Source organism: Erinaceus europaeus, chromosome 17 (genome assembly GCF_950295315.1).
Source record: "Erinaceus europaeus chromosome 17, mEriEur2.1, whole genome shotgun sequence".
Lineage (NCBI taxonomy): Eukaryota > Metazoa > Chordata > Mammalia > Eulipotyphla > Erinaceidae > Erinaceus > Erinaceus europaeus.
Genome location: NC_080178.1, coordinates 13,204,631 through 13,268,868, shown reverse-complemented (window position 1 = coordinate 13,268,868; position 64,238 = coordinate 13,204,631). Strand labels below are relative to the sequence as shown.

At 37.6% G+C, this 64,238-nt stretch overlaps 4 protein-coding genes and 1 pseudogene across 4 annotated transcripts; all 5 read left to right on the top strand.

The window, feature by feature from the left end:
• The first annotated feature begins 4,794 nt into the window (after positions 1-4,794).
• LOC103109979 (olfactory receptor 4A15-like) lies at positions 4,795-5,724 on the top strand. The gene has a single exon (XM_007519121.2). It carries the CDS (start codon positions 4,801-4,803, stop codon positions 5,722-5,724), a length of 924 nt encoding a protein of 307 aa, XP_007519183.1. The 5' UTR covers positions 4,795-4,800.
• A 10,583-nt stretch (positions 5,725-16,307) lies between these two features.
• Positions 16,308-17,240, top strand: LOC103109978 (olfactory receptor 4C46-like). Its single transcript, XM_007519120.2, has one exon. It carries the CDS (start codon positions 16,323-16,325, stop codon positions 17,238-17,240), a length of 918 nt encoding a protein of 305 aa, XP_007519182.1. The 5' UTR covers positions 16,308-16,322.
• A 7,289-nt stretch (positions 17,241-24,529) lies between these two features.
• LOC103109977 (olfactory receptor 4A15) lies at positions 24,530-28,094 on the top strand. Its single transcript, XM_007519119.2, has 2 exons — positions 24,530-25,441; positions 28,089-28,094. The coding sequence occupies exons 1-2, from the start codon at positions 24,530-24,532 to the stop codon at positions 28,092-28,094; spliced, it is 918 nt and encodes a 305-aa protein (XP_007519181.2).
• Positions 28,095-36,955: 8,861 nt separating this feature from the next.
• On the top strand, positions 36,956-37,876 carry LOC103109976 (olfactory receptor 4C6-like; annotated as a pseudogene).
• Positions 37,877-58,795: 20,919 nt separating this feature from the next.
• Positions 58,796-59,728, top strand: LOC103109975 (olfactory receptor 4C46-like). Its single transcript, XM_007519117.2, has one exon. It carries the CDS (start codon positions 58,796-58,798, stop codon positions 59,726-59,728), a length of 933 nt encoding a protein of 310 aa, XP_007519179.2.
• The last annotated feature ends 4,510 nt before the right edge of the window (positions 59,729-64,238 follow it).

The following is a 64,238-nucleotide window of genomic DNA, read 5'->3' as shown; positions in this document are numbered from 1 at the left end:
ATCCCCCCTGCTAACACTATTCTATTTACATAAGCACCAGCAAGCTTGCATGGCATTGGTTTGATCCCACTCAAAGCTGCGGTCTATTTACATAAATCACTAACTAAGCACCACCTTCCCTCCAGGGCATTGGTGGTTCAGTGGTAGAATTCTCACCTGCTATGCCCCCTCTCCTTGTCACACCCTGATTTTCACCAGTCACTTTTCTCTCCACCCTCTTTATGTCACATCCTGTTTATACCCTACTTGGCAGTATATATAAGACCAGGTTTGTGAGTTTTCAGTTTTTTGTTTAGTTTAGTTTAGTTTAGCTTGGCTTAGATTGTGCTGCGTTCTGCATGAATAAAGAGATACTGTGTACAGCTCAGCCATAAGTCCCTGGTTGTCTGTCTCCCGTCAGAGAAGCTCAGCCCGACAACTTCTGTTGATGAGTGGGATCATCCCATACTCATCTTTATCTTTCTGACTTAGCTGACTTAACATAATGCCTTCTAGCTCCGTCCAAGATGGGTCAAACAAGGTGGGTTCATTGTTCTTAATCGCTGCATAGTATTCCATGGTGTATATATTTTTATTTATAAAAAGGAAACACTGACAAAAACCATAGGTTAAGAGGGGTACAACTCCACAAGATTCCCACCACCAGGGTTCCATATCCCATCCCCTCCATTGGAAGCTTCCCTATTCTCTGTCCCTCTAGAAATATGGACCCAGGATCATTATGGAGTGCAGAAGGTGGGAGGTCTGGCTTTTGTAATTGCTTCCCTGCTGAACATGAGTATTGGCAGATCGATCCATATTCTCAGCCTCTCTCTCTTTCCCTAGTGGGGTGGAGGCCCTGCCTTTATCCTTTGAACAGGTGTGCTGTTTTTTCTTCCAAATCTTCAACTACGATAGGCCTTCTAAATAAAATGGCAGAAGAGATGTAAGAGATTCACGTGGACTATTCATCAAACTGGTTTCTAATGAAAATTTAACCTTTACTGCACCTGCCTTGCCAAGTCTATGGGAACAGAAGTTCTATAGGGTCTATACTGAAGTGAAATAATTCTGTAATTTTTCTGAGCAGCAAGTGATCTGAAAGTTTCTTGTTTGTTTTTGTCTTGTAGTTAAATGTTTTTTCTCTTGCTCAGTTTTGTCCTTAACATTAGATGTATGATTTCTGATGAATCATTTTTTCTTCTTTTGGTTTTCCTTTCTTCTTCACTTAATGTGCTCTGTATTGATTAGTGACGGTTTCCTAAGACGCAACCTGAAAGTCTCTGGTGATGGGGTTTCAGCATTTTTCTCACTGAAGATCTTTCTGAAGGATATTTTTAAAGAATACTAATATTTTGCATTAATATTCTTGACATTCATTTACATTTATTTCTTCTTTTAAAATTATTTACTTCTTTTGGATTGAGACAGAGAAATTGAATGAGAAGTGGAAGATAGGAACTCAACCTGCAGCACTACTTCACTGCTTGTGAAGGTTTCCCTCTGTAGGTGGGGACTGAGGGCTTCAAACTACCACCCAATTGCTTTTTATTTGTTTTTCTTCCCATCTCCAAAACCATTTTGTTGAGGAAGTATTTATTACAGGGTTGTCACAGGGGTAGCTTTCCATAATTCCTGAAGATGGTTGTTAGTTAGTATACTTCATCTTTCACAAGCCATCCTCTTCCACTATCAAAGGGCACTAGATCCAAAACTACCACTTAGCATCCCTTCCCTTCCTCAGTCTCCAGGATTGGCTGTTATAGACCACAATCTATTGAAGTTTCACTCTGTCCTAGCCCTTGCTTTGTTTCTTAGTTTCTACTTTTGAGTAAGATTGTTCTCCTGGCATGTTTCAGATAATGATTCTTTCCAGTTCCATTCAAGATGTAGCAAAGGAGAAAACTTCATTGTTTCTTATATCTAAGTAGTATTTTTTTCATATATATATATATATATATATATAGTTACTATATATATATATAGTAACTTCCTTTACTGCTCATCTGTTATTGGACACAGGTTGTTTCTGTAATTTGGCTATACTAATAGCATTATGATGAACAGAGGTGTCTATAGATCACTTCGGGTGAGTATTTTTGTATTCTTCAAAAAGAAATCTAGTAGATAAAATGCTGGGTTATATGGTAGATCCACTTCTAATGTTTTGAGGAATCTCCAAACTGTTTTACAGAGTGATTCAACCAATTTACAACCCTTCCAACAGTGTATAATATAATTCTTTTCTCTGTATATCCTTGGTGGTACTTGCTTTTGTCCTCATTGTAGGATGTAGGCCACTTTCACAGAAGTAATGTAGTATCTCATTGTTGTCTTGACTTGTATGTTCATTGGCCATATGGATATCTTTGGTAAAGATTATATATTTTCCACTCTGTAGGCTGTCTTCCTATATTGGTGACAGCTCCTTTTTGTTTGTTTGGTTTTTTTTTTTTTGTAATTATTTATTTATTTATCTTCCCTTTTGTTGCCCTTGTTGTCTTTTTATTGTTGTTGTAGTTGATGTCGTCATTGTTGGATAGGACAGAGAGAAATGGAGAGAGGAGGGGAAGACAGAGAGGAGGAGAGAAAGACAGACACCTGCAGATCTGCTTCACCGCCTGTGAAGCGACTCCCCTGCAGGTGGGGAGCCGGGGGCTCGAACCGGGATCCTCATGCCAGTCCTTGTGCTTAGCGCCACCTGCGCTTAACCCGCTGCGCTACCGCCCGGCTCCCCACAGCTCCTTTTTGATGCATGTGGAAAGTTTTAATTTCTTTTATTTTTAAGTAAAGTATTATTTTTCTTATATCACATGTGAGTGAAATCATATGGTGTTTTATTTCCCTGTATGTCTTAATCTTTCATTTTAATAAGATAATGAAGATAGGATTGCAATTCAATTTAGAAACTGAGACAATTATATACCTTCTTATATGACTTTAGGCTTTTCCTAGATATGTTGCTCTTTGGAATCTCAGAACTAAAGTTCTATCTTTGAGAACTCTCTCTATATAAGGAACATTGTAGTCAAGCCTTGTCCCAGGGTCAGGGAAATGGCACAGTGATTTATACAACAGACTTCTATGCCTGAGATTCCGAGGTCCCCTATTCAATCCCCAGTACCACTAGAAGACACAGCTAGCTTGTATTTTCCCTTGACCTGTTGCTTTTTTGGTATCTTAGCACTAAAGTTATGTTTTTGAGAACTCTCTGTACCTAAGAAACATTTTAAATAACACCATGTTCCAGGCCTAGGGTGACAACACTGTGGTTTGCATTGTAGCCCTTGGTTCCTGAGGCTCTGAAGCTCCAGGTTCAGTATCCACTATCACCATAAATGAGAGCTGAGCATGCTCTGGTAAACAACAGCAATGATAACAACAACAAAACCAAGTTCCATTATCCTTTGCCTCTATTTTCTTTTTTAATTATATTTATTTTTTATTGGATAGAGACAGGCAGAAATTGAGAAGGGAAGGAGAGATAGAAAGGGATAAATACAGAAAGATGCTTGCAGCCCTACCTCACCACTCGTGAAGCTTTCCTTCTGCATGTGGGGACTGGTGGCTCAAATCTGGGTCCTTGTGCATTCTAACATGTGTGTTCAACTAGGTGTGCTACCACCCATCCTCTATTTGCTATTTTCTTTTAAAAATTTTTAATTGTCTTTGTTTATTGGATAGAGACAGCCAGAAATTGAGAGGAAAAGGGGAGATAGACAGGGAGAGAGAGAGAGACACCTACAGCCCTGCTTTCCCACTTGTGAAGCTTTCCCACTGCAGGTGGGGACCAGAGGCTTGAACCTGGGTTCTTGTGCATTGTAACATGTGTGCTCAACCAGGTGCTATTTTTGTGCCAAATGTGCTTAACCTGCTGCGTTACCACCTGACCCCCACCTTGCTGCTATTTTTAATGTCTACATTCTGTTCCTTTAATAATTAGTTCATTCCAGTAGTTGTGAAAAAATATTAGGTGTTTACATACTGACTTTTAATATTGACAAATTAGTCCAATTCACAATTACTTTTTGAAAATGTAGCTAGTGTAAGTTTGTTAAGAGTATGGGTTAGGGAAGTACTGAATAGAGAGAAAACTTTGAAAAGTTAAAGTTAAGATAGTGAGATGTAATAAAAGTTATAGGGAACACTGGATTGTTGTTTTTATTTATTTATTTATTTATTTATTTACTGTAATCCAAGGTGCACTCTCCTGGATCCTAATGAAAGATTCATAAAAACTATACATCCTTTGAGATATGAAGCACTGAGATTATAATAGCAGAATATATTATGAGTGACTTCTAAAAAAGATGCTGTTTGGCATAGATCATATTGTCAAAGCATTCACACAAATAATACCAACACAGGTGACGGGATCTATGCTAATTTACTTGTTAATTGTCACAACTAGAGAATATTCTCAAAAGTAGAAATCATTACCCTGTTTGTAGCTTTCCCTGTTGACCTCTTTCAGCAATGCCTACAATGTTTAGAAGTAGCGTAGTTTAGATAGACCCTATACATCGGTAACTTGACTACTGGCCCTTTAGTTACTCTTTCTATAGAAGATTCAATGAAACCTACAGAGAGAATCTCTTGTTGACAAGACTAAATCAGCTGAGGAGAAATAGGTTTTCTAATAAAAGACATCTTTTTGTGAACAAGCACTTAAAGGGTGTTTAATCAACGTACTGTGTCTGAACCTCTGGAGAGCTATAGTGATGAAGACATGCTCCATAAGTCATAGTCCTGTTTATAATGTCATTACAGGTTTTGTTCTCCTGAGCTCACATCCCAGAAACAGGCCTTCTAGAAGAGTAAATGGGAGAGAGGAACAATGTGACAGAATTTATCCTTCTGGGTCTCACTCAGGATCCTGAGTGGGGAAAAGCATTATTTGTCTTATTTCTACTCGTCTATGTGGTGACAATGTTGGGCAACCTGCTCATTGTGGTGACTGTATCTGCCAGCCCTGCCCTGGGCTCCCCCATGTACTTCTTCCTTGCCTACCTCTCACTCATGGATGCTGTTTACACCACAGCTGTTTCACCTAAAATGATCACTGACTTGCTCCGTGACAAGAAGACAATCTCCTTCTCAGCTTGCATGGGCCAGCTCTTTATAGAACATTTTTTTGGGGGTGCTGAGGTCTTCCTCCTAGTGATGATGGCCTATGACCGCTATGTGGCCATCTGTAAGCCACTCCACTATCTGACCATCATGAATCGAAAGGTTTGCATCCAGCTTTTGGTGGTGTCTTGGATCGGAGGATTTTTGCACTCTGTGGTTCAACTTCTCTTTGTGTACAGCCTCCCCTTTTGTGGCCCCAATGTCATTGACCACTTCATCTGTGACATGTATCCCTTACTGGAACTTGCCTGTACGGATACCTACTTTGTTGGCCTCGTTGTGGTTGCTGACGGTGGAGCCATCTGCATCGTCATCTTCACTCTTCTTCTCATCTCCTATGGGGTCATCCTAAATTCTCTCAAAACTCACAGTCAGGAAGGAAGACGCAAAGCCCTGTCTACCTGCATTTCTCACATCACAGTAGTGGTTCTCTTTTTTGTTCCTTGTATTTTCATGTATGTCAGACCTGTTTCCACCTTTTCCATTGATAAATCCATAACTGTGGTCTTTACTGTTATCACACCCATGCTGAATCCTCTAATATATACTTTGAGAAATTCTGAGATGAAAAGTGCTATGGAGAAACTCTGGCATAAAAAAATTAATTACAGGTAGACCAATAGTATGTTATCCACATTTCTCATGCTGGTTGCAAATTCTAAAACAAATATTATATGAATTCCAACTAAAGAAATTTTTTCAATTCAGTGGCGTCTATAGTCATTGGCTTACTTATTCAGAGATAAAAATATAGAACAAACTCTCTTTTAAGTTGAAATCAGTGTAATAGAGACATTCTGGATTATAAGAGCATAGGCCATTTTTTAATTACAAGAACTTTTTGTCAATTCAATTATACAAAGGTAGTAAATACAAAACAAACTCTTTTAGGTTAGAATTAGTGTAGTAAAGAAATTCTGGATGATAAGGGTGTAGGCCCTTTTCTCTTCCTTTTTAAAAAATTTTCTCTCTTTTGTTTTTTAATTTTCAAAAATATGCCATGACTTCTTAAATTTTTTTAAAATATTAATTTTATTTATTCCCTTTTGTTGCCCTTGTTGTAGTTATTATTGTTGTTGTCATTGTTGGATAGGACAGAGAGAAATGGAGAGAGGAGGGGAAGACAGAGAGGAAGAGAGAAAGATAGACACCTGCAGACCTGCTTCACCGCCTGTGAAGCGACTCCCCTGCAGGTGGGGAGCCAGGGTTCGAACCGGGATCCTTATGCCGGTCCTTGTGCTTTGCGCCACCTGCGCTTAACCCGCTGCGCTACAGCCCGACTCCCGACTTCTTCAATTTTTTAATATATTTATTTTATTATATTTATTTATTATTGGATAGAGACAGAAAGAAATTGAGAGTGGAGAGGGAGAGAAACAGAGACACTTGCAGCCCTGCTTCACCACTTGTCAAGCTTTCCCTCTGCAGGTGGGGACCAGCGGCTTGAACCTGGGTTCTTGTGCACTGTAATATGTGTGCTTAACCAGGTGCATCACCACCTGGCCCCTATTTTAATTTTTTTATTTTATTAATAAAAAGGACACACTGACAAAAAAAAAAACAACATAGGATAAGAAGGGTGCAACGCCACTCAATTCCCACCACCAGAACTCCATATCCCATCCCCTCCCCTGAGAGCTTTCCTATTCTTTAACCCTCTGGGAGTATGGACCCAGGGTCATTATGGGATGCAGAAGGTGGAAGGTCTGGCTTCTATAATTGCCTCACCGCTGAGCATGGGAATTGGCAGTTTGATTCATACTCCCAGACTGTCTCTTTTCCTAGTGGGGCAGGGCTCTTGGGAAGTGGGGCTCCAGAACACATTGGTGAGGTTGTATGACCAAAGAAGTCCAGTTGGCATCATGGTAGCATCTGGAACCTGGCTAAAAAAAAAAGTTAACATATAAAGCCAAACAAATTATTAACTTTTTATTTTTTACAAGGCACTGCTCAGTTCTGGCTTATGGTGGTGTGGGGAATTGAACCTGAGACTTTGGAGCCTCAGGCATGAGAATCTATTTTCATAACCAGTATACTATCTCCCTTTTCCCTAGGACACTTTATAATTATAACAAAAGTAAAAAAAAAACATAAAATATATATACAAATAACTTATCACATAGTAGCATTTAATGTAAATTCTGGTCCTTATCACTGAAACTGCCTGTGTTCTCCTTCGTGATGATAGTTGTTTGTTTCTACCTAGAGGAAGTCCCATGGCAAACCTGTGGTTAGTCAGTCAAACACATTGTGATGCTATATGTCAGAAAGCTTACAGTACATTTCTTTCTTTTTTTTTTTAGTCTTTTAAAAAATTTATTTATTTATTCCCTTTTGTTGCCCTTGTTGTTTTATTGTTGTCATCATTGTTGGAATGGATTGAGAGAAATGGAGAGGGGAGGGGAAGATGGAGAGGGGGAGGGAAAGATAGATACCTGCAGACCTGCTTCACAGCTTTTGAAGTGACCCACCTGCAGGTGGGGAGTCCGGGGCTTGAACAGGTATACTAACGCCAGTCTTTGCACTTTGCACCACCTGCGCTTAACCCACTGTGCTACCACCTGACTGCCACAGTATATTTCTTAAAGTTCTTATATTCCTTACTTTTGTTAAAACTATGCTTATATGGGAGTTATTATCCTATCAGAAGTGTTCATAAGATATCAAATAGTCTAGATACCTGTGAACAATTGATATAGTCATAAGGTTGATCATTTTTCTAAGTCTGGGTTTTTAGTCTGACTTCCTTATGTTTTTTTTTTGTTGTTGAAGTCCTTTTCATGATTGAATTGAGCACATTTTTATGATGATCAATTATTTCTTCACAACTTACATAAATTGTACATTGAAGCATTTTGCTTATCTTTTGCTCTTTGCTTTCCCATTGTTATTAGAGTGTTTTAGGAACACTACGTACTAATTCCTTCTTTTTGTGTGTGCTTCAAAGCAAATATTCTATGCATTGTATTTATTGCAATTTTTTTTTTACTACATGTGTATCATTCTAATGATGAACAGGGAATTGTAAATTGGTCAGACTTCTAAGTCTATATGTATAAGGTTAGGACTTCTATGTCTTAATAAATAAAACATTGTACGGTTGATGGCCTGGAAAATATAAAGGAATTTAGAAGAAGATTTCAAATACTCAGCTTCCAAAGTGTTGCTTTGTCAGAGGCCCTGTGAAGCAAACATTTTGAGTAAGGCATCATATACTAGATATAAATCTAGAAATGTAATTACACTCACTACTAGTGCATTTCTTTGTATCTGGTGTCTTAATTTGAAGGCCATCAAATGAACAAATGGAGAATAGGAACAGTGTGACCTCTTGAAGCTCACACGAAACTCTCAGGGTCAAAAAGTTCTCTTTATCACTTTTTTTTTTTTTTTTTTGCATAGCTACACTATCCCCATGGTGGTCAATCTTCTTATCTAGGTGACCAGCCTGGCCAGCCAATCACTGTACTTTTTTTTTTCTGATTTATCATTTATAGAATAGATATTGTCACTTCTATCTCCATTGCTCCCAAGATAATTGTAGAGTCACTCCATGAGAGAAAATATTTCCTTCCATCTGTACAAGAGTAATCTTTATAGATCATTTATTTCCTGGTAGTGAAAAGAGAAAAAACACAGTACAGACTCTTCTTTCTGTACAGTGGGGTCTGGGTAGGAAGCTAGGCTGTGTGTGTGTGTGTGTGTGTGTGTGTGTGTGTGTGTGTGTGTGTGTGTGTGAAAGCAACAGCTATATTGTTTTGAAAATCAAATGAGCATTAAGCATTTTGCTAGAAGATTGCCTTGTTTTATATCACCAAGCCTTCCTAACTCTCTGAAAACTCTGTATTCTTGGCTTAGGTGATAAATCAACTATGCCTTTGTTTATAATTGCTTTACAACAGTGATGTAGACATATACTACTTTTAAAGATCATCCTTCTTAAAGCACCTAGCATTACACATTTCTTAGCTGAGAAGTCAATACATGAAAACGATACTAATGCTTAAAATGTAGATATTTTGTCTTTATGCTGTACTCAAAGTAAAATTGGATTTATTGACTATCCTGTGCTGGATTTATTTACTATTTTAAAGCTTTGATTTTCACATTTACCTCATTATATAAGACATGGATTTTTAATATGGTTTGAGATAAAAATATACTTCTTTTTCTTTTGTGGATAACTAAAATTTCCCATAACAATTAAGTAACACTTTATTTTCCATTATGCTGTAATGCCACCACTTTTATATAAAATGTCTATATATTTATATTCCATTTTTATTTGATCCAAATATTAAAGTGTGATTAAACTAATTCAGTGTCTCAGATACTATTGTAATAAAAAATCATTACATATTTCAGGGGCTTAAAACTCCAGCAATCATATTATTTCATATGCCTTCAGTGGGTCAGGATTTGAAGAAAGATTAACTGTGTATTTTCTGACTTAGTTGCCTTTTGAGGTTGTAGTCTAAATTAACTTGGAAGGAAAATATTTCTTTACTCAGCATCTGTTGTCCAGGTTTGAGGGACTTGAAAATTTAGAACTAGAATAATGATATTCATTGAGGTAAAGAGGTGAGATTCTAATGTGACAGGATTTGTGACTGGATAAGGTAGATGGCACAGAGGATAGAATGTTGAAATCTCAAATACAAGGTTCTGAGTTTAATCCCTGTCATTACATATGCCTGGGTTATACCCTGGTTCTCTCTCTCTCTTTTCTCTCTCTCTCCTCCTCTCTTATAAATAAACAAATAAATCTTAAAAACAACCTGTTCAGATAGAATAAGGGTATCAGGTTTCATTTTCTCCATTGCTTCATTGTTAGACAGAAGACCACGTGAAGGTGGAATGGGGCAATGACTGTCTTTGAGTTTAGAAGTCTTCGAGGTTAGAGATCTCACCAGAAATAAACCCTTAATACTTTTGTCTTAGATGTCCATCCGTATGACCTGGAGGAGAACAGATGTTTGTTTAGGTTTCTAGGTTCAGTATTTTGTTATAGCAGTGCAGCTATTGTGATAGTGATAATGATAACCAAGTTGTCGATGATGATAAATATTATAGGCTTGGTGTTAGGGCACCAAACCTAGATTGTAGTGAATTAAAGCACCAAAATTTAATTCAGAAAGGTCCTATATCCTTATCTAATTATAAGCTATATTTAGTGGAACAGTAGAATAAAAATTCAGCAACATAACCACAAACAGTTTAATTCTTCATTCAAACATTTCTTCTAGGAATCTGAGTTAATCTGGGGAAATGGAAATACTCACTTTTTTTGAGATTACTGCAAATAGATTTTAAACTAAGACTCATTCCTTGGTAGCAGATTCCACTGTGATCCAATACCCATAAAGTTAACTGAAAGAAAAGAAAAGGCAATTGCATACAAATATAGACAGATAGTTGTAGAAATAATAGTTAACCGATATCTGTAACTTTGTTAAAACTTCTGTAGCTTAAAAAAGAGGGATTGGGGGTTCAGAACTCTAGTGGTAGGAATGGTATGGAATTATACCCCTTTTGACATATAATTGTCTAAATCAATATTAAGTCACTAATAAAAAAGAATATATTGACAAAAAACAAAAAAGTTAATTGAAAGTGAAAGAATGTTGACTTAAAGTTATCGATATGGCCAATACTTTAAAATATCATTAAGTGATGTATATCATTTCTTTTTTACTAATGGGGTTAATTCTTTACAATGTAGAAACTATCATATGAGTATAATTTCATTATGCAACAGGCCCCTGTACAGTTATATGTTTTGCAATTTATTCTCTCATCTCTAGAGTAAAATGATCATGATCTAGGATACTGAATGGTAGTATTTTAAGCGAGTCTTTGTTTCCAAAATATAAAAAAGAGAGAAAAGAAACACTGCATTGAAGGATCTCAGAAGATATTTTACAGATGTATAGAATGAATTTTGTGATATTCCCACATTATTTGTTTTGTTTATAAAAAAATATTAGAAACTGATTACTTCTGTGTGGGCAAAAAAAGAAAAGGTTAACACTCTTTCATTTACCTTTAAAGAACAGAATTCTTCAGGAAATGTTAAAAGATATATTTAATTATCATTTCTCATTGTCTTCATTTTCTATGCCAGGTTTCACTTGGAAAACAATGTGCTTATTGAACTAGTTATATATAATCAATATAACCAAAGCAATGTCTTCTGCTAAAAATTTCTCTCTTATAAATGAGCATATCAGCTGTTCCATGAGCATATCAGCTGTTCCAAGAAAACTTGAATTCTTATTCTACATATACCAGTAACTAAATGTGTGATTTTTTTTTAATTTAAGAAAGGATTAATTAACAAAACCATAGGGTAGGAGGGGTACAACTCCACACAATTCCCACCACCCAATCTCCATATCCCACCCCCTCCCCTGATAGCTTTCCCATTCTCTAGCCCTCTGGGAGCATGGACCCAGGCTCATTGTGGGTTGCAGAAGGTAGAAGGTCTGGCTTCTGTAATTGCTTCCCCGCTGAACATGGGCATTGACTGGTCGGTCCATACTCCCAGTCTGCCTCTCTCTTTCCCTAGTAGGGTGTGTCTCTGGGGAAGCTGAGCTCCAGGACACATTGGTGGGGTCTTCAGTCCAGGGAAGCCTGGCCAGCATCCTGATGGCATCTGGAACCTGGTGACTGAAAAGAGAGTTAACATACAAAGCCAAACAAATTGTTGAGCAATCATGGATCCCAAGCTTGGAATAGTGGAGAGGAAGTATTAGGGAGGTACTCACTGCAAGCTCTAGTGTACTTCTGGTTTCAGGTATATATTTTGCAGTAGTTTATAGATACGTGTGAAGATAGGCTCTCTCTCACAGAAACTGGTGTATATCTAGGTTTTGGGACTTTGTTAGAAAGTGAACCACCTGAGATGAAATTAGAGTATACTATGAAAGGAAAGGTCTCACCCAATTAATGAAGCTGAAGGGTTGTCATTCCTCATGTGAAGTCTCTGGACACAGTCTGAAGTGAAGCATGTTGAGGTGGCAATCGTTGTGTTGGTTAGGTTGCGATCGGCGAATGCAATATTATTTGATATGGATTGGGAGAGGCATACGAGAAAGTGGGCCCTATCCAAGGGTTCCAGGACTGGGGGAAGTAGGGCTTCTATAGTGGAGATGTGAGGTTCCTGCTGTCTTAGGGTTCGAAAAGACAATCAATAGTTAATGTTATCATCACACTATTTGGTAATTGGGTTAACTTTGAAATGTCCTTTTGTTATGGTTTGCTGTACAGTACCCAGTGTCTTGTATATAGCTGTGCTATTGGATGCTTCTGATCTACTTGGTCTAGGACATAGTATTGGAAGTTCTTGCCATAGCAATCAGGCAAGAGAAAGAAATCAAAGGAATACAGATTGGAAGGGAAGAAGTCAAGCTCTCACTATTTGCAGATGATATGATAGTATACATAGAAAAACCTAAAGAATCCATCAGAAAATTACTGGAAGTTATTAGGCAATATAGCAAGGTATCAGGCTACAAAATCAATGTACAAAAATCAGTGGCATTTCTTTATGCAAACACTAAATCTGAAGAAGAAGACATCCATAAATCACTCCCATTTACTGTTTCAGCAAAATCAGTCAAATACCTAGGAATAAAGTTGACCAAAGAAGTGAAAGACTTGTATGCTGAAAACTATGAGTCGCTACTCAAGGAAATAGAAACTGATACCAAGAAATGGAAAGATATCCCATGCTCATGGATTGAAAGAATAAATATCATCAAAATGACTATTCTCCCCAGAGCCATATACAAATTTTATGCAATACCCATCAAAGTTCCATCAAGCTTCTTTAAGAGAATAGAACAAACACTACAATCATTTATCTGGAACCTGAAAACTCCTAGAATTGCCAAAACCATTTTAAGGAAAAGAAACAGAAATGGAGGCATCACACTCCAGACCTTAAACTATATTATAAAGCCATCATCATCAAAACAGCATGGTACTGGAACAAAAATAGGCACACAGACCAGTGATTTTTTAATGTTTTATTTCTTCCTTCACATTTTCTTCACAAGTAGAATAAATGGAATTATTTAGGTACTCCCCAATAATCTATTCAATTATTAATGTACAATATTTTAAATTATTCATTTAAAGATCAAACTGTGCTCTTCATGTGCTTGAATTGCCAGAAAACACTTGCTACTAAAATAATGCAAAATAAAATTATTATTTAAGTTGAAGTAATAGTTAAACATTTTTTCCAGAGACTTCTGGCCCTGGAGAACTTTTACATTGACAGGAAAACTGTGAAATTGAAAGATTAGAATTTGGCTCTTAGTTTTACCACTTAATAGTTTGGCCATCCTGACAAGGAAATATACTATTGTAAGTTTCAGTCTTTCTATCTATAAATTGTAAATGATATGCTTATCTTGTAGGGTTATTTTGAGTTTAAATATAAAGTAGGATTGGTAATAATAAAATTTCAACATATAACATTTATTTATTTATTTACCTATTTATTTATATTGCCACCAGAGGTATTGCTGGGGCATATGCACAAAGACCCCAGTTGGAGCCCCTACTCCTCATCTGCAGGGGGAATACTTCACTAGTAGTGAAATGGATTTACCGGTGTCTTTCTCTTCCTATCTCTCCCTCCTCTCTCAATTTCTTTCTGACTTATCCAATTAAATAGATAACAAAAAAAAAAAAGGAAAAATTGGGCATGGTGTTGGATTCATAGTGTCAGTACTTAGCCCCAGCAATACTTCTGGTGGCACATTTTACCTGGTACAGTTATCTCCCAGCACTGATACTACTTTTTAATAGTGGATATAGTACAGATAAGTAAGTTACTAAGAAAATAAATGGACAACACCAATTATAATTCTCTTGAGAAAGGAGATGGCATATACTCCAAGGTGAAGCTGACATTTTTCAAATTCCCAATTGTTTTCCCAGTCATTTCTTATGCTACCTTGAGTCAGCATGAGAAGTAGTCTCTTGAACACCTTTTTGAAGGATGGGTGTTAAAGGACAATCCTGTTAACTACCTTGGTAAGTATTTTCCTGGCAGGTGATTAGAGGACCAAGGTCAAGATCAAGACAAGCTTTATTGTTACCTGAAATAATAATAGCTGTTTACCTTTCACATAGAATTTTAAGTTACTAAATAATTGACATCTCTTAAAAGGAAATGTGACTTGGTTTTTTCTTTTTTTTTTAATTACTTTGTAATACTTCCAAGACCAGAAAAGTAGAAAAAGAATTGAGAGAATGTTATTGGAAAATTAAAAGCATATTAAAATGTTTTAATGACTATCTTTTCTGTAATTATACATGATAGGTTAAGATAGAAGATAAAAAACAATAGCTTCAATATCATCATAAGCATATCAAATATCTATTTCTGTATTTATTTTGTGCTTTATGAGTGAAAATATTATATTACTTTTTAACAATAAACTAAATGAGTACATTTCTACTAAATTGGAAGATTTTGGAGAAAATGTTCCTTTTTTCCTGGGGGAAAGAACAGAATCTTCTTTTTTTTAATTTATTTATTTATAAATGGATGTATTAACAAGAGCATAAGATAAGAGGTGTATAATTTCATTTAATTCCCACCACCAGAACTCCATATCTAATCCCCTTCCTTGAAAGCTTTTTTATTCTTTGTCCCTCTGGGAATATGGACCCAGATCATTATGAGGTTTAGAAGATGGAATGTCTGGCTTATGTAATTTCTTCCCCACTGAACATGGGCATTGACAGGTCAATCCATACTCCAGGCTGTTTCTCTCTTTCCTTAATGGGGGAGGGATCTGGGGAGGCAGGGCTCCAAGACATATTGGTGGGATCATCTGCCCAGGGAAGTCAGGTTGGCATCATAATAGCATCAGGAACCTGGTGGCTGAAAAAGAGTGAAGATATAAGGCAGAACAATTTGTTGACTAATCATGAACCTAAAGACAAGATTATTGCAGAAAGATTTATTAAAGCAATTCTTCAGACCCAAAATGAAGTACCTAGACCTGCTGAGAAGGCTGACATAAGATGTCTGAGTGCTGAACCCTGTCCTTGGTTTATATATGTAAATCATATGCACAGAAAACGTACTTAATTGTGCCTTAAAAAAAAGATATCTAGTTAGTTCCTGAGATTTTTCCTTTAACTGCAAAAGGTTGCTTTTAAAAATAAATTTCACTAAAAAGCTGCACCTAACTTCAAAGCAGTCTTTGGATTTTATAGTATTGATTAGAGTTATCTGAGTTTGGGAAGTTGTAAACACCAGATATTATTCAAATCTCTGATTCTGAAACTATCCCTATATATGAAGGTACGGTCAGGGTGTTATCTCATGATTCATAGAGGCAGAGACAAATTGAGGGTGAATAGAGAGGGTTAAAGAGACACCTGCAGGACTACTTTACAGCTGATCAGACTTCACTGCCCTGATGACCAAGTGCTTGAACTGAAGTCTTTGCACTCAGTGCACTGGTGACCAGGTGTACCACCACCAAGCCCCTAAATGTTGTCTTCTTAGTGCCCCGGGATTCTTAAAAATAAGAAAAAATCCCATTGTTTTTGGCTTCAAAACCCTTTAGGTTTCCAAGCCAGAGCAAAGATAGACATTTACTAATGTATTTAAGGGTAGAATTTTGGATCAGAACAACAGCATATTCTGGAAGGGATTACCATGTGTGACCCAAGTTCTGGCTATGACACCATAGGGAATACTGCTGCTGTACCTAGGTCGTTCTGGTTCTGGAATGTTTCTCCCTCTCTCTGAATGAAAATTAATATATATATTAATTATATATTATATAATTATATACTATAATTATATACAATAGACATAGGAAAATGTTAACATTTCTGATTGATTTTGCTGTCTTATGAGCTCACTGTACCAAGAAGCTCTCTAACAAGAGATATTCTAGCTACTTCTAATATATATTGAAGGAGTTCATCATCCAAGAAACTGAATTTGAAAGATTCCAAACTTGATTAGTTCTTACAAATTTAAAAATTAACACATTTCTGTTCCTTTGGCACCCTGTAATTATGTGATTAAAATGTTTCATGTTTGTGTGAGCCTCTACCCCTTTTATCCTACCCCCCCAAAAAAGGAAAAAAAATTCTCATCACCAATTATTACTTTTATAGGTGGGCTTCACATTTTTGGATTCATCACTGTCATAAAAAAGAAAGAAGACAGGATGAATGTGACTGAGTTCGTTCTACTGGGACTGACCCAAGACCCTCAGATAAAGATACTTTTATTTGTGGTCTTACTTATCATCTATATTGCCACAGTCTCTGGAAACCTGCTCATTGTGGTTACTATAATCTGCAGCCAGACTTTGAACTCCCCAATGTACTTCTTCCTGGCCTTCCTGTCTTTGATCGATGCATGTTATTCCTCTTCCATAAGCCCTAAAATACTAGCTGACATGTTCACTAACTCAAAAGTTGTCTCTTTCAATGGTTGCATAATACAGCTCTTCATTGAACATTTTCTTGGTGGTTCAGAGATTGTCCTTCTGGTGGTCATGGCCTATGACCGCTATGTGGCCATCTGTAGACCTTTGCACTATGTGACCATCATGAACCAGCGCATATGCCTCATCCTGGTGGGGGTGTGTTGGATGGTGGGTTTTCTTCACTCTTTTGGACAGGTTCTAGTGACATTTTGGCTCCCTTTCTGTGGTCCCAATATTATGGATCACTTCATGTGTGACATTATCCACTTGCTGCAACTTGCCTGTACTGATACTTTCTTTGTTGGCCTCTTGGTTGCTGCAAATGGTGGGGTAATTGCTTTAGTCACCTTTCTTATGTTATTGGTCTCTTATGTGGTCATCCTATATTCTTTGAAAGCTCACAGCTCAGCAGGGAGAAAGAAGGCCCTCTCTACCTGCAGTTCCCACATCACAGTTGTGGTGCTGTTCTTTGTGCCCTGTATTTATATGTATTTGCGACCAGCTACAACTTTTCCCATAGATAAAGCCATGACAGTGTTCTATACTCTTATCACTCCCATGTTAAATCCAGTTATCTACACAGTGAGGAATGCAGAAGTTAAAAATGCTATTAGAATATTATTAAGCAGGAAGGCAATATCTGCCAATACATAATGCAATAAGATTTTATTTTCAGAATGATATTTATGAGGCTTTATTTTGCTTTGTTTTCTTATAATCCCCTCTTGAACCAGTCATGAGACACAAAACTCTACAGAGCAATTACTATTGATCATTTCTATTGTACAGATGAAGGAAAATAAAGTCCAGTATGCTAACATATGAGTTCAGTGTCAAATATCTGGACAGTGTCAGTTACTGTCCAGATACACACTACTGTATATTCAATTATATTCTTTTGAAATACCTTAAATATTTTGACAAAAGACAATATTTATATGGCAATATCTCTCATAGTAAATTGACATATTGCTTCCCTAATTGTAGAATTCAGTAATATGCTTGTGTATAGAAGTGGTTGGTACTTACCAATCTGTTTTGTTTACTGTGCTCTAAGACTTGTAGAATATCGTGTGAAAAGAAAACACCTGATTATTCTATCTGCAAAATCTTATATTCAGAATACTTACAATAGATTGAGTTTCAATTGAATGAAAGTTATTAGTAATAATACAATTGAGTTGTATTTAAACTTATGAGAAATTTCCAAATATCTTTACAGTCTCCAACATTTTATAAAACAGATTTCAGTCTTGTTTATTTGTAAACAAAACATGAAGGATCATCAATGTTACATAACAGATCATAGAACATGTAAGTCAGGACTGATCTTAGTAATTCGTACTCTACATTCTATTAGCTATTAACAAAGCCAGGCTCTATGGGGAATATAATGGCATATGACTCAGGATTTAAAAATATTTTTACTTCCCTGTTCAGAGATACCCACTACACCACCCTCCTAAGTCATAGGTATGCACCAAAAAATAACTTTCTAAATAGCATAGGTACACCAGGTTAAGCACACATGATATGAAGCCCACGCAAGGATCTGGGTTTGATCCCCCACTACACACCTGTAGCAGTGAAGCAGGTCTGCAGGTGTCTCTCTGTCTCTCTCCCTCTGTCTCCCCCTTCCTTTTCAATTTCTCCCTGTCCTATAAAATAAAATAGAAAAAATGGCCGGTAGGAGCAGTGGATTCATAGTGCCAGCACTGAATGCCAGCAATAACTCTGGAGGCTAATAAATAAGTACATATTAAAAATAAGTTAAATTTAAAAAATAATTATTCATTTTATTACTTGATAAGACAATCGAAAGAGATGAGGGTGTGGAGGAGAGAAGGAAAGAGAGACACTTGCATCACTGCTTCACTGCTCCACTGCTCCTCAAGCTTCCTCCTCACAACAGGTAGGCCCACGGACTTGAATCTGGGTCTTCACATGTACTTATTAATATATTTGGTTTTTTATATTTATTTATTTATTTATTTATTTTCTCTTTTGTTGCCCTTGTTTTTTTTTTAATTGTTGTTGTAGTTATTGATGTCATCATTGTTAGATAGGGCAGAGAGAAATGGAGAGAGGAGGGGAAGAGAAAGACACCTGCAGACGTGCTTCACCACCTATGAAGTGACTCCCCTGCAGGTAGGGAGCTGGGGGCTGTAACTGGGATCTTTACACTGGTCCTTGTGCTTTGCACTACATGCGCTTAACCCATTGTGCTACTGCGGGACTCCCAGTATATTTGTTTTTAAAACACATAATATATATATTGCAGGAAGGTAAACCAAAGAACTCCGCATACATCCTGCACCTGGGATAGAAGTAGGAGCTTCAGGTATTCAAGTTCTGTATTTTACCAGCTGAAATATTTCCTGACCCCGAAAAAGTATATATATATATATTTTTTTAATTTCTTTATTGGGGAATTAATGTTTTACATTTGACAGTAAATACAATAGTTTGAACATGCATAACATTTCCCAGTTTTCCATATAACAATACAACCCCCACTAAGTCCTCTGTCATTCTTTTTGGATCTGTATTCTCCCACCCCCCCCCCCCCCGCCAACACACACCCCAGAGTCTTTTACTTTGGTGCAACACACCAATTCCAGTTCAAGTTCTACTTGTGTTTGCCCTTCCCTTCCCTCCCTTCCCCTCCTCTCCCCTCCCCTCCCTTCCCCTTCCCTTTCCCTTTCCCTTTCCCTTTCCCTTTCCCTTTCCCTTTCCCTTTCCCTTTCCCTTTCACTTCCCCTTTCCCTTCCCCTTCCCCTTCCCCTTCCCTTCCCTTCCCTTCCCTTCCCTTCCCTTCCCTTCCCTTCCCTTCCCTTCCCTTCCCTTCCCTTCCCTTCCCTTCCCTTCCCTTCCCTTCCCTCCCCTTTCCCTTCCCTTCCCTTCCCTTCCCTTGTCCTGCCTTTCCATTCCCTTTCCCTTCCCCTTCCCTTCCCTTCCCTTCCCTTCCCTTCCCTTCCCTTCCCTTCCCTTCCCTCCCCTCCCCTTTCCCTTTCCCTTTCCCTTTCCCTTTCCCTTTCCCTTTCCCTTTCCCTTTCCCTTTCCCTTTCCCTTTCACTTCCCCTTTCCCTTCCCCTTCCCCTTCCCCTTCCCTTCCCTTCCCTTCCCTTCCCTTCCCTTCCCTTCCCTTCCCTTCCCTTCCCTTCCCTTCCCTTCCCTTCCCTTCCCTTCCCTTCCCTTCCCTCCCCTTTCCCTTCCCTTCCCTTCCCTTCCCTTGTCCTGCCTTTCCATTCCCTTTCCCTTCCCCTTCCCTTCCCTTCCCTTCCCTTCCCTTCCCTTCCCTTCCCTTCCCTTCCCTTCCCTTCCCTTCCCTTCCCTTCCCTCCCCTCCCCTTTCCCTTTCCCTTTCCCTTTCCCTTTCCCTTTCCCTTTCCCTTCCCTTCCCTTCCCTTGTCCTGCCTTTCCATTCCCTTTCCCTTCCCCTTCCCTTCCCTTCCCTTCCCTTCCCTTCCCTTCCCTTCCCTTCCCTTCCCTTCCCTTCCCTTCCCTTCCCTTCCCTTCCCTCCCCTCCCCTCCCCTCCCCTTCCCATTTCTTTTCTCTTTCTTTCTCTCTTTGTTTTGCCATCAGCATTAACATTGAGGCTTCCTGTCTGCATTACCAGTTCACCACTGCAATTCTCCCCCCGCAACTTGTTTTTCTTTAATAGGATAGAGAGAAATTGAGAGGAGAGGAAAAGGTAGAGAGAAAGAGATACTTGGAATACTGCTTCACTACTTGTGAAGTTACTTCCCTGTAGGTGGGAACCAGGAGCTTGTACCAAGGTTCTTGCATGTGGGCGACACGTGTAGTTTTCTGGGTGCACCAAATGCATGGCCCCTCTGGATTTTTAAAATTTTAAAAAAAAAAAAATTTATTTATTCCCTTTTGTTGCCCTTATTGTTTTATTGTTGTAGTTATTATCGTTGTTGATGTCATCATTGTTGGATAGGACAGAGAAATGGAGAGAAGAGGGCAAGACAGAGGGGGAGAGATAGACACCTGCAGACCTGCTTCACCACCTGTGAAGCGACTCCCCTGCAGGTGGGAAGTGGGGGGTTCCAACCGGGATCCTTACACTGGTCCTTGCACTTGGCGCCACATGCGCTTAACCTGCTGCACTACCCCCTGACACCCTTCTCCTCTGGGTTTTTAAAAAATATTTCTTTATTTTTCAAGACAAACTTATGAGCTAGGCTTTTATATGCTTATGTTTTCTCAACTGAGATGAATTAAAATTTCAGTAGGTTGATAAGCAATCATTGTGTGCTGTAGCATATGTCTGCCTTAAGAGGTTGTTTTGAGAATTTCAGACATATATTAATTGAGAACAAGCTGTACTTGATTGTGCCCATTAATGTCTTTGCTATTGAATGTGATTTACTCTGCTTTTAGACTGCTATATTCTCACGTAATTTTCCTACATGATTTCAGAACTTGCTATGAATACAGAAAGCACAGGAAGAATCATGTGCAAAAACTTTTTCTCTAGAGCACGATTCCTCAGTGAATTTACTTTTGAACATGTAACCTTGGGGATCCCTGCTCTTAAACAAATTAGTGGAATGGTTTATTGTTCTTTGTTTATTAATTGCCCGGTCGCGAGTTCCTTTGCTTGGCAGATTTCTTCGAGGGTATTGCTGTTAACATCTAGATAGAAATTGAGAAGCATTACCTTATTAGAAAGGAACCAGATTAAAAAATATCTTAGAGGTGTTTTTAAAGACCACCCATGTCTTTGATTATTCATTCTATACACTGTTGAATTAAAATGTTATCAAAATTGATATTCAGTATCTACTAAATGTAATTAAAAGTAAAAGTTGATTTCAAGTACAATTTTACAATTAGATGAATCATTAGTCAGATCAACTGTACATTCTTGATGTGAACTCGGTGTAATTCAAAGCCAAACAGTAAAATTCATGAAATTTGAAGTTCTTTGTCCTTTTATAGACATTGAGTGCACTTCCAGGTACAGTGACAAAGTGTGCTCTGTTCTCTGCAGTCAGACCTGGGTTGATGTGGTGATAGTCTTGACTTTAGCAAATTCAATTTTCATTTTCCAGGACCAAAGATAGAACTGCAGAAGTCTAATTTTGAGACAAGCAATCTAAGAGGATAAAAGAAAAAAGGTAAGGGGGGCGCAGGGTGGTGCAGGAAGCCCCTGATGCTTACTGTCAGGGTGAAATCTTCACAAGCAATGCTGCTTCTCTCTTTCTCTCTCTCTCTCTCTCTCCCTCCCCCTTCGTCTCTCTCTTCCCTTCCCTACCTCCCTTCCTCTTAATTTCTCTCTTTTCTAGCAAATAAAATGAAGTTTTTTTTTAATTAAAATAAAGGGAAATCAAGGTAAAATATTAAAAATAACCTTCATTTAATGAGAATAAGGCATCATTGTTTTCCTTGCAGTGAAGTGTGACTTTTCCTAAAAAGAGATGCCAATGTATATGTACAATGTATATGTCATTATAATTATCCTTGATACTATCGACACAGCACATTTCAGTGAATTCTGCCAATGTGAATTTACATGTACTACACATAACATCAGCCCTGGGTCTATTCAGACAAGGCCTGAGGAATTACTTATTTTCTCCATGTGAGAATGAATGTGTCATAGCAAACAGTCTCAGAAAACCACAGTTAATAATCTGAACTAAATAACCAATGGGCTTGTACTTTTGAGCATTCTTATGAATCAATTTATTGTTATTGAATATAAAAAGAAATTTGAATGATCTCATAAATGCTAGGATGAGCTATTGTCATTTTATTAAATATCATATTGGCATAGGTTTTGCACCATATGAAGTTAAATGAATAATTTTAAACATGTTATAGGGGAAATATATATAATAATACTTTTTTATTACAAAATTGATATGATAAATGCATAGGATCTGAAGTTGTGATTATTAATAAGACTGACAGACACAGATAATAGGGGAAACGCAAATGTAGACAAGAGGTTAAAGAATTAGATTATCCTACTAGTCAAACAGATTCTACAAATTGCATTTTTTCCACTGAATATGCCTTTATCCTTATAATTTTGAATTAGATAATAACCATGTATATATGCTATGGCAGAAGCCCAAATGTGAAAATCATTTGACAGGAAGTTTAGAGTCTCTCTCTCTCTCTCTCTCTCTCTCTACTATATAGACTTTGAAAGGCAAATTCTAATTTTGATTCTGAGCTATTATTCACGTAACTTTCTCACTAATTGTTCAGGAAATCTGAAATTACTCTATAGCCAATTCTTTTTTTTTTTTGCCCTAAAAGTAAATGGTTTAAAAAGTTCAAAGTATATTTCATTCAATTTATGGCCTTTGCTGGTTTCTATTTATCTTTTCTTTGTTATTACTTATTTCTCTTCTGCACATTTTTATTCCCACACTGATGTTTGAACACACATAGGTTTGTTCAGAGTAACAAAGAGAATAGCCTTCTGAGCTGAACAGGTGCTATGCAGATAGTAAGCACAGCACATTTCAGTAAATTCTGCCAATGTGAATTTACATGTACTACACATAACATTATCTCTGCGTCTATTCAGAAAAGGCCTGAGGAATTACTTATTTTCTCCATGTGAGAATGAATGTGTCATAACAAATAATCTCAGAAAACCACAATTAATAATCTGAACTAAATAAACAATATCATCTACAACTTTCCACATTCTAATTTATTCTGTTTAATATAAAGATTGCTTTCCTCTAAAACTTATCATGTTACATAGGACAAAGTTTGCTAAATCATAGCATTTCTTATAAGAATATAAATTGAGGGTCAGGGAGATAGCATAGTGGTTATGCAAAAGACTTATGTACCTGAGGCCCTGAGCTCCTGGCTTCATCCCTGACACTACCACAAGCAAGAGCTGAAGAGTGTACTGGTAAAAAAGTAAATGAAGGCTATAAAGTAAGATCTTTTAAGTTACTAAATCATTCATTCATTCATTGCTTTCATTGGGTTGTCTCACTGGAAAGAATTGAAAACATTAAGTATTCTATGGGTCATATTATATGAGCTCTAGTTCACTTTTAGTTGGCACATATCAAGTCCTTAAAATATGCCAGTCCTTTTTTTAAACTTTGTTTGAATTATTCTTTGATTTTTGTTGTTAAGGCAGTTCACAATGGCAATTATCTAAACATCATCCTATAATCTATGCTCCATGAACAAGTTATCATTTTATGATTATATAAATATATATATTTTTAAAGACTTTTTAAAAATATTTTATTTTTATTTATTCCCTTTTGTTGCCCTTATTGTTTTATTGTTGTAGTTATTATTGTTGTTGTCGTCATTGTTGGATAGGACAGAGAGAAATGGAGAGAGGAGGGGAAGACAGAGAGGGGCAGAGAAAGATAGACACCTGCAGACCTGCTTCACCGCCTGTGAAGTGACTCCCCTGCAGGTGGGGAGCCGGGGTTCGAACCGGGATCCTTATGCCGGTCCTTGTGCTTTGCGCCACCTGCGCTTAACCCGCTGTGCTACAGCCCGACTCCCCTATATAAATATTTTTATGATGAGTCCAAGAGTGGACAATTCATTAAAGAAAAGAAAAAAGGCATGGCACCATGAAAAATGGAGTTGTTGGAAGAGCTTGTCCGTTAATAATTTTTATTTGTTTGTCTTTTTATTTGTTAGACTATCATCTCACAAAAATGCTATTCATGTGTGCCTTCTAGAAGTCTCACATGATTTTACCATTGCAGGTGAAGGAAGAATTTTATGAGAATGAACTGAGTCATCATGGGAGGAGACTCAAGCACACATTTTCTGAAAGGCTGCTCTGCGGGAGACATTGCGAAGCACACGATGAGTACAGCTATTTGACATATATTTGGCAGTCTTCTCAAAATTCATTGTTTACACATTTCTTTTTCTTTTTTCTTTTTTGCCTCAGACACCTAAGTTTACTGTCTTCAGAAGAATACATGGAAAATAGGAACAATGTGACTGAGTTTATCCTCTTGGGGCTCACACAAAGCCCTGAGGGTCAAAAGGTTCTGTTTGTTACTTTCTTGCTCATCTACATCGTGACTATAGTAGGGAATCTGCTTATCATGGTGACCATCATGGCCAGCCAGTCACTGGGCTCCCCTATGTACTTTTTTCTGGCTTATTTGTCATTTATAGATACTGTCTATTCTACCTCCATTGCTCCCAAAATGATTGTAGATTTACTCCACGAGAAGAAGACCATTTCCTTCCACGCATGCATGACACAAGTCTTTTTAGATCATTTATTTGCTGGTGCGGAAGTCATTCTTCTTGTGGTGATGGCCTATGACCGATATGTAGCCATCTGTAAGCCTCTCCATTACTTGGTCATCATGAATCGGCGGGTATGCTTTCTCATGCTGCTGGTGGCCTGGACTGGAGGCTTTTTACATTCAGTGATTCAGTTTTTCTTTATTTATCAGCTTCCTTTCTGTGGTCCCAATGTCATTGACAACTTTGTGTGTGATATGTATCCCTTACTGAAGCTTGCTTGCACAAATACCTACATCCTTGGGATTTCAATGATTGCTAATGGAGGGCTAATCTGCACAGTCATCTTCCTTATTCTCTTAGTTTCCTATGGTATCATATTACATTCCCTCAAGGGTCATAGTGTAGAAGGGAAACGCAAAGCCTTCTATACATGTGCATCTCATATAACTGTGATCATTTTATTCTTTGTTCCCTGTATCTTCCTTTATGCAAGGCCCAATTCCACCTTTCCCATTGACAAATCCATGACGGTGGTTTTAACTTTCATAACTCCCATGTTGAACCCCTTAATCTACACCCTGAGAAATTCAGAAATGAAAAATGCCATGAGGAAACTTTGGAGTAAAAATGTGATCTTAGTTGGAAGAGGGCCTTGACTCTTCTATAGAACGTAACATTCGTTCCTTCAGAGAACCAAGTATTAATTTCATGTTCAGCTATTATAGTTAAAGTACTTCCATTGTGTTGTACTTAGTCCCAATATACAAATTAAATTGTATCTACATGGAGAAAATTCCATTTCTTTAATCTCTTATAAATGTAGTCATGCTGTGCTAAGATTCTGAGGAAGATTGTGATTTTTAATTTTATTAAAGGGTCCTGTTATGACACATGCTTCCATAAAAATGTGACTAAATAGAGCTTGTTCACTTTGAATGCACAAGTCAACTTCTAAAATGTTGAGAAATATGATTTTATAGGAAAATAAATAATTGGTGAAATTCATTTAAAATTTCACAGCAAATGTTAATGACTGAAGAAAAATTTATAAGATATGAACTACATAGAATTAGGGTAGCGTTATGGTTCATTTTGTTTATGCTGATAAAGTCTGTACATTGTTCAACATTTATGAATGTCTATACTAGTTATTCAGTTTGATATAGTTGAAGTAGATATTTAAAACTTCATGTCACAGGGGAGCCCCAAATTCTCGTTTAATTCTATGGGCATAGAGCTATTATTTTGCAAAAATGATTTGTATTAATCATTGCTAATAGATCGTTTCGTTTTACAGCACAAAGTTTTTCTAATTTTCTGCAGAGTAAACTCTGTGTTCTTGACTCAAGTGATAAAACAACTATGTCTTCTTTACTTATAGTTTCTTTATGGTGTTTATCAAGCTAAGTGCTATATTTTAAAGATCATTTTTCTAGTTTTTCTGGCATTAAAGATATACTTGTTGAGAAGTCAAGCCATGACATGGATACTAATAAAAGGACATTGCCTTTATTCTTTACTAACTGTAAAATTGGAATCCTTTACTATCCTTAGCAATATTAATGCTTCTACTTATTTGACACACATTGACTAAATGTTATTCAGGAAATGTCTTCTATTCTTTTATTTTTATTTTTTTTATTGCCACCAAGGGGTTACCACTGGGGTTTTATTGCCACTGGGGTTGGTTCCTAAACAGGAAACGTACTGTCTCAGTGAGCCATTCCTATTATTATTATTATCATTATTATTATTATTTTCATTTGATAGGACAGAGAGAAGTTGAGAGTGAGATAGAAAAAGAGCAAGAAAGAAACCGGCAGCACTGCTTCACTATTCCTGAAACTTTCTCCCTGTAGGTGGGGACCAGGGGCTTGGATCCTCATCCTTGTACATGGTAACATGTGAGTTCTACTGGGTGCATCACCACCGACCCCCTACTTAAAAAAATATTATTGCTATATGTTACTAGAGCACTGTACAGCTCTGGATTATGGGAATATATGGGATTGAACCAGAAACTTCAGAGCCTTAGGCATGAGAATTTTTACATGACTATTAAATTATCTTCCCCATACCGTCTATTTATTGATTTAATCACCAGTACTGTCACCAAAGGTTTGTGTTGCCATCACCCCCATAGATAACCACTACAGTTCTCCCACAGTCTTAAATATAGGTTGACATTTTGTTTATTTTTCACATTCATATAATTGATTCTCTATATTCCACATATGAAGGAAACCATTCTGTAGTTGTCCTTCACCTCTTTATTCGCTTCACTAAGCATAATCTTCTTTAATCCCATCTACTTTATGCCAAAAGACTCTATATTACCTTTTTGTGGCTGAATAATATTTTGTTGAGTATACATCCCATAACATTTTTTACCCAGTCATCTGTCGAAGGGCATTTTGGCTGATTCCAGGTTGTAGCTATTGTGAATAAAGCCACTATGAACATGGGGGTGCATATAGCCCTTTGAATCAGTGTTATTATATCTTTTGGGTTTATGCCTAGTAGTGGAATTTCTGGGTTATATGGCATTTCCCTTTGTATTTGTTTCAGGATTCTCCATATGGTTCTCCATAATGGTTGTACCAGTTTGCATACCTACCAGCAGTGTAGTAGGCTCCTCTCTCTCCGTATCTTCTCAACACTCATCTTGTTTTATTGATGTAGCCCATGTCTCACAGGTGTGACGTGGAATCTCAAGGTGGTTTTAATTTGCATTTCTCTAATGATGAGTGAACTGGAATATTTCTGCATATGTCTGTGGGCCATGTGTATCTCTTCTTTAGACAACTGCCTATTCATATTTTTGTCTACTTTTTTTATTGGGTTGTTCTTTTTCTTTTTGTTGAGCGGTGGTAACTTTTTATCAATGTTTCATAGTAACGACTTGTCAGGAGTGTGGTGTGCAAATATCTTTTTCCATTTGCTTAGTTTCTTGTTAATATTTATGGAATTTTCTTTTGATGTGCAAAAGCCTTTTAATTTTATCTAGTCCCATTTTTGTTTTTGTTTCTCTTGCTATGGGTTGGAGTCTCTGAATAACATCTTTAATGTTAAGATCCTGGAATGTTTTACCAGTGTCTATGTATCTGTACAGTTTCAGGTCTAATATCTATATATTTGATCCATTTGGAGTTAATTACGGTGCATGGTGTTAGGTGATGGTCTAGTTTTGAAAGGTATCATGTTTGGATACTGGAATAAACATGACTGGAATCAAAGATTCACCTTCTATGGTATGATACTGATATAAGGAAGTTGTACTCTTGAGGGAAGATCAAAGTATTTTCATCCTGAGTTTATAATTCCCTGTAGAGATTTAAAAATTGTACTCTTTATATTTACCTCTTTAGTTCATATGTGACATGTTTTTTTAAAGTATGGATTGAGGTAGAAATATGCTTTCTTTTGCTATATGGATAACCATTCTAGTACAATTGATGGATAACCATTTTGTTTTTCCAATATTTTTCAGTACCATCACTTTCATTTAAAATAGCCGTATATTGCCTATGGTAATATAGGTAAAATGGGTATCTCATTTTACCTCACTATTTGGTTCAAACAGTCTGTCTCACCATGAATAAACATTATGAGCTTAAATTTGACATATGCATGCTTTCTCATTTAGATAAATTGAAATTTTTCCTTAACCATATTAATCAAAATTGTATGCCATTGCATATGTCTACCATGAACACAGTCTTAAGGTTTTATTTATAGGCATAGGTGCAGGGTAGGTGCAAGCTATGTTACAGAGCCCAACATGCGGTAGTTAAGGCAGTCTGTTACTGTAGTCAGGAGAACACATTTTGAAAACAATCAATAATTAATCAATAATTTCAGAACACTAAAATCTACTTCTCTTGGCAAGTAAAGCAGTTGTACAGGTTCAGGTCAAGATGGAATCAGTTATGCTAAGGAAGTCTCAAAAGAAATATCTGTCACAAAAGAAATATCTAGATTTGCTGAACAGAACACCAAACTTAGATTATAGTGAGTTGAAACACTAGAATTTGATTTAATGGAATAACTGAGTAAGAATTTTTGCAGTATCCCCACAAAGAGGTGACTTAAATCTTCACTATAACTTTTCTCTGTGGAATCTGAGATAGTCTGGGAAATAAAAATATACACATTTCTAGAAATTACTGCAATTAAATGCTAAACTAAGCTTCATTCCTATAGGACAGATGTAATTGTGACCTAATGTCAGAGAATATATTGATGGTGAAGGAATACTGACACAAAGTGATTCATATGGCTAGATATTTGGGGGCAGTCAGTGCTCTATAGTGTAGTTGTTTAAACATGGGTATAATGCCATTATACACAAGGACGCCAATGCTTACTTTTAATCAAAATAAATGATGCTTGATAAGATATAATAAGAATAATGAAATGGCTAGACCACAGAACATGTCAGTTAGAATTAATTATAGATATTCTTTAAAAATTTTTTTTAATATTTATTTTATTTATTTATTCCCTTCTGTTGCCCTTGTTGTTTTTATTGTTGTAGTTATTATTGTTGTTGTCGTTGTTGGATAGGACAGAGAGAAATGGAGAGAGGAGGGGAAGACAGAGAGGAGGAGAGAAAGATAGACACCTGCAGACCTGCTTCACCACCTGTGAAGCGACTCCCCTGCAGGTGGGGAGCCGGGGTTCGAACCAGGATCCTTATGCCGGTCCTTGTGCTTTGCGCCACCTGTGCTTAACCCGCTGCGCTACAGCCCGACTCCCAGATTATAGATATTCTTTTTGTTTGTTTCTTTTAAAAAAATATTTATTCATTTTCCTTTTGTTGCCCTTGTTTTTCTTTATTGTTGTTGTAGTTATTATTGTTATTGTTATTGATATCATCATTGTTAGGACAGAGAGAAATGGAGAGAGGAGGGGAAGACAGAGAGGGGGAGAGAATGATAGACACCTGAAGACTTGCTTCACCACCTGTGAAGTGACCCCCCTGCAATTGGGGAACCGGGGCCTCGAACCAGCATCCTTACGCCAGTCCTTGTGCTTTGTACCACTGCCCTTAACCTGCTGTGCTACCACCCAACTCCATTCTTCTTCTTCTTATTTTTCATTAAATATAATTTTCAGAGAACATTAATTAATTTTGCACAGAGTATTTTCTATATACTTTCTCTTGTCTTCATTCTGGATTACCCTTCTAGTTTTAAGATCTTCATTTCCATTTCTCCAGTGTTCTACATGATTCTGTTCTTGGATTTGTATTCTAGAAACAACTTTTACTAGTGTAACTCTAGACCCTCTTTTTGAGAAATTATCTTTATGGACAAATGCAATGATTTAGATTTCTGATTTTTTTTCTCCATTCCATGCTTCATTTGTCTCAGAAAAGATATAGAAGTGTGTGTGTGTGTGTGTGTGTGTGTGTGTGTGTGGTGGTGGGGTCACCAGAGCCTGGAAGCTTTCTCTAAAGTGTAGGGGCTGGGCTCAATCCTGTAACTTGTTCACAGTAAGCAGCAGGTTTACACTATTCAGGCGAGTTGTTTTGACAGCCCAATGTGAAATTTTATAAAGTCAGATATTTCTGGTCAGTTCTCATTGCTATTTTGTAACAACGCATGCCACAAAAAACTAAGAAGTTCTTTTTCTTTAAATATGTGTTCAGCAGATCATTTAACTATGACATTTTTATTAATTTTAAAGAAGTTTTATTTATTTATTGAAAAAAACAGAACTTCATTTTAGCATATGCGAGTTATTTCATAAAGAGAGGGAGGGAAGGAGGGAAGGAGGGAGAGAGAGGGAGGGAGAGAGAAAGAGAGGGAGAGAGAGAGACAGAGGGAGGGAGGAAGGGATGAGAGAGAGAGACACCATAGAACCATTCCAACACACACTGCTATAGATGGCACTGTGGTTCTCACTCAATGTCAATTCTGTGCTTTATGTACTGAACGATCTACTTGGTGGCAAACTATGATCATTTTAGAGACTTTTCTCATTTACAGAACCTATTACTTGTCCTAGTACTTGATGTTCAGAAGCATTCACAGGAGAAAAGAAAAAAAAAAAAACTTTGACAAAGACTCTAAGATAAGGGATTATCATGAAAATTAACAGCAATAACAAACTGTTAGAGGCTGGGGGTCATGGATTGACCTGACAATGCCTATGCCCAGCAGAAAATACAGAGGCCAGACCTCCTACCTTCTGCACCTCATAATGATCCTAGCTCCATACTCCCAAAGGGATAAAGAATAAGGAACCTTCCAATGGAGGGCATAGGATATGAAACTCTGGTGATGGGAATTGTACCCCTCTTACACCACAATCTTACTCATAATTATTAATCACTAATAAAAAATAAATTGTTGTTATCATGGATTAATTTGTTGGTCTAGCTCCAGTAAAACTCTGACCCTGAAAAAATAAAATCAGTCATTGAAATTAAATTCTCAACTAGCACAGGCACACCCTCAAAGGACTGCAATTGAGACCATGCAAATGTGAACACTTCGAAATTGTGTGTCTCTGAAAATGGCACTCCGTCCTCTTATAGCCCAGGCCTATTACCCAAAGGACAATGTCTTTGTTAATGAAGCTTCTTCTACTGGCCAATGTAAAAGTCTTTACAAATTAAGCTCAAAATACAGTTAAATGGCTAGGGCAGCTCCATGAAAGTATTTGTAAATAGTTTAGCTGGCTGCTTTTTGTTACATTGTTTCCTATTTAAACCAAGTTTAAATTTCTCCTCAAACTTCAAAGGCTGTTTCCTATTTAGGTCTGGACACACAAAGGATCTGTTTAAAATATTTCCTTTGAATTTTAGAAGCTGTGATCTCTGCAAAAAACAAACAAACAAACAACAACAACAACAAACCTCTCCAGGAGGTGAGTGGCAGTCTTATTCCCTTGTAGGCCTCCACATTTGAATTCATTAAGTTGAAACTCAAATATGACATGATTCCTAACTCTTCGCTCAATACAAATTTCTGTGGTAGGTACTGGATGAAACTGAACCTTTCGTTTTCCTGACATAATCCTAAGACTTTTACTTGGACAATCTCTGTCTTATACTGGCTGGGATTTCCAGGTAATAGAACGAACACACACCTTGGACATGGTGGACATTATATGATATCAGACTGAATTTGGGAATTACTATGAAAAAATGAGGATGAATTAAGGCCTTCAAATTTGAACTTCTGTTTTGAAATTATTGAAGTATTACATATACATATGAACATTATATTTTATTTAAAATGTGTCAGTAGTTCATCTGTTTTGTCTTTACATTCAAATTGTTAACCTCAGAAGGGCAACACAAATTAGCGGCCATTTTTAGTTTGATTCACTATAACCTTTAGGTTAAGTATCAAAATTTAAGTGTATGTCTTTTGACTACCCTATGCCAAAGAACAATGAATTAATTTTAGCAAATGAAAGAGTGTGCTTATGTGTCAGAGATAAGCCACTCAGAATAGGAGTTAAAGTAGTTGGTGGTATATCTAGAGTGGCTTTAGTAGGACTATGCTTTGGGGGGCCGGTGGTGGTGCAGGTAGGAGAAAGAGCAAGGACCCTGCAAGGATCCCAGTTTGAGTCTCAGGTTCCCCCAACTGTTGGGGGTGGGTAGGGGAGGGGCGTCCATTCAGGTCTGCAGGTGTCTCTCTTTCTAGCTCCTTCTTTATCTTCCCCTCACCTCTCAATTTCTCTGTCCTATCCAAAAAAATCAGGAAAAAAAAATGGCCCCAGGATCAGTGGATTCATAGTGCAGGCACCAGGTTTAGTGTGTACATTATAGTGCATAAGGTTCTAGGTTCAGGCCCCTGAACCCACCTGCAGGGGGAAAGCTTCAGGAGTGGTGAAACAGGGCTGCAGATCTCTCTCTGTTTCTCTCCCTCTCTATCTCCCCACCCTTTCAATTTTTCTCTGTCTCTATCCAGTAATACATAAATAAAAATATTAAAAAGACAATATTAGAAATCATATCAATGTCAAACAAAAATAGAGTTGTTATAAGAATTATGTAATTATACAATTAAATAATATATAGTCATTACAATGTAGGAAATTGGGTGGTGAGGGATGGCATACCAGGTTGAACACACATGTTCAACAAGGACTTAGGTTTAAGACCCTAGTTCCACCTGCAGGAAGGAAGTTTCACAAGCATTGAAGCAGTCTTACAGGTCTCACTCTTTCTCTACTCTCTGTATCTTCCTTTTTATTCTCAATTTCTCTCTTTCTTTATCCAATAAGTGTTAAAATAAAATTTAATCAAAGTAAATAAAATGAAAGAAATTTCAGAAGTAGTGTCAATGTACTAAATAAACACATTCAACTATTAAATTAACATTTCAAGTATATATATATACACATATATATAATATTCTAGTGTCCTGTATGCACACCCAATTACACATTCACACTGTACCACATACAAATGCACATTTGTTGTGATTGCTAAACTATTTTTTTCCCCAGAGCACTGCTCAGTTCTGGCTTATGGTGCTGTGGGGGATTGAACCTGTGACTTGTGAGCCTCAGGCATCAAAGTCTCTTTGCATAACCATTATGCTATACCCCCACCTGATTGCTAAACTATTAATGGGTGTTTGAATGAGTGCAGGAGGTTGGGAGTGGCCCTTTGACTTGATATTTTCTATGTATGATTCTTTTTCAAGGATCATGCTCTCCTTTTTTAATATATAAAAATAAACCATTCTGATTTTAGTTATATTACTTTGGGCTAGGACTGTAGACTGTTTCAGAAAATAATTCTGGAAAACTTTAAAAATGGGTGGGGGAGATAGTATAATCATTATGCAAAAGACTTTCATTCCTGAGCTTCTGTCAAGTTAATACCCAGCACCAGGATAAACCAGAGGGGAGAAGTGTTCTCTCTCTTTCTCCCCCTCTTTTCCTTTCCTTCTCTCCCATCCTCCACTCTCTGTATCTTTCTCTTTCATTAAAATAAAAACATTTTAAATAGTCTGGGAGGTGATGCAGTGGATAAAACATTGGACTCTCAACCATGAGGTCCAGTGTTCAATCCCCAGCATCACATGTACCAGAGTAATATTTGGTTCTCTCTTGCTCTCTCTCTCTCTTTTCTCCTATTTATCTCATTAACAAATAAATTTTAAGAACTCCTAAGAAAAAAGCAAAACAAAAATTAAACAAACATACTAAAAAGAAAACTTTTTTGAATCAGATGAAAGACATAGACCCTTCAGTATAATTCTTCCTGCTAGTTGATAGTAAGTACATTGGATACAGCATATTCAAACACAGGTTTCCTGAGAGTTAAAAGGCAAATAGTAAATCTATATATATGTATAGATAGATTCACTAAAGTTAGTGACCACTGTCATTTTTTTTATCCTGAGAAAGCAAATGTGGACCTGGACCTGAGGCCTTCACATTTACTGAGATGTGGAATTGCTACATTTTCTTCTTATAAGTAGGCAGTTTTCATTTTCCATTTTATAAAAAATGACAGTGCATTACAGATTGCTTTTCCCACATACTTTTGATATTCAGAAGAGATAAAAGATAGGAAAAAAATAATGAAAGCAGGGAAAATGGCAGTGCATGTACACTGGTGGCAATAAAGGAAAAAGAAAGATTTAGAAGAGAAAGAATAAATTAGGTACCCTTGTATTCACATACATAGATGAAACTGAAATGAAATTAAAAACACAATTGCTAAAAATGCTATAGCCATTTTGCTATTTATACTGGTGCATGATGACTCTGGTAATGGGGATCTTGGAAGACATGAATGTGTACAGAGCATGATAATGAATTTATCAGTAATGGAAAGTTTAAACAAAAGCAGCAAGGTGTGAAAATATTACATGAAGGAATATATATATTTGCCACCAGGGTTATTACTGTGTTTCTGTTCCAGCACTATGAGTTCACCAATCCTGGTGGCCTTTTTTTTTTTTTCCTGACTTTTTTCTTTCTATTTTTTTTTAATTCAACAGAAGAGAAATTGAGAGGGGTTGAGGAGATAGAGAGGGAGAGAGATAGACACCTGCAGACTTACTTCACCGCTTGTGAAGTGTTCCCCACCACAAATGGAGAGCAGGGGCTCGAACCCAGCACCTTATGCATTGTCATATGTGTGGCTTGATCAGATGTACCACTGCCTGACCCCTGAAAAATAATTTTTCATGACTATTTTGGTAGTGTCTTCCAGAAATTCTAATGCCTGTTTTTTGTTGTTTTTTTTTTTTAGTCACACAATGCTGTAAGTTAAAATAGAGAAATGTGTGGGAATGGTTATAAAACCTGAGGATAAGTAACCTATATTATATTAACTTGATCATACAAATGTAAAAAAGAAAAAATTTTCAACAAATTTCACTAGTTTTCAAAGCTTATTCATACATCGAACACCAAGATAATACAACTACTATCTAATTATGATGATTTTGTTAAAAAGAAAGCCACAACACTTTTAAGACAGAGACATGAAATAACGATTTGGCATATAGTCACTGTATTTTATATTGATTTTTTTTTTTTGCATGGTTTGAAAATGTAATGGTCAGTAAGTATACTGACTGGGGTGAAGACTTAAGTTTGTTCACTCTTGAAAACTCATGAATTCTTGACATTCCCACTATACAAACAAGACAGAACTGTGTGTACTGACAGTCAGTGATTGATATGCCTGAGGCAGGAAGTAGTTGACTGAAAGATGAGGTCAAGTACTATGGGAAACGGGTTGAGTGTCAGGCTGAGAAGCTGAAGTGTGGAGTTGAATACCAGTAGTCAAAAGATAATTCATTCTTAAGGGGTGCATTATTTCAAGAGTGCCCTTCCTGACTTTAAAAAATTCTTTCTTTTTTTTTTTTTTTTTGGATAGAGACTGAGAAAATTGAGAGGGAGAGGGGAGTTAGCAAGGGAGAAAGTGAAGCACCACTTGTGAGACTCCCCGGCCTCCCCCCACCCCCCGCAGATGGGGACCAGGAGCTTGAACCTGGATCCTTATACATGGTAACATGTGTACTCAACCAGATAAGCCACCATCCAGCCCTTCTGACATTTTTCCTTTATTTGTTTTTATTTATTTATTTATTCATTTATTTATTTAATTGGATAGAGACAGAGAAAAATTGAGAAGGAGATTATAGAGAGGGAGAGAGACAGAGAGACACCAATAATACTGCTTTACCACTTGCAAAGCTTTCTCCCTGCAGGCGGGGACCAGGGGCTTGAACCTGGGCCTTGCACACTATACTGTGTCACTTAACCAGGTGCACCACTGCCTAGCCCTGACTTTTTAATGGATAATATAAAACATTAAATTTTTGTCATTAAGATTTTAAGACAGATGAGAAGTTTTCAAAGCATGAAATGGGGGCAGAATAAATCCTAGATTGGAAGTGTACACATTGAATATAAACTAGAACCAATCCACTGTGTCTGAGGGACAGAATAACTTCAGTGCTACCTTCCTAGTGTTTCACTCATTTATTCCAACTGCCTATCCTCCAGATGAGGAAACTGAGACCCAGAATCATAAGTAATGGATAAGCATTTTAGGAGACAGTGTAAGGACTTGAAATCATGCTCAGATGTGATGATTACGAAGATTTTTTCAAGATCTACTTTTATCCCATGGTTCCTATCTACTAATGATGTAGGGTTTCTTTTTAAAAACTATTTGATTTATTTTATTTTTAATGAGAGAGAGACAGAGACAGAGAGACAGAGAGACCAGACCTTGGACCTTAGAGCCTCAGGCATTAAAGTCGTTAACCTTATGCTGTCTCCCCAGCCCAATATAGATAGGGATTCTTAAAGATATAACAAGTTCTTCATCATTTCAGGTGGGTATATTTGCCAAAATGAAGAAACAGGATCTTATAACTGTTTCTGCATGTATCAAGAAGAAAGAAAGAAACACACCTGTGAGAGGAGTTGTTGTTGTAAGATTGGAGGGTGGGGGATGGTCCCTAAAATTTAAAAGTTGTCTGACTCTAATTGGTAACAGATCTTTTGTATATTGTTAGCTGGAAGCAAGGTCAGTAAAAAGGGTGTGAGACAGAGTACAAAATGTTTCCAGCGCAGTGACTAGTGATTTAAATTACTTATTTTGTGAATTTTTCAGTTTGAAGCAATGTGTTTACACCAACCCACAGTAAATGGAAAATCCAAGCAATGTGACTGAACTTGTTCTTTTGGGCATTACAAGGAATCCAGAGTTGCGGAAAACTTTTGCTGCCCTATTTCTAATCATGTACGCGTTTACAGTTGCTGGGAACATACATGCATGGTCACCGTGCTCACAAGCCAGAGTCTGAGATCGCCTGTGTATTTCTTTCTCACTGCCTTGTCCTTCATGGATGCCATGTACTCTTCAGTTATTGCCCCCAAGCTGATCTTGTCCTCGCTCTCTGACAGCACTACCATCTCCCTCACTGACTGCATGGCCCAGCTCTTTGCAGAGCATTTCTTGGGTGGTGTGGGGATCATCCTTCTCATTGTCATGGCCTGTGACCGCTATGTGGCCATCTGTAAGCCCCTGCACTACATGACCATGATGAACCGTCAGATGTGCTGCCTGCTGCTGGGAAGGACCTGGGTGGGGGGATTTATCCATGCAATCATACAGCTTGTCTTCATGTCCCAAATACCCTTCTGTGGTCCCAATGCCATAGATCATTTTTTGACTTATTTACATTGTTGAAATTGACCTGCATGGACACCCACACCCTGGTCTCTTAGTTATTCTCAACAGTGGGGTGATGTGCATGGCCATCTTCCTCATTCTCATGACATCCTACACGGTCATCCTCTGCTCCCTAACGTCTTATAACTGAGGCTTGGCGTGAAGCTCTCTCCACTTGTGGGTCCCACTTCACAGTAGTAGTCTTGTTCTTTGTACCATGTATATTCTTATACGTCAGATCCATCACTACTTATCCCATAGACAAAGCAATGGCTATATCTGATTCCTTCATTACACCCATGTTAAATCCCTTGATCTACACCTTGAGGAACTCAGAAGTCAAAATGCGATGAAGGAAATATGGATAAAACAAAGAGTCCTGGATGGTCATTAATTTCCATGCTGCAACAAATCTCATGTAAAAGGATAAGGAGGATTTCTGTTCCCATTGTTCAAATCTAGTTCAGACACAGTGATATTACCATTTCACCATCAAGATGAAAATCAAATTACACCTTTCTCCTTCAGTGTCATTTGTACCACATCCCATTTCTAAAAAAGCCCATTCACCCATTCACTCATTATTTTCTGAACTGTGATTTTGAGCAATTCAAGTCTTTCCCAACTCAGAGCTTCTTCTTCTTCTTCTTCTTTTTTTTTTTTTAACTCTGCACACAGTTGGGATTCAAATTTCTAGAGTTTTTTTTTTTGTTGTTGTTGGGTATTTACATGTCTTTTTAAAATGTTTTTATTTAAGAAAGGATTAATTAACAAAACCATAGGGTAGGAGGGGTACAACTCCACACAATTCCCACCACCCAATCTCCATAACCCACCCCCTCCCATGATAGCTTTCCCATTCTCTATCCCTCTGGGAGCATGGAGCCAGGGTCATTGTGGGTTGCAGAAGTTGGAAGGTCTGGCTTCTGTAACTGCTTCCCCGCTGAACATGGGAATGGACTGGTCAGTCCATACTCCCAGTCTGCCTCTCTCTTTCCCTAGTAGGGTGTGTCTCTGGGGAAGCTGAGCTCCAGGACACATTGGTGGGGTCTTCAATCCAGGGAAACCTGGCCAGCATCCTGGTGGCATCTGGAACCTGGTGATTGAAAAGAGAGTTAACATACGAAGCCAAACAATTTGTTGAGCAATCATGGACGCAAAGGGTGGAATAGTGGAGAGGAAGTGTTAGGGAGGTACTCACTGCAAACTCTAGTGTACTTCTGCTTTCAGGTATATATTTTGCAGTAGATTATGAATACGTATGAACATATGCTCTCTCTCACAGAAACTGCTGTATATCTAGGTTTTGGGACTTTGTTAGAAAGTGAACTACCTGAGATGAAATTAGAGTATACTATGAAAGGAAAGGTCTCACCCGAGTAATGAGGCTGAAGGGTTGTCATTCCACACGTGAAGTCTCTGGACACAGTCTGAGGTGAAGCATGTTGAGGTGGCAATCGTTGCGTTGGTTAGGTTGCGATCGGCGGATCCAATATTATTTGATATGGATTGGGAACCATATCAAATAATATTGGAACCAAGGGTTCCAGGACTGGGGGAAGTAGGGGCTCTATAGTGGAGATGTGAGGTTCCTGCTGTCTTAGGGTTCAAAAAGACAATCAATAGTTAATGTTATCATCACATTATTTGGTAATTGGGTTAACTTTGAAAAGTCCTTTTGTTATGGTTTGCTGTACAGTACCCAGTATCTTGTATATAGCTGTGCTATTGGATGTTTCTGATCTACTTGGTCTAGGCTTTTGAGAGAGTCCGCATTTCGAGTAAACAGCCTATATATTAAAAAGATTCAGTTTGTGTCTTGAAAAACTTTGAGACATACAATTGATTTTCCCCCTCTCATATTAACTAGTGATTTATATGTCTACATTTTGGTAGGAGTGTACATAAACACCATTCCCACCACCAAAAGACTGTGACCCATCCCTCCCACCCACTCCCACCCCCCACTGGCCCAGGAAGCTGCATGTCTACCCCTCACCACTGGGTTTTTACTTTGATGCCCTACTTACAATTTGGTCAGGTCCTGCTTTTAGTTTCCCTTTCCGATCTTCTTCCTCAACTTCTGTTGATGAGTGGGATCATCCCATACTCATCTTTGTCTTTCTGACTTAGCTAACTTAACATAATTCCTTCTAGCTCTGTCCAAGATTGGACAGAGAAGGTGGGTTCATTGTTCTTGATAGCTGCATAGTATTCCATTGTGTGTATATACCACAGCTTTCTCAGCCACTCATCTGTTGTTGGGCACCTGGGTTGCTTCCAGGTTTTAGCTATTATGAATTGTGCTGCTATGAACAGAGGAGTACACACCTCTTTTTGGTTGGGTGTTATGGAGTCCTTGGGGTATAACCCCAGGAGACGAATTACTGGATCATATGAAAGGTCCATGTCTAGCCTTCTGAGAGTTTTCCAGACTGCTCTCCACAGAGGCTGGACCAATTTACATTCCCACCAGCAATGTAAAAGGGTTCCTCTGTCCCCACAACCTCTCCAGCATTTGTTGCTGCTGTCCTTTTTGATGTATGCCATTCTTACAGGAGTGAGGTGGTATCTTAGTGTTGTCTTAATTTGCATTTCTCTGACAATCAGTAACCTAGAGCAATTTTTCATATGTTTGTTAGTCTTTTGAATCTCCTCTGAGGTTAATGTTTTGTTCATATCCTCTGCCCATTTTTGGATGGGGTCATTTGCTTTTTTGTTGCTAAGTTTTCTGAACACTTTATATATATGTTGGTGATTAGTTTCTTGTCTGATGTATGGCATGTGATGATCTTCTCCCATTCTGTGAGGGGTCTCTTTATTTGTTTAATAGTTTCTTTGGATGTGCAGAAGCTTTTCAATTTTGGTGTAGTCCCATTGGTTTGTTTCTGATTTAGTCTTCCTTGCAATTGGGTTTGATTCATCAAAGATGTCCTTGAGGTGTAAGTGGGAAAGTATTTTATCAATGTTTTCCACTAAGTATTTGATTGTTTCTGGTCTGACATGTAGGTCTTTGATCCATTTGGAGTTGATTTTTGTTTCTGGTGAGATAAAGTGGTTCAATTTCATTCTTCTACATTTTTCAACCCAGTTTTCCCAGCACCATTTATTGAAGAGAGCCTCCTTTTACCATTTAATCCTTTGGGCCCCCTTATCAAAGATTAGATGTCCATAGGTGTGGGGATTTATTTCTGGGCTTTCAATTCTGTTCCACTGGTCTGTGTGCCTATTTTTGTTCCAGTACCATGCTGTTTTGATGATGATGGCTTTATAATATAGTTTAAGGTCTGGGAGTGTGATGCCTCCATTTCTGTTTCTTTTCCTCAAGATGGTTTTGGCAATTCTAGGTGTTTTCAGGTTCCAGATAAATGATTGTAGTGTTTGTTCTATTCTCTTAAAGAAGCTTGGTGGAACTTTGATGGGTATTGCATTAAATTTGTATATGGCTCTGGGGAGAATATTCATTTTGATGATATTTATTCTTCCAATCCATGAGCATGGGATATCTTTCCATTTCTTGGTATCAGTTTCTATTTCCTTGAGTAGCAACTCATAGTTTTCAGCATACAAGTCTTTCACTTCTTTGGTCAACTTTATTGCTAGGTATTTGATTGATTTTGCTGAAACAGTAAATGGGAGTGATTTCTGCATGTCTTCTACTTCAGATTTAGTGTTTGCATAAAGAAATGTCACTGATTTTTGTACATTGATTTTGTAGCCTGATACATTGCTATGTTGTCTAATAATTTCCAGTATTTTTCTGCTGGCTCTTTAGGTTTTTCTATGTATTCTATCATATCATCTGCTAATAGTGAGAGCTTGACTTCTTCCCTTCCAATCTGTATTCCTTTGATTTCTTTCTCTTGCCTGATTGCTATGGCAAGAACTTACAATACTATGTTGAAGAGTAATGGTGACAGTGGACAGCCCTGTCTAGTCCCCGATCTGAAGTGGAATGCTTTCAGCTTCTGTCCATTAAGTATGATGTTGGCTGTAGGTCTGTTATATATAGACTCCACTATCTTGAGGAATTTCCCATCTATTCCCATTTTTTGTAGAGTTTTGAGCATGAATGGGTGTTGGATTTTGTCAAAGGCTTTCTCTGCATCTATTGAGATAATCATGTGGTTTTTGGCTTTGCTTTTATTGATGTGGTGAATGACATTGATTGACTTACGTATGTTGAACCAGCCTTGCATTCCTGGGATGAATCCCACTTGGTCATGATGAACAATCTTTTTGATATGTTGCTGTATCCAGTTGGCCAAGATCTTGTTTAATATTTTGGCATCTATGTTCATCAGAGATATTGGTCTGTAGTTTTCCTTTTTTGTTGAGTTCCTATCAGCTTTTGGTATCAGGGTGATGTTGGCTTCATAGAATGTGGAAGGGAGTATTACTGTTTCTTCAATCTTATGGAAAAGCTTAAGAAGTATGGGTACTAACTGTTTCCTGAAAGTTTTGTAGAAATCGTTTGTGAAGACATCTGGTCCAGGACTTTTGTTGTTGGGGAGATTCTTAATAACGGTTACAATTTCTTTGTCTGTGATTGGTGCATTTAGATTTTGTATTTCTTCTTGGTTCAGTTTTGGAAGGGCATATGCTTCTAGGAATTGTTCCATTTCTTCCAGATTCTCTAGCTTGGTGGCATATAGTTCTTTATAGAATTTTCACAGGATTCTCTGGATTTCTATGTTGTCAGTTGTAATATCTCCCTCAGCATTTATAATTCTATTAATTTGAGTCTTCTCTCTTTTTTGTTTGGTGAGTCTGGCTAGGTGTTTGTCAATTTTGTTTAATCTTTCAAAGAACCAACATTTGGCTTCATTGATCTTTTGTATGGTTCTTTTATTTTCGATGTTGTTTATTTCTGCTTGAACTTTAGTGATTTCTGTCCTTCTGGATGCTTTAGGGTTCCATTGTTCCTCTTCCTCTAAGTCCTTGCAGTGTGCAGTAAGGTCATTCATTTGAGGTTCTTCTTGGTGTCTAATATGTGATTGTATGGCTATAAGTTTCCCTCTCAGTACTGCTTTAGCTGTGTCCCAAATATGTTGATAGGTTGTGACTTCATTTTCATTACTTTCCAGGAACATTTGAATTTCCTGCTTGAGTGAGTCTCTGACCCAGTGGTTCTTAAGGAGCATGTTGTTTAGTTTCCAAATTCTGTGACTTTTAATAATTTTCTGTTTGTTGTTAAATGTTAGTTTTACTCCACTGTGGTCTGAGAAGATACTTGGGATGATTTCAATGCTCTTGAATTTATTGATGCTATCTTTGTGGCCTAACATGTAGTCTGTTCTTGAGTAGGTGTTATGTGGATTTGAAAAGAAGGTGTATTCCAGTTTTTTTGGGGTGAAGGACTCTGAAAATGTCCAAGAGGTCGAGTCTGTCAATATCTTCACTCAATTCTCTTGTATCTTTACTGGTTCTCTGCTTTGTTGATATGTCTAAGTGTGAGAGTGGGGTATTGAAGTCTCCCACTATTATTGTATTACTATTGATGTATTTTTGAAATTCTTTCAGTAGGTGCTTAATGTATTTAGATGGTCCCTTATTGGTTGCATAAATGTTAATAATTGTTAAGTCTTCTTGGCTGATTGGTCCTCTAATCATTATGTAATGTTCTTGCCTATCTTTTATTACTTTATTTAATTTAAAATATTTTTTTAGCTTTATTAAGGAAATACGGTGATGTGGGTACTCTTTTTTTAATATTATATTTTATTTATTTATTCCCTTTTGTTGCCCTTGTTGTTTTATTGTTGTAGTTATTATTGTTGTTGTCATCATTGTTGGATAGGACAGAGAGAAACGGAGAGAGGAGGGGAAGACAGAGGGGGAGAGAAAGATAGACACCTGCAGACCTGCTTCACCACCTGTGAAGCGACTCCCCTGCAGGTGGGGAGCTGGGATTCGAACCAGGATCCTTATGCCGGTCCTTGTGCTTTGTGCCACCTGCGCTTAACCCGCTGCGCTATAGCCCAACTCCCTTAATTTAAAATCTATCATGTCTCAGATGAGAATGGCTGTTCCTGCCCTTTTTTGTGGTCCGTTAGCCTGTATGATAGTTTTCCATCCTTTCGCTTTAAGTCTGTGTTTATCTTGTTGTGACAGATGGGATTCTTGCAAGCAGCATATGGTTGGGTTATGTTTTCTGATCCATCCCCTAACCCAGTGCCTTTTAATGGGTGAGTTTAAGCCATTGATGTTTATTGATATTATGGATTTAATGTATTGTAGTGCCACTGTTCAAAAAAAAATTTTTTTGTTTGCTCTGATATATTGCAAGTATTATAGTGATGTTCTTGTTTGTAAGAGGTCTTTTAGAACCTCTTTCAGGGCCTGCTTGGTGATGGTTGCCTCCTTTAACTGTTCTTTGTCTAAGAAGGTTTTGATCCCTCCATCTAGTTTGAATGAAAGTCTAGCAGGATATATTATCCTTGGTTGAAACCCTTTTTCATTCAGGGCTCGATAGATATCTTGCCATTCTCTTCTGGCTTTTAGCATTTGAATGGAGAAGTCTGCAGATAATCTTATGGGTTTTCCCTTGTATGTGACTTTTTGTTTCTCTCTTGCAGCCTTTAGGATCCTTTCTTTATCCTTACTTCTTCTCATTGTGACTATGATGTGTCTTGGTGTCTTCAGGTCTGGGTTGATTCTGTTTGGTACTCTCTGGGCCTCTTGAATCTTGATGTCCTTTCTGTTATTCAGGTCTGGGAAGTTTTCTTCTATTATTTCCTCTAGAATGTTTCCTTCCCCTTCCTCTCTTTCTTCCCCTGGCAGGCCAATTATACGAATGTTACTTCTTTTGAGATCATCCTATATGTTTCTGTTGTTGTTTTCTATGTCTCTCAGTATCTTTTTAAGCTCTTTCACCTCTTTCTTCGTTTTCTCTAACTCATCCTCTGTCTGACTAATTCTGTTTTCTGCTTCTGTTAGTCTGCTTTCCCTTCCCTCAGCTTCTTTCTTCAATACAGCTATTTCAGCTTTCAGTTCTCTAATTGCCTCAAGATAGTCAGTATTTTCCTTGGGGGTCTCAACTGTTGTTTCCCTAATACTGCCATTCCTTTCCTCCAATGTTGTTTTCATTTCTGTGATTATCAAGTTTATTATTGCTTGCATACTTTTCTTATCTATGGTTACTTCTGGCTGATTTGTAGTTTCTTCTGGGATCTTGTCTTCATTCATTGGAGTAGCAGTTTTATTATTTTTTTTGATCTACCCTTTTTTTTTTTTTAATTTTTTTTTTTTTTCCTCCAGGGTTATTGCTGGGCTCAGTGCCTGCACCGTGAATCCACCGCTCCTGGAGGCCATTTTTCCCCCTTTAAAGGTTGCCCTAGTTGTTGCAGCCTGTTGCGGTTATTATTGCCATCGTTGATGTTGCTTTGTTGTTGGATAGGACAGAGAGAAATGGAGAGAGGAGGGGAAGACAGAGAGAGAGGGGGAGAGAAAGATAGACACCTGCAGACCTGCTTCACCGCCTGTGAAGCCACTCCCCTGCAGGTGGGGAGCCGGGGGCTCGAACCGGGATCCTTACGCCGGTCCCTGCGCTTTGCGCCACGTGCGCTTAACCCACTGCGCCACCGCCCGACCCTCTCTACCCATTTTTTGATATATGTGTTTCTTTTTTTTTTTATATGCTCTGTTGTTCCTCAGTTGTTGTGTCTTGAGTACAAGCAACACCGTACTAAATAACTTTATGACAATTGCACTCACCAACATCAGGAATTACAGTAATAACTGAAGCAAGTATTGAAGCAGTTTAATCGTTACCAATTAGCCAAACAATTTCTCCAGTCCATGAAAGAATAGTAACCAAATCTCAGTGAATAAGAAAGAGAAAAGAAAGAAGGGATAGCAAGAATAGACAGTTATGCAAATCTACTATCCACTGTATATTCTAGGGGCACCAAGAGGGGGAAGGGAAGTAGAGCAGAGATACACACATAGAGAGTCCACTCTGAGTCAGATTTGTTCCCCAAAATAATTCACAAATTCAGAAAGGCAAAGTAGAAGGAAGAAGTGTATGACAAGATAAAAAAAAAAAGAAAAAAGAGACAATTGAGAGAAAATGGGAAAGATAAGAAAAAGAGCTGTAATTAAAGAGCAGTGAAAGGAAAGGTTTTTTTAATACTTTATTTTTTATTTAATTTAATTTAATTTTTTTGATTAGCTAGGATGGGGAGGGAGGGTAGAGGAGGTAGGATTAAGGAGACAAGTTCCTCCCACAATAGATAAGATGCCCACTACCCTAGCACTGAAATATATGCTAAGAGTTAATTCTGATCAACCTTAAGGGGGGGAAGATATATGCCTTTATATAATATTAATAGTAAAATAGAGCAGCGTAAAAAATAAAATAAAATAAAAACCCTGTCCCAGATTACCTCAAACCTTGTGATCAGAGGCAGCTGATTGTTAAGAATGAGAAAAAAAAACAACTCAGGACTAGACAAGGATAGCTGAATTAGACAGTTATGCAACTCTACTATCCACTGTATATTCTAGGGGTGGCTAAAGGAGGAAGGGAAGTTGAGCAGAGACACTCGCAGTGAGAGTCCACACTGTGTCAGAATTCTTCCCCTAAAATAATTCCCAAATGTGTATCAGTGAATTCAAAAAAGCACACTGTTTAGTGGTGTGGGGGCTGGGAGCTCTGGCTTTGGAAGCTGTAGGATTAAGGAAGAAAGGATGACAAGAATGAGAAAAAGAGAAAAAAAAAGAAAGAGAGAGAGAGAGAAAAGAAAAAGAACAGTCATAAAAGAGCAGTGAAAGGACAGGGTTTTTTTAAAAATTATTTATTCTTAATTATTTAATAAGCTATGAGGGGTGAGGTGGGGGGGTTGGCTACTTAGAAAGAAAAAAGGCCAGAGGTTTCAGAAGGGTATAGACTTAGAATGAATGATACTCCCTGGTGGGATAGGAATTTGGTAGACAGAAGCTCATCAGGGGAGCCTGCTAGGAGCTGGTCCCCAGGGACTGGTTGGGGGAGGGGGAAGGGGGAGGAGGTATGCTTAAAAATTAAAAGGAAAAACAATTTTCCCCTTTTCTCCTACTCTAATTCTTAACCCAAATTAAGTTATAGTCACCTCCTTGTTGTCACTGCTAGGACCCCTTATTGACTGGCCTACTAAAGGCAGAAAATCCTACTGTTTCCAGGAGATGTGGTCAGAGCTCAAGCCACTAGGAGCTTCTCAGTCCGCCATCTTCTGGGAACTGCCATGTCTTTTTTTCTGTTTTACTTAAACTTTACCCACTCAAGCAAATCTTTATGGTTCGCAGTAGCCATTCCACTCAGTTATTGTCTAAAATATCAGTCATATCCTTATTACTAATGACCAGAAACCATACTAATATATATTCCTTAATTTTTTTTCTGCCAGCAAGGTCATATTCTGTGTAAAGATGGGGATTATATTTATTATTCATCCTGTGAATAAGAAGACTGTCAGTCATAGTATGTGATTAATAAATATTATTGAATAATCTGAATTTAAGGGACAATATTATATTGTTTTGATTTCACAGGTTGGTTAAGAAGTAGGGGAGGAAAAATAAATTTGCAAACTTCAAAAGTTAGAGTTTTCCTCCTTTGCCTTCCATTAAACATTCTTTATAGAAGTTTTTGGAGGCAGGTACATTCTCATATTAGTGATTTGCTTAAAAGGAAGCTGACTTCATCACTAAAATTTCCCACTATCTTTTTTCTTTCTTTTGAACATCATAGAATCTGCACTCAAGATACTCTAAAATACAGAGTCTTCTATTTAAATTTAGATATTCTTGATGAGAAAAGAGATATTCTGGGGAACATTAGTTTTTTTTTTTTTTTAATCTCAAGAAAATGTCTATTTTCTTCTAAACTAAGTTATGGGTATCACAGAGATACATAAATATAATTTAAAACTGAGGGCAGGAGATAGCTTACTTGGGAGAGCTCAGACTTTATCATTTATGAGAATCTGGGTTCCAAACTCAAGTCACATGGGGCACCTTGCACAACCCTGAGAGAAACTCCACGTACAGTGAAGCAGTGCTGTGCTGTCTTTCCATCTCTCTAACATTTTCTTCCTCTCTGTTTGAATGAAACACAAAACAAACAAACATCCCAGAGCAGTGGAATTTTGCAGGTGTTAACTTTGATGGACTGTTAAAATTAATAATAAATAAACAAGTAAAATAGAATAAATAAAAAGAAACTGTGTTGCCAGGCTAGATACATGAAAAGTATATGGTAATAACATGATTTAATATCCTGCCATTTTTAAGCTAGTCTAAGTTATATATTATACATACATACTAATTATAATATCAGTTGCATGAAGCACACAATTGAAAGTACATTTGTGTATTAAATTTTATGGAAAATAATTAAAGCAATATGTTAGTTTTTTTAACAAAATGAAGAAGCAAGTAATGTGATGTGGGAAAATAAAGATACGCAGATGTTCTCATAACTTTCTTGAGATTATTGAAAATGTAGTCTGTGATAAATCTCATTCCTGGAAGCAACTCTCTTTATGTTTCACTAGCCCCAGCTGACTAAGGTGAAAAAAATATCAACCAAAGCTACTCCAATGTGCCATTTTCTGTGTCCATAGTTCGAGTGTGTGTATTTCAAATACACTGCTTCAAAGTTATTATGATTGTGCTGTAACACATAAAATGATTTATAACTAATCTTCCTTTCTAAAATATTAACAAAATCATCAAATCATTGGGCTACCAACGAGATTGACAGACATAGGGAATGAGTCATTTTATTTGATTTTATTTGTTTATTTATCCCAGTGCATTGCTAAACTCTGGTTAATGGTAGTACATGGGGCATTGAACCAGGAACTTCAGAGCCTCAGGCATGAAGACCTTTTTTGCACAACTATTATAATGTCTCTTCTGTCCTCATTCCTTCTTACTCTGTGTGTCTGACTTTTATTGAGGGAGTACCTAAATACATTAAAAATGAAAGTTAAAACAACCCTTTTTGTTAATCTATATGTTTATAATATATATGACAAAATTCTGTAGAAATAAATCAAAGAACGTGATTGATTGTGATCTCTGAAGATCTTCATTTCCCAAGGCAATTTTCACTAGGTATGTGTATAATTAAAGTCATTATGAAAGACAGTTAGGCAAAGAAAATAATGTCTTTTGTTTGAATAGCTTTGTAACAAGTGACAGTATCAACTTTTCAGTGTAAGAAAAATATAACCATGTTGGGATTTAGAACAACTAAATTTTTAAAAAAAATTTTTTTATTTAAGAAAGGATTAATGAACAAAAACATAAGGTAGGAGGGGTACAACTCCACACAATTCCCACCACCCAATCTCCATAACCCACCCCCTCCCATGATAGCTTTCCCATTCTCTATCCCTCTGGGAGCATGGACCCAGGGTCATTGAGGGTTGCAGAAGGTAGAAGGTCTGGCTTCTGTAACTGCTTCCCCGCTGAACATGGGCGTTGACTGGTCGGTCCATACTCCCAGTCTGCCTCTCTCTTTCCCTAGTAAGGTGTGTCTCTGGGGAAGCTGAGCTCCAGGACACATTGGTGGGGTCTTCAATCCAGCGAAGCCTGGCCAGCATCCTGGTGGCATCTGGAACCTGGTGATTGAAAAGAGAGTTAACATACGAAGCCAAACAAATTGTTGAGCAATCATGGATCCCAAGCTTGGAATAGTGGAGAGGAAGTGTTAGGGAGGTACTCACTGCAAGCTCTAGTGTACTTCTGCTTTCAGGTATATATTTTGCAGTAGTTTATGGATACGTGTGAACATAAGCTCTCTCTCACAGAAACTGGTGTATATCTAGGTTATGGGACTTTGTTAGAAAGTGAACCACCTAGTTAATGTTATCATCACATTATTTGTTAATTGGGTTAACTTTTAAAAGTACTTTTGTTATGGTTTGCTGTACAGTATCCAGTATCTTCTATATAGCTGTGCTATTGGATGCTTCTAATCTGCTTGGTCTAGGCTTTTGAGAGAGTCTGCATATCAAATACACAGCCTATATATTAAAAAGATTCAGTTTGTGTTTTGAGAAACTTTGAGACATACAATTGATTTTCCCCCTCTCATATTAATTAACTACTGATTTATATGTCTACATTTTGCTAGGAGTGTACATAAACACCATTCCCACCACCAAAGGACTGTGACCCATCCCTCCCGCCCACTCCCACCCCCCACTGGCCCAGGAAGCTGCATGTCTACCCCTCACCACTGGGTTTTTACTTTGGTGCCCTACTTACCATTTGATCTGGTCCTGCTTTTAGTTTCCCTTTCAGATCTTCTTAGTTAACTTCTGTTGATGAGTGGGATCATCCCATACTCATCTTTATCTTTCTGACTTAGTTCACTTAACATAATTCCTTCTAGCTCTGTCTTTTTGAACCCTAAGACAGCAGGAACCTCACATCTCTACTATAGAGCCTCTACTTCCCCCAGTCCTGGAACCCTTGGATAGGGCCCACTTTCCCGTATGCATCTCCCAATCCAAACCAAATAATATTGCATCCGCCGATCACAACCTAACCAACGCAACGATTGCCACCTCAACATGCTTTGCCTCAGACTGTGTCCAGAGACTTCACGTGTGGAATGACAACCCTTCAGCTTCATTACTCAGGTGAGACCTTTCCTTTTATAGTACACTCTAATTTCATCTCAGGTAGTTCACTTTCTAACAAAGTCCCAAAACCTAGATATACACCAGTTTCTGTGAGAGAGAGCTTACGTTCACATGTACCCATAAACTACTGCAAAATATATACCTGAAAGCAGAAGTACACTAGAGTTTGCAGTGAGTACCTCCCTAACACTTCCTCTCCACTATTTCAAGCTTGGGATCCATGATTGCTCAACAAATTGTTTGGCTTCGTATGTTAACTCTCTTTTCAGTCACCAGGTTCCAGATGCCACCAGGATGCTGGCCAGGCTTCCTTGGATTGAAGACCCCACCAATGTGTCCTGGAGCTCAGCTTCCCCAGAGACACACCTTACTAGGGAAAGAGAGAGGCAGACTGGGAGTATGGACCGACCAGTCAACGCCCATGTTCAGCGGGGAAGCCAGACCTTCTACCTTCTGCAACCCTCAATGACCCTGGGTCCATGCTCCCAGAGGGATAGAGAATGGGAAAGCTATCATGGGAGGGGGTGGGTTATGGAGATTGGGTGGTGGGAATTGTGTGGAGTTGTACCCCTCCTACCTTATGTTTTTGTTCATTAATCCTTTCTTAAATAAAAAATTAAAAAAAAAAAGAAAGTGAACCACCTGAGATGAAATTAGAGTGTACTATAAAAGGAAAGGTCTCACCCAAGTAATGAAGCTGAAGGGTTGTCATTCCACACGTGAAGTCTCTGGACACAGTCTGAGGTGAAGCATGTTGAGGTGGCAATCGTTGCGTTGGTTAGGTTGTGATCGGCGGATGCAATATTATTTGGTATGAATTGGGAGACGCATACGGGAAAGTACAACTAAATTTTTATGATGTATCTGTCCCCATTTAATTGTGAATTTTAGGTACCTTTTTTAGGATTTATTTTCTTTACGTGAAAAGAGCAAATTAGATACTTGCCAATAACCCATTAAGTTTTCAGTGCTTAAGATTTCTAAATTTATAGTTTGAATTATGACCTCCATGTACATAAGTGTCAGATATTTTTAATAGAATAATAAGATGGAATTACTTTCCTAAACTGAAAGGTAGTTCAACATTTTCCATAGACTTCTAATGTGGGGAGTTCTTAAATTACGCAGAGAACAATATGGAACTATAAAAGAAAAAAAGCCCATCCATTTGGGATGTACTTTCTTTCTGTCTCTTTACTTTCAATAAATGTTCATTTCTCTCTCTCTGAAAAAAAAAAAGAAAGAAAGAAAAAGAAAAAAAGCAGACACTTACTTTACTTCTCCCAGTTATTACTAATTATATTCAGTCCTAAACAAATGGAATAAATCATACCATCTTCTGGGTTTTTTTATTGATGAGTTGATAAGAATGTATATAACTCAGCAGATCATTTTGAAATTGAAATTATGAAACTTGGTTGCTCAAATGGATTACTATTAAGGGAAGTTATCGAAAATTCATTTCAATAGAAAATTTTGTGCAGATTAAAAATAGACAGAGATACTAATATTATAAGTTGACTTAGCAGATATATTGAAAATAGTAATTATAAATTCTCCTGAGAGAAGAGATGGAAAATTCTCAGAGGGAGAAGTTGACATGTTTCAAATACCCACGTGTTTTTTAAATCCATTGTTATGTTCCTGTGAGTTTGGATGAGAAGCAGGCCTCTTATATCCTTTGTTGAATGTTTGGTGTTAAAGAAGGACCATGATAGCTACCTAGGTAAGTCTTTTATGTGGAAGGTAGTAGAGGTCAAGGTCACGATTCCAATTTTGAGAACATACAGACTTGAATTGTATTTTCAGACATACTTTTTTCAATAATAGGTTCTAGTCTATAAGGTTTAACTTTCTCACATCTATTTTAGTACCTGTGAAATAGGAGGAGGGGCTTCATTTTCACATTTAAATTTTTTTTGACTTAATAGCATGTTACAAAATTATAAGACTTCAAAGATATGATTATACTCCCACACACAGTGTGTTTAAGTTCCCATACCCTCTGCCAGAGTCCTGTGGTCCCCACTCCACAGCCACTGTAGTTCTCACAAAGTTGTAAAGACACTGTGGCTATGATTTCTTTTCTTTTCTTCTTCATTTTTTTTTTTTTACTTTTGCAAGTTCATCTGCTTTAGTCATTTTTATTCCACTTATGAGTGAAACCATTAGAAACTTCTAACCAGACCTATGTAACTTTTTTGAAAAAAATTAAATTAGATAATTATTTAAAATGGTTTGTGAGGGCTAGGGTGATAGCACAGTGTTTATGCAAAAGAATTTCTTTTTAAAAAATTAGTGATTTAATAATGATTAACAAGATTGTAAGATAATACAGATATACTTCCATACAGTTCCCATGACCATGGTTCTGTGTCCCATCCTTGCCACTGGAAATTTCCTTATTCTTTATCCTTCTGGGAGTATGGAGCAAAATTCTTTATGGGGTGCAGAAGGTGGAAGGTCAGGCTTCTATAACTGCTTCTCTGCTGGACATGGGTGTCGGTAGGTCAATTCATACTCCCAGCCTGTTTCTATCTTGTCTTAGTGGGGTAGGGCTCTGGAGAGTTGAGACTTTGGGACACACTGATGATGCTATCTGCCCAGGGAAGTCAGAATGGAATCATAGTAACTTCTGCAGCATATTTGCTGATAGGCAGTAAGATAAAAATTATGGGAAATTATTATTTAATAAACAGAACCCAAAGGTAGAAATAGAGTAGATGAAATTAGGAGTCATTATGTGGGAAGAATCTAGCAAGTTTATTTTAGCTATGTTCCAGAGGGCTCATGATTTTAATAATTGTTGTCTGAACCTGATATCTAACATGCTGGTGAACTAAAAATATTGTCTGGGATGATGGTGTCAGAGTTGAAAGACATGATGTGTGAGCCTCTAAGGTTACAGGTCAGCCTCTAGTACCACCATAAACTAAAACTGAGAAGGGACCCTGGTAAATATAAATAAATAAATAATAAATAAATAAATTATACAGGTAAATGTATAAATAAAAATTGATGAGATGTTTTGTGTAATGCTTCACATATACAAAGAAGTCAATTAAGATTAATTTTTAGTAATCAGTAACATTTATTAACTGTAATAATAATGGCCTACCTTCACACAGAACTCTATAATTTGTCAAATATTTCTTGAGAGGAAAATATGTTTAAACCCCTTAATCCTTAAGCTTCTAAGCATACAAAAAAGTGTAAACAGGCATGGCAAATAACTATTTGAAAATTCTAAAAAGTATTAGAAATTACAATGGATATCTCTGTACAATAGTCATCATCAGAAAATATAGATAAATAAAAGGAAAATGAAAGTAATAAAGTTAGTATTATAGTCTTAAAACTACAACAAGCGGGAGTCGGCCGCTAGTGCAGTAGGTTAAGTGTAGGTGGCGCAAAGTGCAAGTACTGGCACGAGGACCTTGGCTCGAGCTCTGGGCTCCCCACCTGCAGGGGAGTCGCTTCACAAGTGGTGAAGCAGGTCTACAGTTGTCTGTCATTCTCTCCTTCTCTCTGTTTTCCCCTCCTCTCTCCATTTATCTTTGTCCTGTCCAACAATGACAACATCAATAATAACTACAACAATAAAACAACAAGGGCACCAAAAGGGATTTTTTTTTTTATTTAAGAAAGGATTAATTAACAAAACCATAAGGTAGGAGGGGTACAACTCCACACAATTCCCACCACCCAATCTCCATTTCCCACACCCTCCCCTGATAGCTTTCCCATTCTCTATCCCTCTGGGAGCATGGACCCAGGGTCATTGTGGGTTGCAGAAGGTGGAAGGTCTGGCTTCTGTAACTGCTGAACATGGGCGTTGACTGGTCGGTCCATACTCCCAGTCTGCCTCTCTCTTTTCCTAGTAGGGTGGGTCTCTGGGGAAGCTGAGCTCCAGGACACATTGGTGGGGTCTTCAGTCTAGGGAAGCCTGGCCGGCATCCTGATGACATCTGGAACCTGGTGACTGAAAAGAGAGTTAACATATGAAGCCAAACATTTGTTGAGCAATCATGGACCCAAAGCTTGGAATAGTGGAGAGGAAGTGTTAGGGAGGTACTCACTACAAACTCTAGTGTACTTCTGCTTTCAGGTATATATTTTGCAGTAGTTTACGGATACGTGTGAACATATGTTCTTTCTCACATAAACTGGTAAGTAGGGCACCAGAGTAAAAACCCTGTGGTGAGGGGTAGATATGCAGCTTCCTGGGACAGTGGGGGTGGGAGTGGGTAGGAGGGATGGGTCACAGTCTTTTGGTGGTGGGAATGGTGTTTATGTACACTCCTAGTAAAATGTAGTCATATAAATCACTAGTTAATTAATACAAGTTTGTGTCTTGAAGTTTTTCAAAACACAAACTGAATCTTTTCAATATATAGGCTGTGATATGCAGAATCTCTCAAAAGCCTAGACCAAGGGAGTCGGGCTGTAGCGCAGCGGGTTAAGCGCAGGTGGCGCAAAGCACAAGGACTGGCATAAGGATCCCGGTTCGAACCCCGGCTCCCCACCTGCAGGGGAGTCGCTTCACAGGCGGTGAAGCAGGTCTGCAGGTGTCTATCTTTCTCTCCTCCTCTCTGTCTTCCCCATCTCTCTCCATTTCTCTCTGTCCTATCCAACAATGACAACAACAATAATAACTACAACAATAAAACAACAAGGGCAACAAAAGGGAATAAATAAATAAAATAAATATTTTTTTTTAAAAAAAGCCTAGACCAAGTAGATCAGAAGCAACCAATAGCACAGCTATATACAAGATACTGGGTACTGTACAGCAAACCATAACAAAAGGACTTTTCAAAGTTAACCCAATTACCAAATAATGTGATGATAACATTAACTATCGATTGTCTTTTTGAACCCTAAGACTGCAGGGACCTCACATCTCCACTATAGAGCCTCTACTTCCCCCAGTCCTGGAACCAAAAGGGAATTTTTAAAGAAAGAAAACTACAATAAGCTTATAAAACAATAGTTTAAGAATTAATGAGAAAGTTCATCTAGGGACCAGGTGGTGGTGCACCTGTACAATACACACCATAAGGTCAACAAGGACCCAAGTTCACTCCCTTGCCATTCCTGTGGGAGGGGGACTTCACAAGCTGTAAAGCAGTGCTGCAAGTGTCTCTCTTTTTCTCTCTCTTCTCTCTCCATTTCTGTCTCTATCAGAGAAAGAAACAAAGAAAGAAATTTAGAGAGAAAGAGAAGTAAAACAGAAAAAGAAAGGAAGGAAGAGAAGGTAGGGAAACAGGAAAGAAGGAAGGAAGGAACTGCTGGGAGCAGTGGATTTGTTGTGTAGGTACCAGGTCCCACCCAGAGACAAACCTGGTAGAAATCTCTCTCTTGCTCTCCAACTCTGTCTCAGACACACACAGCTCACATGTCAAACCTCGCACCTCATCTGGGCAGAGCTTTGTCACGCACACAACACAGCATCTAACACAGCATCTGCCTCACTAGAGCAAGTTTTGGTGCTGTGTGACTGTGTCTCTTGTTTTTCTTTTATATGTGGTTCTCTAGTTGTGGCTTATATGCACAGTTTTTTTTTTGGAATTGTGCCTCTAAGTTACAAAATATGTAATAGTTTAGAATGCAGTAGATTAGCACATTTTTATGGACTGGAAAGAGTTTGGAGAACTGATTTTTAATCCCCAAATAAAAAAAAAAAAAGAATTGCTTATTTAAATCTGTTGAAATTACTTACAGCATTTGTACCAATTACTTAATAAAACTCCTACTTTGTTTCTTAATGAGGGAGAGTTGTTCTAATTATTGATTTTTCTATGTGTGTTACTGTGTGAAAGATATGGGGTATTGGTGGGTTAAGTGACTTCTGGTATCACATTTCAAACTGATCAAACAAAGGATTTTTGTCTCACCTGCCTCATGTCCTGACCCTCTATAATCTGTTCTCCATATAGTAGCCAGAATAATTCATTTGACAGTTAATATAGAATATGTGATTCTTCTATGAAAAATCTTCCAGTGGTTTTGTCACTTGAAAAAAAATCATTACCTTTATATTGATGAACCAAAACTTATGACTTAACTTCATTCAGTCCTTATTTATTTTCTTGATATTCTAAAATGATCCAATTTTATCAATGATCCCAGGCATGCTTTCTCTTCAGTGACTTCACTTGATGGTCACTCTATCTAGAACCTTCTTTCTTTAAACTTTAGGTTCTGTATTCTTCATCTATATGAAACGTTGAATTAATATTTTAAAAAAGAGAAACTTTGAATTCCTTCTCTCCAGAATCCATGCATAACTCATCCTGTTTACGTTCTCTTTTTTTTAGTATTTATTTATTTATCTATTTATTTATTTTGGATAGAGACTGAGAGAAATAAATAAGCAAGGGGTGATAGAGAGGAAGAGAGACAGTCACTTATTACTGCTTTACCACTGATATAGCTTTATCCTTTCCCTGCTTGTTTGTGGGGACAAGTGCCTTGAACCTGGGTCCCTAGCACATCCTGATATGAGCACTCTACCATCCAAACCTCCTGTCTGTTTTTATCTCAGAGAAGATATTAATACTTGACATAAAATATGATTTTTTTAAAAAATTTTTTAGTGCAGTGTGAGGAAATGAATTCAGAATAGAGCAAAAATGTTTGACTTCAACCATTGAGCCACCTTTGCCCAAAATTTCTGTTTTAATTTTGAGAGAGAGAGAGAAGGAAAGAGAAAGAGAAAGAGAAAGAGAAAGAGAAAGAAAAAGAAGAGCACACTACTTTGTCACAATCCATGGAAGACTACTTGTCTTTGTCCTGTGGTACATGAATTGAATGAGGACCTCATGCATGGAAGGAATGAATTCTACCTGATGAATCACCTCCCCAGCTCTTTCATTTTCTTTTGTTTCTAAAGACTAGGATTGAACTGTTTTAGTTTTATAAAATATTCAATTTATGAAATATTATGGAACAAACCTTCATGTATATTTGAAAACTCTGGGTTGCCTCTTCAACCCAAATTTTATTCTATATTTTGGAGGTGGGGGGAGTGAGAGGACAAGGGAGAGAGATGAAAGCACTGCTGCATTACCCTTGAAGCTCCTTGGACACTATTCTTGGAATTCCTGGGACCAAGCCAAGGGCCTCACACATAGTAAGGTAATCCCTTTATCTGTTGAGTTATCTCCCAGGTCCTCTGCTTCTTTAAATCACAACATCCCTATATTCTGTAATGTTGAACACATAGTGAATATTCAATAACTTTTGGAACTAAATTACTCAATAGAGCCTAGAAGTACATAGCATTATGTCCTATGTATCCATATACACAAGCATGTGCACATACACAGATAAAATTGATATAAATAAAAATATTATCTTTATTTAATTATTGAATAGAGACAGCCAGAAATCAAGAAGGAAGGGGACACAAAAAGGGAGAGAGACAGAGAGACATTTGCAGAATTGCTTCACCACTGACAAGGATTTCCCCTGCCAGTCGGGAGTTGGGGTTCCAACATGGGTCATTGAGCATTGTAACATATGTGCTCAACCAGGTACAATACCACCTGCCTCCCAAAGTGGCATAATTTTAATAGCAATTTTTTATTATTTTTGAGTGATAAGGTGGCTTATATTGAGTTTGGGTGAAAGTGGGAGTAAGAGGTTCATATAATATTTTTTTTCTCACCTCCACACTGCACACCCCCCTATCCCTCTTCTCTCACCCCAACCCAGGGTTTAGCTTTGGTTTATGATCAACAAAATTTTTTTAATAGAATATTCTTGTTTCTGTATTACTCAAAGAAAATTTAATGATCAAATTTATAAACATGTTAAATAGAAACAAATTCCAAGCACATAGAAGAAATTGTTAAAATAGGGCTTCATGGGAGTCTAGGGTAGGGCAGCAGGTTAAGTGCATGTGGTGCAAAATGCAAAGATACACATAATCCCAGTTCGAGCCTCGAGCTCCCCACCTGCAGGGGAGTCACTTCACAAGTGGTGAAGCAGGTCTGCAGGTGTCTTTCTCTTCCCCATCTCTCTCCATTTCTCTCTGTCCTATCTAACAGCAATGACATCATCCACAACAACAATAACTACAACAATATAAAGGGCAACAAAGGGGAATAAATATTTTTTATATATTTTTATTTATATATATATATTTATTTATTCCCTTTTGTTGCCCTTGTTGTTTTATTGTTGTAGTTATTATTGTTGTTGTCGTTGTTGGATAGGACAGAGAGAAATGGAGAGAGGGAGGGGAAGACAGAGAGGAGGAGAGAAAGATAGACACCTGCAGACCTGCTTCACAGCCTGTGAAGCGACTCCCCTGCATATGGGGAGCCGGGGTTCGAACCGGGATCCTTATGCTGGTCCTTGTGCTTTGTGCCACCTGCGCTTAGCCCACTGCACTACAGCCCGACTCCCATAAATATTTTTAAAAAATTTTTAAAAAGGGTTTCACTTGTAAAAAGTTGAATTACCTTGAAGGACTCACTATTTTCAATCAAACAGAAACAGTGGCATATTTCTTTCCTGTGATACAATGACAAAAACAATGGCTTATAACAGTGAAATACTTTAGCTTGATGTGAAGACCCCCCAAATAAAAAGTTCTAATTATTTGAGTTCTAAGGATTTTCTTTTTTCACAGGTGAACTCTCTGCTATGAAATTCACCAGCAGCATAAAATGAAGGAAGACAGGATGAATGTGACTGAGTTCATTCTCCTGGGACTAACCCAGAATCCTCAAGTGCAGAGAATTCTATTTGTGGTGTTAATCGTTGTCTACATTGTCACAGTCTCTGGCAACCTGCTCATTGTGGTCACTATTATCTGTAGCCAGACATTGGACTCCCCAATGTGCTTCTTCCTGGCCTTCCTATCTTTGATAGATGCGTGTTATTCCTCTTCCATAATCCCTAAAATGTTAGCTGACTTATTCTCTGACTCAAAAGCTGTCTCCTTCGATGACTGCATGATACAGCTCTTTGTTGAACATTTCTTAGGTGCGTCAGAGATTGTCCTCCTGGTGGTCATGGCCTACGACCGCTATGTGGCCATCTGTAGGCCTCTGCACTATGTGACCATCATGAACCAGCGCATATGCCACATCCTGGTGGGGGTGTGTTGGATGGTGGGTTTTCTCCATTCTTTTGGACAGATTCTAGTGACATTCTGGCTCCCATTTTGTGGCCCCAATGTCATGGATCACTTCATGTGTGACATTTTCCCTTTGATACAACTTGCCTGCACTGACACCTTTCTTGTTGGTCTCTTGGTCGCAGCTAATGGTGGGGTAATCCCTGTGATCACCTTTCTAATGCTTTTGGTCTCCTATGTGGTGGTTCTGTGCTCTTTGAAAGCTCACAGCTCTGCAGGGAGGAAAAAGGCCCTCTCTACCTGCACTTCCCACATCACAGTTGTTGTTTTGTTCTTTGTGCCCTGTATTTTTATGTATCTGAGACCAGTAGCCACCTTTCCCATGGATAAAGCCATAGCAGTATTCTATACCCTTGTTACTCCCCTGCTGAACCCGGTTATCTACACAGTGAGGAATGCGGAAGTTAAAAATGCCATTAGGATGTTATTAAACAGAAATGCAATTTCAAATATAAAATGACCCAATAGAAACATTTATTATTTCTTATATTATCTTACTTTGCATGTCTTTTAATACTGTAAGCCCTGACACTTATAGCACCTTTATAAGAAGTTATAATTATGACTATTCCTATTTCACAAATGAAGTTGGAAAAAGTCAGATTAGTAAATGTCAAATGTTAAACTAGGAGTATTCAAATTTGCATTCACATGTAAAATATTTTATTATTACCTATAGGAAGTGACAATATTTTGTCAGAAAGATAATGTCGATTAGATTGTTTTTATTCAGAAACGTATCTTAAAGTAATGTTACTATTAAATAATTGGCGTTGCATTTTGTTTCATCGTTCTGGCATTGTCTTTGAAACTGCTTTCAGAAATCACATAAGAGAGGTGCAGGGCCAGGAATGTGTCGTAGCAGTTAGAGTGCTGACTTCACGTGCATGAGGTCCTGATTCTGACTCCTGACACTACATAAGTCAGAGTGATGTTCAGGTCTCTGGTTCTCTACCTAGGTCTCTGTCTCACAGATAAATAAAAGGGATGCAAAGAGTCAAGCATCACGTGAAAGAAACGGTAAACACAAAGAAATGGAGACATATTCTGTGCTGATGAACTGCAAGAATTACATTTGTTAAGATGTCTATTCTCAAGCTGGAAAGACAGCAAATAGTTCTACAAGTCTTTCTTGCCTGAAGCTCTGAATTCCCAGGCTCATTCCCCAGCCCCACCCCATAAACCAGAACTCAGCAGTGTTCTCATATCTCTCTCTATTAAAATAAAATAAAATAAAATATTTATTAAAATATTTATCCTATCCAAGGCAATATACAGATATATTGCAATCCTTTAAAAAATTCTAAGGGCTCTTGGGGGCCAGGCGGTGGTGCACCTGGTTAAGTGCTCACATTACAGTGCACAAGAACCTGAATTCAAGCCCCTGGTCCCCACCTGCAGGTAGAAAGCTTCACAAGTGGTGAAGCAGGGTTGCAGGTGTCTGTCTCTCTGTCTCTTTCCCTTTCTATATCTCCCTCCCCTCTCAATTTCTGTCTCTGTCCAATAATAATATAAAATAAAAATATTTTTAAAAAATTTAAGGACTCCTGTAAATCAAAATTTCCTTAGTAAAATAATATTGGACTGGAAAGAAATAATTCCAAAGGCAGTTTTCAAAGAAGTAGTATAAGTGTTACTAAAGTTCATATAAAACCAAAGAAGATCCTAAAAAAAGTAAAAACAATTATGAGAAAAAGAATGGAGGCATCACACACTTGAACCTCAAACTATACTACAAATAAAAAAAACTATAGTAACTTAAATAGGGTTGAATTAGAATAAATATAGATAGAAAATAGTAAGAAGAGTCTAGAATTAAATACTCACATATATAAAAAGTTAATTCATGGTCAAGAAAGCTAAGAATATAAAACAAAGGAAAGAATGACTTTTTAATATGTGATACTTAGAAATCTGGAGTTACCTGTAAAATGAATGAAATTGGATAATTATCTCATAGCTTGTACACAAGTTAACTCAAAATGGGGTAAATAATTGGATATTAGACTAGAAACCATGAAATGCTTAGAAGAAAACCCCAAAAAAACATTATAGTAGTCTCAGTGATATGAGTATGGTATGAGCATTTTAATTCAGTGACAGGGGAAAAGGCAAATAAATAAATACTTAGAAGCTAAAATACTCTGTATATGAAATAAGCTATCTTAAAATGAGAAAATATTTTACTGACTGGAAAAACAATCATTTTTCATTTATATGATACAAGGTCTGATATAGAAGTGACTGATTTGATGCTTTTCTCTTGTTAGGAAGTTTTGTCTTTGTTAAACTTGAGGAAGAAGTTATTATTGTTATTATAATTATTATAATAACTATTATTATTTTGCCTCCAGGGTTCTCGCTGGGTGCCTGTACTATGGGTCCACTGTTCCTGGTGGCCATTTTCCCATTTCTGTTCCTCTTGTTGATGTTGTTGTTAGGACAGAGAGAAATTGAGAGAGGAGGGGAAGACAAAGAGGGGGAGAGAAAGACAGACACCTGCAGACCTGCTTCACTGCTCGTGAAGTGACCCCTCCTGTAGGTGGAGAGCCATGCGCTTGAACTGGCATCCTTAAGCAGGTCCTTGCACTTCGCTCCTTGTGCCCTTAACTTGCTAAGCTACCACCTGCCCCCCTAGAAGTTAAAATTTAATATGATCATTGTCAATGTTCTCCACTGATCTTCATTTAAGTTTCATGAAATAATTGGGTTGTTGGCAAGATCTCTCACTGATGGTGAAATGCCCCTGAGGTTTAATTATCACAAGAACTTTCACAGAACTTACTTATGAATAGGGTAAGTAGATGTACTTGTAACGCTCAAGAGAAAGACAGTATTCAGTGATGTCATCTATAAATCAACAAAGGCATTTATTATAGTCTGAGCTAGTTGGCATTTTACACTTTTGAAGTTTTGCTCCTTTTTTGGTAACCAACCAGTAATATGAGACCTTGGCTGGGAACATATTTATCAGACAAGTCCATAGGTGAGATTATTTTGCTGTCTGGATATTATGACATTATGATTTAGGCTAATGCATTTTTTCATATTGATAGATATTGAAATTGGAAACAGAGTATATCCTTATCTGCATAGAAAATTTCCTCATTTAATATAACACCATAACTTCCTATCACATTTAATTCTTCTTCTAGCGTTTGCCCTTCTCCCGTAGCCAGTCAACAGCATCAGGTTGCTGCTTGTTTCTGGCTTTGAAAGTGACTGGGATCCATGTCGATTCAGTCGGCTAGGAAGGATCGTCAGTTTCCCCAATGAATGGGTACTCACGGGATGCACCATGGGAAGGTCGATCCAATGCATCCCATAACATTTAATAATATTTTGAAAAATATATCTTAAAATTTATACATGATTCAACGACATCATATTTTTTCATCTAGTACTTTACACATCTAGTTTTTTATTGTTGTGGTTATTATTGTTGTTATTGATGTTGTTGTTGTTGGCTAGGACAGAGAGTAATGGAGAGAGGAGGTGAAGACAGAGAAGGGGAGAGAAAGGTAGACACCTGTGAACCTGCTTCACCGCCTGTGAAGCGACTCCCCTGCAGGTGGGGAGACGGGGCTCAAACAAGGATCCTTCTGCTGGCCCTTGCACTTTGTGCCTCCTGCGCTTAACCCACTGCACTACCGCCAGACTCCCTACACATCTAGATTTTAGTTTCTAATCTTCTATAGTTCTTAATAATTGTGTATATACATATACAATAACTTCCTCTAACAATAATTTCCTTTGGGGTTTCCCCCTAAGAAATCATTATGAAATCAAATTAAAAAATCAAAGATTTAAAAATTTTCTTCCTTTTTTCCTTCTTCTTTCTCTCCTCTGGCTTATGGTGGTGCTAGGGATTGAACTGGGTACTTTGGTGGTTCAGGCATGAAAGGCTTTATGCATAACTATTATAATATCTCCCTAGTTCAGGACAAAATGCTTTCTTTTATGGTTTTTATTGGTGATTTAATAATGATTGACAAGATTGTGGAATAAGAAGGGTACAATTCCATACAATTCCCACCACCAGCGTTCCATATCCCTTCCTCTCCAGTGGATGTTTCCCTATTCTTTATCCCTCAGGGAGTATGGAGCAAAGATCTTTATGGGTAGCAGAAGGTGGAAGGTTTGGCTTCTGTAACTGCTTCTTCACTGAACATGACATTGATAGCTTGATCCATACTCTCATCCTGTTTCTATTTTTCCCCAGTGGGTTAGGGTTCTGGGGAAATTGGGGTTCCAGGGCACATTGCTGAGATCGTTTGCCCAGGGAAGTCAGGTTGGTGTCATGGTAGAAACAATTAAGTTTCCTGTCAGTTGTGTTTATTGCTCATAAGTTAGAGTGCAAGATTAAGCTGCATGGGAGGACAAGGGCATTTTAATTTCTAGGTACACAGGGTTGAGTCCATGTTTTCTGATGTATGGAGATGCAGGGAGTCTGTCATTTCACTAAATATTATCCCTACTGTATCTGATACTATAGTCTTCATGTCAATCACTATAGTAGGCACAATACGGAAATATATATATATATATATATATATATATTTAAAACAAATACATGTTTTAAAAGCCTAGGTCAGCTAGACTAACTACTCAGTCTGGTAGTTTAGGAATATTAAATATGTTTTTTAACTTAATTTATAGTTTTCACTTGCACTGTATTTATTGGAACTTAGCTCAACAGCAAGTCAAGGGAGACATTCAGCTTTCAGTATTTTTCAGTAAACACATATTTTTTATATCAGTAAACACAAATTTTAACACAGGTTCTAGGAAGTATGTATTTCTCACAAATAACGCATGTCCTTAGGTTATCTGTGTATGATAGATATTTATTTACAATTTCTTTTCACAGAGTTGAGGGGGCTTAGATTAAATTTCTCCTGGAAAGAAAGTAATTCTTACCAGTGAGTAGCACTTTACAGTTTATAGAATACATCCCTGAGTCACTGTGT

Bases quoted from the DNA above. Each gene is read 5' to 3' on its own strand.
- LOC103109977 (XM_007519119.2), top strand. From the start codon at position 24,530: ATGGAAAATAGGAACAATGTGACTGAGTTTATCCTCTTGGGGCTCACA.
- LOC103109975 (XM_007519117.2), top strand. From the start codon at position 58,796: ATGAAGGAAGACAGGATGAATGTGACTGAGTTCATTCTCCTGGGACTA.
- LOC103109979 (XM_007519121.2), top strand. From the start codon at position 4,801: ATGGGAGAGAGGAACAATGTGACAGAATTTATCCTTCTGGGTCTCACT.
- LOC103109978 (XM_007519120.2), top strand. From the start codon at position 16,323: ATGAATGTGACTGAGTTCGTTCTACTGGGACTGACCCAAGACCCTCAG.